The sequence below is a fragment of the Dipteris shenzhenensis genome, chromosome 31 (assembly GCF_047967505.1).
Source record: "Dipteris shenzhenensis isolate YYH24624 ecotype China chromosome 31, Dip_SZ_1.0, whole genome shotgun sequence".
Classification (NCBI taxonomy): domain Eukaryota; kingdom Viridiplantae; phylum Streptophyta; class Polypodiopsida; order Gleicheniales; family Dipteridaceae; genus Dipteris; species Dipteris shenzhenensis.
This window is the reverse complement of record NC_141626.1, coordinates 42,976,764-43,048,852: the sequence shown is the minus strand read 5'-3', so window position 1 is coordinate 43,048,852 and position 72,089 is coordinate 42,976,764. Positions and strand designations below refer to the sequence as shown.

The window sequence follows — 72,089 nt, the reverse complement described above, 5'->3', positions numbered from 1 at the left end:
TCATGCAAAGAAACTGTTTTTATTTTTGCCTCTGTTGTATGATCTTCAATCTATGGTTTCAGTCTGAAGCCATTTACTAGTTTGTGAAATGTATTACCATGGAGATCTGAGAGAAGAAATGTCTCTTGTTCATATGCCTCAATTACCCTGAATGGACTATCATATCTGAGTTTGAATTTTCCTGGCATTTTTCCCAGTTTGGTGTTGAACATCAACATTAAATCTCTGTTTTTGAAAAGCTTAAACCTTATGTTTCTATTTATCCATGCTGCTCTTCTTCTTTGAATAATGTCAACTGTGTGAGAGCTTGTCAATCTATCCTCATCCAATTGTAAAAGTTGCTCTAATCTTGCATTGATGGAGTCTTCTGGGAAAAGTTTGTTGTCAATTGCTACTCTGAGACTTCCTACAATAAATTCCATGGGTACTACTGCCTCACATCCATACACTAGCCTGAAAGGTGTCAATCCCGTGGCTACCTTGTGTGCTGTCCTTAGTGCCCAAAGTACCGAGTCTAAATGTTGATCCCAATCCTCTGGATGATCAGCAATGGTTCTTCTGTAAACCTTTTTCATTAACTTGTTTGTACTCTTAGCCAAACCATTGGCTTGTGGGTAATATGCTATAGACTTTTTGTGCAACATCATGTGCATTTTTGTTATCTTTCTGACTGTTTTGTTTATGAAATGGGTCCCTCTATCAGATACAATCTCAATTGGAACACCAAATCTGGTAACAATATTATGGTAGAGAAAAAATGTGCAACTGTTCTAGCTTTACATGTTTTGAGTGCAACAGCCTCTACCCATTTTGTGCAATAATCAGTAGCACCAAGTATATATTGATTACTTGAATATTTTGCTGGAGGCTTGATTGGTCCAATAAAGTCCAATCCCCACTTTTGAAATGGACCCAATGGAAGGATGGGTTGGTGTGGCATCTTGTCACTATCCATTGGTTTATCATCTCTTTGGCAAGGTAGGCATGATTTTACATAATTGTGGGCATCCTTTAACACTGTGGGCCACCATAATCTAGCCTGCAAGATTTTTTTGCCTGTAATATCTCTTGAAAAGTGACCTCCTGCTAACCTAATCAATGCCCCTTCTGCACAACACTCCAGCAATGATAAGAAAAGGTGTACTTTGCAACACTTACTTCTTTCTTTGATCTTGATTCATTGTTTCTCGGATTAGTCCATCAGTGAGAGGAAAAATAACATTTTGTCATACCAATTTAGCTACTCATCAATTCTTACCATGAACAAATTTGCATCAGGAAGTTCATCTGGTATACCTGTCGGAGGCTCTCCTGACTGTAGCCTGCTCAGATAATCTGCAATTGCATGCTGTTTCCCTAGTCTATGGACAATTGTGTAGTCAAACTCTTACAACAATATCATCCATCTTGCTAATCTTCCTGTTAGATGCTGTTTGTTGACCAAGTAAATTAAAGCCTGGTGCTCAACATGAAAATGTACTTTGTTAGCCAAAAGATAATGTCTAAATTTATTCAAAGCATACACCATACCAAGCGCTTCTCTTTCTGTTGTTGCATAGTTCTTTTCATGCTTTGTTAGGATTCTACTTGCATAATATATGGGTCTGAACCACTTAGGTGATTCTTGTTGCATGAGGACTGCTCCCACTACTGAATCTGATGCATCCACAAAGACTTCAAAAGGAAGAGGCCAATCAGGAGGCTATAATACAGGAGCAACCATCAGTATATTCTTTAGAATGTTGAAAGCTTGTTCTTGAGGAGTGTCCCAGATGAATGGTTTAGTATCCCTTGTGAGTTTAGTGGAGGATAACAAATATCAGCAAGGTCTCTTAGAAATCTGCAGTGCCATTTTATTTGGCCAACGAATCTCTGTAGTTGCTTGACATTTTTTGGAGGTTTAGCATTCTGGATTGCTGAGACCTTGTTAGGGTCAATCTCTATGCCTTGTTGTGGGATAATATGTCCCAGTAGAATACCTCTACTAACTGTGAAGAGAGTGCGAGAGAAGGAAGGAGTCTCACTTGCGGCTTTCTCACATACACAATGGGGGAATATACACAAAGGTGGAGGCTGAAAACAGTTTTCCTCTTCTTAGTTGTGAAAGCCAAAAGAACTCTCTTAGTATAAAAGAATAGGTGAAACCTATATGTGGGTCTCAAACCAAACTCAGCTAACTAAGGTGGCATACTAACTGAGCCACTAACTAGAGTACATAAAGATAGCTGTCATCCAGCTATTATTCATGAGCGATGTACCAACCGCATGTACAGCTTAACAAGTCGGTGACATAAATGCACAACGGTCACCTTGGCATATCACGAGTGGAGCTCGATATCTCAACACTCCCCCTTGAGCTCAATCCCAATTCCTGCACACCAAGCAGGTCTCTGAACTTGCGCAGCTTCTTTGCACCCAATGCCTTCGTGAATATGTCAGCTACCTGATCCTCTGTGCTGACATAAACTAGATCAATAAAACCTACTAGAACCTTCTCTCACACATAGTGATAATGCACCTCAATGTGCTTTGTTCTAGCATGATAGACTGGGTTATTTGCCAAGTGTATACTGCTCATGTTGTCACAATAAATGACAATTGGCCCATCTGTAGACTGATGCATATCATAAAGTAGCTTATGCAACCAAGCTACCTCACATGCAGCCACTCACATGCAGCCATTACTGTACCCCTGTACTCAGCCTCTATGCTCGACAAGGCAATTGTAGGCTGTTTCTTGCTGCTCCAAGTGACTGCAACACTCCCAAAAGAGAACACATATCCATTGGTAGATCGTTTATCAGAAACACTACCAGCCCAATTAGCATCAGTGTATCCATGCAACTGTATCTGAACCCCAGTCTCATAAAATAGTCCATACTGCAATGTGGACTTCACATACCTCAGTATGCGTCTAGCCGCATCCAAATGCGATTTCCTTGGAGCCTGCATAAACTGACTTACCAACCCAACAACATAGCTCAAATCTGGCCTGGTAATAGTCATATAAATCAAACTTCCTACTATGCGCCTGTACAGAGTGGGGTCTTGTAGAAGCTCACCTGCATCTGCGCTCAGCTTCACATTCTGCTCCAAAGGAACTGAAATAGGCTTACAGCCTGTCATCCCATATTTGGATAGCATGTCCAATCGATACTGCCTCTGCAAGAGCCATATCCCACTTGTGGATCTAATCACCTCAATGCCCAAGGAGTAACACAGCTCTCCCAAATCCTTCATCTCAAACTTCTGCTTCAATAGCATTTTCACATGAAGGATATCTTCATCACTATCACCTGTGATGATCAAATCATCAACATAAATGACAAGCAGCATAATGCCTTTCTCTGTTTTTCTCACATAAAGTGAGAAATCTGCCTCGAAAATCTAAAAGCCAATAGTGACAAGATACTGTCCTATCTTGTTAGACCATGCTCTGGGTGCTTGCTTCAAGCCATACAAGGCTTTCTTCAACCTGCAAACAAACTTAGGATGAACAGCATGAACATAACCTGGTGGCTGCTCCATATAGACCTCTTCTTGCAAATCAACATGCAAGAAAGTATTCTTTACATCCATCTGATGTAAAGAGCATCCCTTTGATGCAGCCATAGCAATGACTGCTCTTACGATTGCCATCCTTGCAACCAGACTGAATGTTTCTTCATAATCAATGCCATATGACTGTGCATACCCCTTGACAACTAATCTTGCCTTGTATCTGTTCACAGAACCATCTGCATTGTGCTTCACCTTATAAAAAATGGCATACGTTGCAAGAGAATCCAACATAACATAAAATAGAAGCTTATATAACTTTAATCATAGTAAATTACTAAAAAGCAATGACATTACTAAGAATTTAAACAATGACAATTATTAAGATAAAGAAGATTATGATATTGGGTTAAATTACTACAAAGTAATGCCAATATTGAGAATTTAAACAATGACAACTATTAAGACAAAGAAGAATATGACATTGGGTTAATGCTCACATCCTGATCAAGAGAGAAACTTGACACATATGCTTTTCTTGAAAATAAATCATTGTTGATTTCATAAATTATGGTGACTTCTATCAAGCAAAACTTGTAAGGACTCATGGGTGTTTAAAACAATGGAGGACACCTTGGAGTGCACGCTTAACACATATCATCTAACTAAAATAAAACGCTATGAACAAAAAATAGCAATGAGAGAAGAAAATAATGACTTCATAAAAGGATTAACATTACTCAAAAAATGTACTCATACATAATAGCAAATAGATTACATTAAAAATAACTATTTACATGAAGTATTACAAGACCATACATTCCCATACCTCTACCACACAACTCACAAATGAACAAACAAGAATGAGAATATCATAAGAATTATATTTCAAGAGCAAATAGACCACTTTAGTGAAACAACATGCCATAGCTCCAAATTATCACAAGATCCTTAAAAAAATAATAGATGGATTGTGAACAATCATGGAAATAAGAGAAGGCATATTAATTGCATTATGGTCCGAAAATATAAACCAATAAAATGGCCTAGTCAATGGAGCAGATGGAATTTTCATAATCATGTCTACATACAATGGTGAAGACATTGTGTCGATTGAGTTCCCACATAAAGATATAGGAATGAACATAAGATACAATAACATTAACACATTTTGTACAAACATAAATAAAACTTGGACTTCAATTGCAAAGGAAATGCAAACAGGACCTTAAAAAACAAGCATTCTTACATGTGAATTATTTCCTATGTAGCTAGCTCCTATAAGAATAATCCATAACCTATGGAAAACTAGATTTCTCACCAAAAGGTATATGTACTGTTATGGATAAAATTGTCTAAGGAAAAAGGCATTAATATGTATGTGTGTTTGTATATGTGGCAATAGTATAATAAAACATGGTGTGCATAGGGCCCAAGGTTGAGGTGGCAGGGCATGACCATGTGCCACCCTTCCATGTAAGAGGACCCATAAGGTGTGTTGTACATAATCCATGATAGTAATATTATAAAATGTAAGGTGGCATGGCTCCTCCATGTGCCACCCCTCCACCTAGGCTGCATTTAGTAAGATATGGCTCAAAGATCCGTCTTCCATCGGAGCCATAAAACTATAATAATTGATTCGCCTCAATTACTTGGCCCTGAGTACAGTTAACGAGTAACCTCCTAACTACCGGTCCCAATGGGAACGAGTATCACCAAGGATGACATTTTCTGAGTTTGCTAATGCAACATGCGGAAGAGGGGTAACAATTATGTAAAAAAATATAAAATTTTAAATGCTTGGGGGTCACTCGTCATAAATCTAACGTAGCATGTGCAAGCAAGAATGTATTGAAAATACCCCTATTCTTGAGCCCGTGCTTGCTCTATTTACCTCGCTCTCAATCACTAGAGTTTCTTGCACTGAAGCATGAGTTTCATGGAGTGCAATGAAAGCCAAGCCATTTGTGGGTACCCAATATGGAGAAGAGAGGCATATTTCTTACATGTTGTTTGAAATATTACATAGTCATAGCTATTCGGTCGAAATGGATTTGGAAATTTATTCACAACGAACGTGAGGGTAACTTTCATTGGGTTGTGATATGTGCTTAAGATTGTAGAAATTGGAAGAAGGGATATGCCAAATAAGGGTTGAATACGAGTTCAAACATTGAGGGCATCTTAAGTCCCTACATTGTTGTTTGGGCTGCCTTCGTTTTCGCTCGGATGTAATGTTTGGCTGTCAGGCTGCTGTGTAGTTGCTTGTATCGAAGATTCTTATACAGTTTGGCAAGTTTCCTTGCTTGGGGCAAAAGAAGCTCTGACCATAGAGTGGTAGAAGGGATAAAGTGTGTTCACATAAGGAGGCCTTCCGCAGTCAAAAGCTCTCTAACCGTCAAAGCCTGGTGTTTTCTTGAGGTGGTCATTAGCTGCAGCTGTGGCAGGACGCGACCATCACCCACCTTCATTCCCAACCTCAGCTACTTCCCACATCCCCCAGGGACCATAATATACACACACAGGTCAAGGCTTTTTGTGGACAGCTTATCTTAACTCTTTTGTTGTTCCTCCCGGAAGAAATCGAGCATTACACAATTAATAATCTAATTCCTGCTGCCGCTCACAGTCGCTGCTTCTGGCCTGGACCCAATTGTACAGTTGTGACATTTACATATTTTTTCCATTGATCCAAATGAGCTTCTGCATGTATCTATGTAAAAGAGAGAATTCTGGAGCTGCTGCAGGTGTCTAAATTGCAATCTCAGACGTCACCATGGGTATTGACAACCTCGGTCCCCGGAAGGAACGCCGCGGTCCAGGTGGGGTCGTGGAAAGACGGTCTTTACGCCGACCCGGTGGTTTCAGGGGTCCAGCTCGTGGAAGATCCCGGCGTACACCCAGGTAATATCCTGCATCGTATCGACTGCTGTGTGTTGTAATACTTTACCACCATCAACTTTCTGACAGCTCCTATTGCCTGCACCAATAGGAAATCTCTATCAAAGCTATGCTCTGCTCATACAGTAGAATTTGTAATCAGTTCCGTGAACTAGCCATGGGAACATGAAAAAATGTGCTTTTTGATTTCGCCAATCTGCCTCTTTTTGGTGGACATGCACTGTAAAACCAGCCTGCCAAGTTTGGTTAGCCCTCTAAAGCATCTACCAACCTGCTTGCCACGAGCTACGAGCTTGACAATTCTCTACTTTTAGCCCTAAAATGATCTGCCAACTGTCTATTACTAGCCTTTTCCTTAAATTATTAGATTATTGCTGCTATGGCGGCAACTGATCCTCAATGAAAACTGCTATTGCGGCTACTGGTCCTAAATGGAAACGTTTCTTTATTGCAGCCGTGCAATGAGTCACACTGGGCTGCTGATGGGCCCTCAACGCATTGGTGGACTAGAGATGTTAAGGGTCTTGAGGTTGCTCCAAATTTGTTAGCCCTAAGCAGTTTAGGAACTCTCTCTTTTTGTGAGCAGATTGTTTACCTTGGTTGTCATTTGATGCATTTTGAATGCTGGCCATGTGCGTCTTTACTAAGATTCAGGATGGATACCAGCAGGTTAGATCACTAAATGTTGCAAGAGTTTCAAACTATCCTATAGTTACTTAGAAGCAGTGTTTTTTTAAATCGGAGACCCCTCGTGAAAAAGGAGCACCTGAGTGGGCCATCCTACCATCCTTACCCTTGAGAAATGATAGCCTAAAATGGGCGACCATGCTCTAAATGTGGTGGAGAAAATCGGCCATTACTTCATAAAATGTTGCAACAAACATGTTAATTATCTAAATCATGTCTTGCCATTTGATTTGATATGCTACATGACCCGATTTGGATTTGTCAATGAAAAGACATAGGCTGTCAAAGTTTGGTTGTTCTTGGTGATCAACATTGATTTTTCAAAAAAATCTGAACACCATGATTGCCCAGCTTTTTGTCCCAAACCCAAACGAGCACCAAATTTTCTGAAGTTCGCCTTAAAAAAACACACTTTAGAACATGGGGTTTAAAAATGAGTTGACTTTGGAGACTCCAAGTATAAACAATCATTAACCCCCTCGATCTAGGGTTACAAACTGCACTGTGTGTTTTGCTTTTCGATGACTTGTTGGGCATGTTTCCGTTCATCTAAATGTAGATTATGAGAAATGTTATTGCTCATAGATTATTACAAACGTTATTGCGCATAGATTCTTGGTTGTTATGAGGGTCCTAAATTAGTGTAGGATTCAAATTTGCATCTTTTGGCCATTTCATAACTGCTGATACTTAGATACTCTGGCTGTTGTGGAAGGCATCATGTTCTTGAATAAAATTGTGCAAGGATTTGGTTGATTTTGTTTGTTGGTGCCTCATCTCTGTTTTTTGTGGCACTTCAACATTGTTTTTCATTTGCAAAAAGTTGAGTTACTACTTCTCTCATCAGATAGGACCAATGCCCCACCTAGTATGTTGAGGATCTTCTTTAGAGTAATGGAAGTCCAATGTTCCATGATTTCACGAAGCATGTTGAGGTGGACTGTCACTACATCCGGAAGCTGATTGAGGGCAACGTGGTGGAGCTTGTTTGCTGGTCAACAGAAAAAGAGTGTAGCTGGCCTTCTCATGAAGGCAGTTTCTTGGGAGCGGCTGTATTCTCTTCAGTGTGTGGGTAGCACAGTTACGCTGAAATGCGTTTCAGAGCCCAGCCAGGACTGAAACGCCGTTTCAGGGAAGCTTGGATCCTGAAATGCATTTCAGGATCTGAAATGTTTCAGGACCTGGAAACGGCTGGCTGAAACGTTTCAGCCAGCCTGAAACGCGTTTGAAGGCACAGAAACAGCCCGTTTCAAACAACAAAGCGTCTAGGGTCTCCAAATGCCACGAAAATCCACTGCGAGTTTGATTTTGGTCGTTTTGATTTCAATTTTGGCCTCTTGTGCAATGCTTCACTCCTTCCACTCCTTCAGCCTCATACTCTCTCCATCCTCAAGGTTTTCCAGCCCTCCTTGAGCCCCATTCACCTATCTTTCCTGCAGGTTGCTTCAGCCCTCCATCATCATCTACTCCCCTTCAGCCCTCCTTCAAAGTTCTAACTCCACTCCTTCAGCCCTCTTTCAACCCTCCTTCAGCCCCCTCTTTGAGCCCTCTCTTTCAGCCTTCTAAGTTAACTTCTAAGTTCTAATTTGTAACTTGTTCTAAGTTCTAACTTCTAAGTGACATTGTGGTAAGTATAAGTTCTAACTTTTGAGTGACATTGTGGTAAGTATTATGCACTATATTTTAAGTTACTGGTAGGCTGTAGGCTGTATCAATCTAAATGTGTGTGTTCTCATCTCAAAACCCCTTTTTCTAAAAACCCCTTCTAAAAACCCCTTGCTGACGTGGTGTTTCCCCGTTTCAGCCCTCCCAGAAATCCCGAAACGTTTCCGTTTCCGGTTTCCTTGTTTCCGTTTCCCCTAACTATGGTGGGTAGAGGCCCACAGCCAAGCACTAAGAGGAGTATTGAAATTTACTGATTAGGGCAGCGTCTGCCTGTGAGCACCACCAGGGGACATTAGGCCTGCCCAATTAGAGATTTTGTATTGTTATTATTTTTTGGACACGAGGGGGGAGAGGGATCCTTCTTCTATTTGTTTGTGATGGCTGTATGCCCGCTTTTGGAGAAGCAGATGCTGCAGGGGGCTGTTCAGGAGCAGCCCCCGTGGTCTAGAAAGACCCAAGGGGCCTCTCCCTCACCTCTCTAAAAGCAATTCTCCCCTCAATTTCAGTTCCTCTCTGCTCTACCTACATCTTACAGCTACTGGCTGTCTACTTCCTGCGTATCCTAGCCTAGTTAAGCCTCTCCTTGTGAGATACAAGGAGCTGGAGTTCTGATCCAGCAAAGGTTCGTCACCATAGCAGAAACCCGATGGTGACAATTTGCACATGGTTCACTATTTTGTCTACTGAGTAAAATCGCTGTTCAGCTTACTGTGTGAGAATGATAAAAGCCAATCACATTCGAGGATTTGTGTCTGCTGCTGCCTTAGGAATGAAGCTGTTCGATGGGAATGAAGGTGATGAGAAGGCCTATATGGTCAAGAGAAAGCTTGGCAAAGGTAAGTCCCAGGGTTGGTCAAAGGATGATGGGAGACTCTTTAGGTGGGGAAGCAAGAAGAAAAAGAAAAAGAGATGCTTTGGACATATTGCTAAGTATTTCAAGAAGAAGAGGGCTGATCAAGCGTAGAAGGAGAACCAATCAAAGACAACGGAATGTGACATGGCTCTGCCAATGTGGTAACTATAAGAACTGTTCTTGTCAACATAAGAAATTTTCTTGGTAATGACTCTTAATTCTCACTAAGATAAAGTTTGTAGACCCAGGAGTGATGTGTGCATGGTAGTCATCTAAGGGTGGTGCATATATGAGGGTGGTAGGTGTTGCTAGTCTTGGTACGTGGGGACAAGTCTCGGCAGAGATGGAGGTGCTCTGCTTACATAGTTACATAGGGACGTTGAAGATGATGGTACTTTCGGGAGGTACCTGGCTTGGTGTAATGGCAAGCAGCAGCAAGCTGAGTTTTCAGGGCTAATTTATTTATCGGAGACTTTAGTAGATTGATTTCAAGTGGCTGTCTGAACAAGATGTAACTGCATCTCCATGGTCTTGGTCACAAGGTGGCCCTTCAGCAATTTGTGGAATAGAAATGGAGGAGAGGGGAGCATTGCTCAGGTTTAGGAGGAGGCAAGGAGAGAGGGTGCAGAGATGAGATGTGGTTTGGTGTTGCATTATTGAATTTGGCAAAGTACAATCATTTGAAGGTTCTGTGCAATATTAAGGTTACACTTGTTTTAACATTAATATGGGGTGTTCTATTTTAGTTCTTAGTTCTATTTTTTGAGTTCATCTACTTTTAGGTGCTTGTTTGGTTTAGTTTAGTTTTGTTACATACATACATACACAAATTTGTTTATTATGTTTTTCCTCCCATTCCCTCATTTTATTATTTATTATCTTTTGAATTAATTAAAATATGATGATAATAATTTTTTCTTTGTGTTTGCGTTGTTGTTTCATTGTACGTTGGTTTATCTTTGTTCCCTTGTGTTAGCATTACTTTCTTCGTCTTCTTCCTTTTTGTGGGGTTAGGTTTTGTTTGAGACGCACCGAACCTTGAAATCAAGATTGAATCTATAGAGAGAAGGAGAAAATTGAAATACAATAGAAGGAGACTTTCTGTTGAATCAAAATCCTTTACAATTAATCCTAGAGTCACAATACTCCATGTATGGAGCTCGAACCGCCCGACCACCCCCGAGCTATTCTCACTCTCTCTCTCACTCGCATTAGATTTCTCACTCTCACTCACACCAAGATGTTGCAATGAATCTCACTCTCACTCAAGATGATACAATCATAGATGAAAGAAGAATCTTACTCTCACTCTTACTCTCACTCTCAATCTCGGAGCTTCTGAAATATGCTGCCTTGCTGCTTCTGCGTATTCTGAGTTTTCGACTTAATAGATCATCGAATTTGATCTCGACCATTTCTGTAAAGTTGTAGATCGCAATCTCAGCTTTAAAATTAAAAAAAGAGCTCCTCAATCCGAGTTTGGAATCAAAAGTTATGGTTGAAATAGTGGCTGCTGTTTTAACCTTTTATCCAAGACAGGCGTGACCCGCTTTTCTCCCTTTTTAGCTGGCTTTTCCACTTTATCCTGCGTTTCTTGCCCTTCACGACCAATTTGCTTCATTCCCATACCATTCTAGCAATAACTTTAGTTCTTTTTAAATCAATCACATTTTTCCAAGTTCTCCTTTAGAATCCGCAAAGCTGGACCCTCCTTTAAACCCGCAAACTCTCGATACAACTCCCATGCATATATATATATATATTGGATTTGTTAAATCGCAAATCACTTATTAGCATTTTCAAAACTCAAAATTGACATGAAAATAAATTTCACAAATAACTACTACTAATAAAACTAAAAAGAAATTTATACAAAAAATATGGAGCGTCACATAAAATCGACCCTAATCTGTGTGTGTGTGTGTCTCCCTCTCTCTTTCTCTTCACAGTTCTTATTCTTACTTTTTGGTTTGTTTGTTTCTTTTTGCTATCAAATTTTTGGTTGTTGAGTTGGGCTTTTGAAGCTTGAGTTTACCCAAGAGATTTCGGACTCTTTCAAAACCGAGATGGCAGCTTATGCGATACTAATGAGAACATAAACGTATCTTTGCTCACTAAGTTATTTTTTTTAAAATTTTTAACTTCCTATTTTTATTTGTAATTTTTAAAATAAAATTTATTGTTTTATTGTGTCTAAGAGGTTCAAGAGAGCTCTTTCCAAGGAGCTGATGGAGCATCTACATCAACGACTGGGTGTTAGCCTGCAGTGGGTCGGTGAGAAGGGGTGTTGGATTATAGTGGTCACCTTCCCACCTATGAGCCCCCATATGAGGGGGAGGAGAGAGGTTGACTTAGAGCACATGTAGAGAAGAAGGGGGATGAGTTGGGGCTGGCATGTGGTGAGCAACCTGTTGCATTGATTTTAGGGTTGCCACATAGGCCACCTTGGGCAGCATTTAGGAGCTGCATAGAATCCGCTACTGCGATTGCTGTTGCGTGTCTCTCTATCATAGGCCTAGTTGATGTTCCAGTGAGAGCTAGCCACGTCGAGGTCCAAGCATGGATCCCATACCACATGCCCTTTCTTGTAGCTGTTGCTCCCGGGCCAGCAGGTTTATGTCCAAAGGATTGTAGTATCTTGCATTATCTATTGGTGAGTCTGGAAAAGAGATACCCAATGGGTGTATTCACCCAAAGGATGTTGGTAGGGAGACAGGTAACTTAAAAATGAAATGGTAAGTGAGTCATATTTAACTTTCTGTTAAGAAAGTTATATAGTGCTGTAACTGGTTCCATTATTTCCCTAGTGCACTAATACTTCTCTTCTACCTGCAGTTATTTAGATGGATGCTAAGGGTTGTACAAATACTACCTTACAGATACTATAGACAAGCCAGATCTAAAAGAGAAAGGTGACCGAACTTTGTAGTGCTTTAATCTGTTGAACCAATTGGTTATATGCAAGGCAGCCACATCAAACCTCGCTTAAAAAAGTCTTGGAAAGCGACCTTTGTGAACAAATCATCGTATAACCCTTTATCATCACTTCTCGGCAGGTCGATACCATGGTCATACCCTGAATTTCATCCCGGGAGAGTGATTTGGACCAGCTATAGGAAATTCCTGCAAATTAGCTACTGCGCCAATTAACATATGCTAGTATGGAAGCGATGGACAAGGGAGGGGGTGGGTTTTATAATTGTTGACCTAGCCTTGTGTCTCTAGAAATTGTTCAAAAAATGCTTCCTAAAGCTGTGCTTTTGGAAAGCTCTGCTTTCCTCCAAAAGCTAAACTGCTTTTAGAAAGCATCACTTTCCTCAAAATCTACTTCTTTTTACCAAAAACATTGCTTTTCTTCCAAAAGCTGACTGCTTTTGGAAAGCACAAGTTTTAGGATGCATTTCCCTAAAAGCTGCTAAAAGATTTTGCTTTGACGCTCAGCCAGATATGGCCAAAGAGCAGGGAACAGCTGCAGTGTCAGGGGCATATTTCGTTTTGAGAAGAGGTGGATTTAGTGCAACGTTACCCTGATTGTGAGGGAATATGAGCTAGAAAGTTGAAATCAGCCAAGAATCGTAGCAAAGGCGTGCATCAGCTTGCAATCGTTAGGAAATCTCATTCAAGCCTGCCAAAACGTGGGCCACTTGTTGTAGGGATCCAGTTTCCAGTTTCTGGAATGCTATGCATAAACTGGTAAAGCTCTGGTTTTAGCTAGAAGAGTGATCGCAATCTAGGAGAGGGGTAGGAAAGGGGGAACACAGACAAATTCAATTGCGCTGTAGGAAGTCTGCAAATTGCCAATTTCTTTTGCATTCGTGGAGAACAACTTGGCCAATGATGCTTTCTACAGAAATTTCCCTTTTAGGGGTTGGCTCTGATACCAACTGACATGATCCTAGAGCTCCTGAAAATGCGGACCTGCAAAACAAACACAAAGAAACTACCACAGAAACAACCAGAATGGTGCAGGCTTGCTCACCACCCAACTGCGACATCCGAGAGTAAAGGAGATCAGAAATTGAGACGTCCCCTCCGAGCCATGAGTGAGCTGTTGGCACATCTCCCAACAACTAGTTCCCAACCAGCCTGGCGTCCCATACTACCAGGTGGTGCCCGAGGGCCTTGGAAAGTTGCTGGGTCTTGGGCTATTGACACACGTAGAAGCTATAAACCTGTAGATCCTATCCCAATTCGCACATCACGGGCGATAGTGCATAGTTGTACCACGCAGCCAACCTCTGCATGGCATGAACGTTAGATTCAACAATTTTCTCTTCCTACTTGCATACACCAAAGCCCACAGCTCCCTAGATGGTTTTACTTGCCACATGTAATCATTTTGAGGCCCTTTCTTGGCACACCATTTTACCCCTCTTGGAGTACATTAAATACACTTTCTCCTTGGCTTTTACACATATTTGGTGCACCTAAGCTCTTAGCCTTAGAACCACCCAGTCTGCATGTACTGCCCTCATCAAGGAACCTTGACATTGATTACTTTGATCACATATTTAAAGCACAATGAAATATAATATAAAAGGTGGTCCTATCTCGACTTGAGCATAACATTCCTTCTTTCCTATTCAAGTATCAGCGTCCTCGATGATAAAATTTGGGAATGCTCTCCGCATCTGGTACATGGATTCCCAAGTAGCTTCAGATAGAGGTAGATCATGCCATGCAACCAACACCGTGGTTATCTTCCAATTATGTACTTGCATTGTTCCTCGTGTCCGTACAACGCTCGTTTGGTTCTGTGCAACTGTCCGTACATCGTATGTACAATTGTTCCGTTGGCGCAGCACGAGTCCGTACATCCGTACGGTTGCTGTACTGTCAGTTCCGTACATATGCAGGGTTCTCTTGCTAGATCACTTTGCAGGATTACTTTACAAGTTTTCCTGTGCAGGTGCATTTTTGCAGACAGCCATTGTTTGGCTTAGTTTTGGGAAGCATATTTGGGGCATCTTGTTTGTTGCAAGCATTGCAGTCAGGTTGCAGAATCTGCTCTAGAAATTTGGGGCTTTTGGATTCTGCTTGCAATCTTGTAGACAAAATTTGGGGCTTTTGGTTGATTTGCCCTCTTTAAACGAGCCCTGTGATGGAGCGATGAGCAAACGACAACTAGGTAGTTGAGCGACACAATTTCCCATTTGCTTCCTTTCACCCTGATGACCAGCTCACCACCAATGAGATCACCAACGAGATCTCCTGTGGGAGAACTTAAAGGCCTAGACGTTCCTTGACTACGGGTCTTTTCTAATCCAAAGCGTTTTATTGAACTCGGCCGAAAGGAGGCCCAAGGTTTTCAACGCATTTGCATTATCAACTTTAGTGCTGCACACGCGAGGTAAAAATTCCGACCACCAAAGATCCCTTCATCAACCCGAGGCTCTATATCAGAGGTCTTGTCAATATTTCCCTGATTCGTTTTATTCACACGAGAAAAGTGCCTTCATTGTTGCTGACGCCATAGATCAAACCATCGATGCCACAGTAGCCCTCTGCCTGCAGTCATGCCATACAAAATAGTCGACGCCACCTAGGCCGATCTGCAAGACTACAAGCTGCTACCAGACCGCCACGGGCATGTGATCAACAACAAAATCCTCCTCGACAGCTCCCTTTCTCGCACAATTCTACAGCTAGAATACAATCTTGTGACACATGAAGAACCATTGAGACCTTTGTGTACATTTCTTCTTGCTAGACTACCAGTTCACACGAATTTGTTGGCAATTTGCACCCACACGATCGACCAACGCAAGCCCAACACAACTCCCTTGACCTTTTCGCTTTGATATTAAATGACACGCGTAGAAGTTGTAAACCTATAGATTCTATCCCAATTCTCACATCACGGGCGATAGTGCATAGTTGTACACCCAGCCAACCTCTACGTAGCATGAATGTTAGATTCAACAATTTTCTCTTCCTACATGCATACACTAGCCTCAATATAAAAGGCGGTCCTCCAAAGGAAAATGTCCCCTAATCCTTCCAAGGTCATGTTACCTCGACTTGAGCATAACAACTATACTAGGAAGTAAGGGCGCATCCGTGACGCGAACCAGGATCAGATTGAGAAGGAGGAACTAGGCTGGCTCCTACTTGTGCTACAACTAAACACCTAGGCTCCTTATATATGCTCATTCCAATACGACTGAAATAGCGGGAAACCCTAGTTCGAAGCATCGAAGCCCCCTAATCATCGGTGCCCTTGCAACTCAAACCGAGAATCGCTTTGAGTTGCACACATCAGATATGGTCCGGGCACATGATAGGAGGCTTTCAATACCTCTTGTGACGCTATCTCCAGAATAATCACTTCAGGCTCACCAGGCCAGACGTTGAGAGATGGCCTCATTCTCAAGTTCTATGAGGGAGTAATCCGAATTTGGAGTGTCTGGTGACTCATACTTGAGCACACACGTCACCGTTTCAGTTGGTAATGTTCCACTAGGTTGAGACACAAGATGTGCTTGTAGACGTGGATGTGATCGCCTCTTTGATTTCCTTGCCAGTGCCACAGGAGTTTGTAGAGGAGGAGGCATTGGAGGCTCTTGAAGAGGAGGTAGAGTGAGAGTGTGAGTATGACGATGAGGGAAACACAGTTAGTGAGGGGGACTTTGTGTCTTCTTCATTGTCCAATAGTCATTCTTCAAATGATAGTGGCGAGGATGATGATGATGTGGAGGAGGATGAAACCGATGATGATTAGGATCTAGTGACTAGTCCATGATGAGGATTGAGCATAATGATTCATGGCACACGCATGCATTCCTATTTGAGAGGACATAGTAGATTATATGCAATGTGCGTGATGCAATTTAAACTTTATTATTATGTCTTTAGCATTTATTGTTTTCTACTCGACAACTGACTTTGTGATTGTAATTTTTTCTATAGGATTGCTTTGCAAGTGCTTTTGAGAGAAACTAGATGTTTACTCACTTGTTCAGAAACCAGTTGAGCACACAACAATTACAGAGATTGGTGGTTTGTAGGGCAAACCTCAAGCTTTTAAAGAAGTTAAGGTGATTGGAGGAACCAATGCATGTATATCGTATGACCTAGGACCAAGTGGCAAGGTCTAATGCCTATTTCAAAATACGGTGTAAGTTGTATCAGTTACATGCATGACTAATGCTTACTTGAGTCTATTACTTGTAATGTGCAATCATGCAAGTAAAACCCAGATCGTGTCAAGCTCACCCCCTCAGAAGATGATGGTTTTGCTCTAAACTTGATTTGGAGTAGGAGGAGATATATGCCCAGCTTCATTAAGGAGCTGGAGATTGTGGATAGGCATGTGACTTGTACTCGTGCTCATATGAGCACGCCTGTCATTGTTGGTAACGTTCCACTAGGTCGAGGCATAGGATGTGACCATAGATGTGGGCGTGATTGCCTCTCTGATTTTCTTGTTCTTGCTCTAGTGCCACAGGAGTTCATGGAGGAAGAGGCATTGGAGGCTCTTGAAGAGGTGGTATAGAGTGAGAGTGTGAATTTGATGATGAGGGCAACAATCGGTTAGTGAGGGAGACTCTGGGTCTTCTTCATTCTCCGATAGTCATTCTTCAAGTGATGGTGGCGATGATGAGGATGAGGAGGAGGATGAAACTGATGATGATTAGGATCCAGTGAGCAGTCCATGATGAGGATTGAGCATCATGATTCATGGCACATGCATGCATTCCTATTTGGGAGGACATAATAGATGATATGCAATGTGCATGATGCAATTTAAGCTTTATTATTATGTCTTTAGCATTTATTGTTTTCTGTTTGGCTTGGATCTCGGTTGTTGGAGCCTAGGCTCCACTATGTAGTTTGATGATTGATCAATGTGGTTATTAACATCATGTTCATTGAATCATTGTTTTCATGTACATGTCTTGAGATCTTTTAATTCTATGTCCCCCTCCCCGTGTAAATATAAAAAACATAAAACAATCTAATGCCTCTTATGCCGCTAAAATTTAAGAGTCTGTAGAGTCTTGTACATTATGCGTCTCTTATGCCATACCTCTTACACACAACGTTGGGGAAAGTGGGGACATAGTGAAGGAGGGGGGAGAGAAGGGAGGGGCACGGGGCGGGGCAAGGGGAGGGGTGGAGTGGTAGCAAGGGTGGGGGGAGGGGGGTATGGGGGTATGGGGGAGGGCAATGGGTGTGGGCGGGCCAAGTAGGGGGAGGGCAATGTGAGGGGAGGGCGACGAGGGTGGGGGGGGTTGGAGGGGTTAGGGCGGGGGCACGGGGCACGATGAAACCCTAAACATAATTAAAAGGGATGTCAAAACATGATGGGCCTATATAAAACGTTAAAAAAAAACGCTAACTCATTATTTAATACCACATGAGTAATGCTCAATTTGAAATCTTCTACTAGAAAAATTGAATTCTTGTTGTAATACATGCACACGATATTTGGATGTGTTACATTGTGGAAACTATTGGTCTTTAGACGATGTGTTTAATCTGTGTATGTTAAATTTTTGAAGGCAAGGTAGTTGAGCCATGTAGAGTCCTAAGAAAGCTACATTTTCTGTGCAAGATATTATCTCAATTTAAGCTGGCAAAGGGTGTTGCGAAAATGTCAGTTTTTACATGCACACGAGATTTGATATGTTATATTGTGAAAACTATGGGTCTTTAGACGATGTCTTTAACCTAGTGTATGCTAGATGTTTGACTGCAAGGTAGTGAAGCCATGCAGAGTACTAAGAGAGCTGCAACTTCAATGCAACATATGAACACACTTTAAGCTCACAAAGGGCGTTGCGAAAATGTCAGGTTTTTAGGTCATGTCTGAGAAGAGGCAGTTGAATTATAGCTCACTTGGAAGGATGACCAGAAAGGTTGTCTTAAAATCAAATGCCCATTTGTATCTGGACTAACACTTGGCGAGGTAATGAAGAATTTAGATTGGGTCTGTTTACGTTGGTCGTTCCCAATGTGCGGCCTTGTTGCACCTAACGTCTGGTTAGGATGCTAGCAAAAAATGATCGTAGCTTATTTTATGAGGAGGATATCGTCACATATCAGTATCAACTAAACTGAGTGCTTGAGAGCAGGTAGCTTGCTTTATCTTGGTTCCTGAGAAAAGGTAGCAAGATCTCCATGGAACTGTCATCGGCCTCCGAAAAACTTGGAGTGTTGTGCTATATGCGTTGTTGATAGGCTATTATGCTCATTGCTGAGTCTGCCTTAATCTCCGGAGTGCCGACAGAAACTCTGTACAAAGACCTTTGTATAAATGGATGCTGAAGTATGTGTGGGTCTGTGGATTTGTATGTGTGAGAGCATATGTTTATACTATGGTCTACACTCACCGTTGGGCGCTGATGACGTCGGTGGGGATGTCATACTAGCTAGTTTCTGCTATGCGTGATGGAGTTTATGGTTTCAACCTTATGAGTGACTATCATGAGATGAAACTGCACTTGTGTTGTGCTTTTAGAGATGAGTTTAGGCATTTTCCTGGATTCATCTACATATATATAGGCTCATAAGGATGGCAAAGTTACTCTTCACAAACTTAGCACAGGATGTTCTAGCAAAAACGAACTTTAAGGCCTTGGAGCTAGCTTGGGTCTATTGAGAAATGATTGGTTTTCTGGGTTCCTTTCTCGTAGGAACACGTAAGTGTAGCAACTTGTTTTACAAACCAGAGCAACCAGAAGCAGCTTCACACAAACGACTAAATGCTCAGAGTGTATGTTTCAAAATGTAAATAACTCACATGAGCACATATGCACTTGCCCCATGCCCATGCACGCATGTGCCTGCGGGCATGTGCATGTGCCATGCATAATGGCTTGTTTTCTAGGCATTCAATATGTCCCTTCAATAAATATGGCATATTTGTTTTTGGTTATTGGTTGGCTGGTATCTCATTGAGATATTGCAATAGAGTTGGAATTTTGTTTGTATTTATATCCACATGGTGACATTAAAGTTCCAACGTTTTCAGGAATGATAGGTTCATGCTAGTTGTTCAGGTTGTTTTGGTAGCTTGTTAGACTTTCACAATATCCTTCTATCTACTCATGTAATGCCTTCTCCTCAGGCTTCCCGGTGATGTTTGCAACAATTGCCTTCGGACTGGGCACTTTGCACGAGATTGTCCAAATGCATCTGTGTGCAACAATTGCGGGCTTCCTGGGTAAGATACTAGCTACATGCTTTCGTATGCAGGATAGTTTTATTGTTTCTTTCAATATCTATTGTTCTGTGGAGCCTGTATACTTGTTTTTAAAAAGATGTGCCCATTCTTGCCTGCAGACACATTGCTGCAGTTTGTACACGCGAGTCCATCTGTTGGAATTGCAAGGAGCCTGGTCATAATGCAAGTGCTTGCCCAAATGAGGCAGTCTGTCGTTTATGCAGCAAACCTGGTCATGTTGCGAAGGATTGCACTGTAAAAGAAAGTGATACCAGGCTATGTAAAAACTGCCATAGGCCTGGCCACCTTGCAGCAGACTGTAAGAATGAGAAAGCCTGTAACAACTGCCGGAAGCCTGGGCATCTTGCTAGGGATTGTAAGAATAGTCCTGTATGTAACATCTGCAATCAAGTAGGTCACATGGCACGTGACTGTGGTCCACAGTTCTTGGCAGGCCGCCTTGCTCCCCTGCCACCCTTTATGGAACCTCCCTTCTGTAGAAACTGCAAGCAGTTTGGCCACCGTACCAGAGAATGCTTGCGTGCTTTTATCTGTGACAATTGCGGGGGTCATGGACACACGGCCTATGAATGCCCTTCTGATCCTTTGATTTTTGATGAAATGCGGTTTTCTTAAAGGGTTGCTTTTTTGAGGATGTCCACAGGGGTTTAGGATACTGCTATAAGCATTGGGCTTTTAATACCCATGCCCTAGTAAAGATTCCAGGGGATGCTTTTGTTTGTCATAGTTCCTAGTGAAGGACCCATAAGAGGGTTGATTTTTTAAAACTTCTATAGCAACGGCGGTTGTTGGTGTTTCAAATATTATTAGCATGAGAATGGGTTGGTACACTGCCAAATTCCTTAAAGAGTTCTAGGATGTTCGAATTGGCTACAAAATGCTTGCACTATTTCTGTCTTAGCCTCTGTGAGTTGAAGTAATGAATGTTTTCTCTAAATTTCTGAAGTGTTTGTATCTTGTAGTATGTTTCTGGGCATAAATATGAGCTAGATGTACTAGCAGGTTAGATACATTTGTAATTTTATAGGTATATAATATATACATGTATTTAAAAACCCTTTCATTATCTTCTTTTATGTTGTTTAGAATGGTGATAAACTGTCTGGCTTGTGGAAACAAAATATCAGAACAGCAGCCATGTTCATTGTTGATTGCCAGAAACAGAGCTATTTAAGACAGCTGGGCATTGTGTTTAAGGGCCAAAATTGTTGGACAATAGGTTGCTGTTGGACACTTCCAGTAAGCATTCTGCTTGAGGTGTATGTCATGTGGTCACACTTAAAAGATATGCAAAGGGCTTTACATAGGTGTAAAGCACCATTTGTGGTTGATTAATTGCTGGAGTTGTATATGGTATTGAAAGCTTAAGAACCTTTTTGAACCTAGTTTTCAGGCATTTTGTGATACATGATGTCATTCCAAGCATTGGCTATAATAAAGCAATGCTTAAGTAATTTATTTGTTTTCAGGTCCCCTACCCACCATCCCTCCTCTTTTGTGTAGATTTTGTCTTAATAATTATGTAGGACCAGAGTTAATTCAATCGAAATGCAATAGAAATGTGGTATGCATGCGGGTGGTTTTGAACTTGCCCAGGCAGAACATGATTTGGAATGTAAATGTATTCCTGCTTTTTTGTCCTCCTATGTTTGTTATGTTAAACTTTAATGTCTAGATTAGTGATTATGTTATCCGCAACCACGGCCATGTTGCCAAAATCTGGAAGAGTGTCTTTCTTTTTGATCCATTTTGGTTATGTAGTTGCCTATCAATGGATTACACCATTTTACGATTTCCCTGCTGATAAACTAGAATCTTGGTTAAAGGCAGCTTCTCTGACTTATTGCTTTTGTCATGCATGGACTTTCACTTAACTCTTAGATACTATTCGATCTATCATGAAAGTATGACAAGTATCAATCCTCACCTTCTGATCTATCATGAAAGCATGAAAAGTATCAATCCTCACCTTCTGATTTCTCTTTTATCTCCAAGCAAAGTGTCTAAATTGGAAGCATTTTCTTACTCGTAGCCCTCTATTAGCTTGACTTTGGTTCTATGCTAGAGCCCATGTGACTCCCTTATCTTGGTCGAATCTCCACCTTCTTACTGAAACCAAGTCTATGCTTAAGCATAACATTAACTAGATCTGGGCAAGTAGCTATAATGGAAGAGCGTTTTGAATTCAGCACATAGCACTTTGTGTTGAACACATAACCACATGTTTGTGTGGGGGGAGAGTTGGCACGCTTTCTCTCAAAAAATTACAAGGCCAAGGAACGTGCTGCCCTTACTTGGAAACGTAGCATTTTGCATTTGGCACATAGCACTTGTTGCAATTAAAAGAAAGTGAGCTTGAAATTGGATATTGAAAATGAGAGCACATGTTATTGTATTCGATAATCTAATAGCACTTCAAATTCAGCACAGCATTTTGGATTCAACACATAGCACTTTAGGTCCAGCACATAAGCATGTGTTTGTGTTGGGGTAGAGAGCTCGCACACAAAACAAACATTATAAGACCAAGGAATGTGCCCTTCCTTGGGAACATAATACAACTTTTGGTATATTGCATTCAACAAATAGCACTTTGCATATTTGTCCACAATTGAGGCAGCACCTTTCGATGTTTAGGGGTACTAGATTTGACCACACAACTAGGAAAGCCTAGAGGCTTGGGAGCAATGTGGATCCATGTGGCTCCATTGTCCAAGATCTGCTTGATACACAAGTTATCTTCAACAATCTATTGTTAGTTCCCAATGTCAAGATTGCTCATCTTTTATCTTGTTCCCTTTTTCCCAAGCTACTCTTGATCTTTGATGTTGAGCGCTTCTCTCAGCTAGCCGTCGCCTCTCATAGCTAGCGCTCTCTCTAGCCAACCATTGCTACTCTAGCTGCCTGTCCACCTCCTCTCAACCCGAGCCATCTCTCCAATCAACTCCAACTTCTATTGAGCTTGTCCTTGCTCCAGTTGCCTAGCTAGTCGTAGCTTGCTTCAATCGCCTCTAGGTCACATTTTTTCATTCGGCTTTAGCTGCTTTTAAGTCACAGCTCCAATATGTTTAACAATAGGAACATTTTGCAACAGGTTCTCTAGATAGAAGGTTATACCAACAGCTTCAATCAGCCCCAACGACTTTTCTAGCTCGGGTTTGCTAGCTTGCTTCACAAGCATTAGCAGCAATAGCCCCTCTTACCTCTTGAGTTGGGTTGAATCCCTAGCCCAACTCAGAGGTCAATCTCAACTAGGGGGTAATCTAGAAATGGCCAAAATGGAGCTCTCTCATCTATCTCCTCCCCTGTAATTTCCACTCCAGCCAGTAAGATGAAGTCTTTTGCTACCTCAAGAAAGCCCTAATACTCAACCGTTGCCGCATTATCGACTCACTCCCTACAGAAAGTATTATCTAAGACAGAGGACCATATTAGACCCACACGAGCATATCTATTCCTTGTGGGAAGAAATTAGAGAGCTCAAGCCTTCAGCTTGCAATCCTTGGGAGAAAATGCAAGATATGGAGAGTAGTGGAAAGCAAGATATTATTGCAGAGGTCATACATTAATGTAATGCATCTCCACCGGCACCGAGACTTGTCTCTACTGTTATTAATGGTCACCAATCAAGTGAGCTCACTCAAGCAAGAAGTGGTTGCTGATGCTAGCAACAGTCAATAGAGCGGACCTTTATGTGGAAGGAAAAGAGCAAGAAACTAGAGCACACAACATGATGATCTTATGCATTGGGGGACTGAAAGTTGGCTGCCTTCATGATGATGAGGAGAAAGGAATAGATGACATAATCATATGCCATAAGAAGGAAGTACCACAAGTTGAATGGGATGAAAATGATATATGGCACACAAGCGTAGGTCTACTTTAGCTTATGTGGTAGTAAGAGTTAAGATTCTCAGACAAACACAAGCTGAAGGTACAAAGATTTGGATATCTAAGGAGCTCACTTCGATCCAGCTCAAACAACGAAACAATGAAGTCAATAAGGTAAAGGAAGCATGCAAGGGCAGTTTATCAAGACGGGCAAGCAATGATTAGGGACTTCAAATCCAAACCCAAAGACTCTCAATCTTAAAGTGATGTTATAAAGGCCACCCTCATGATAGTATTAGAATGTAGCTATGCCCTATAATGATTTGGGAGGAGTTGAGCCTTGTGCACTTGCACAATTCTTTAGTTATCCAGAAGTAGTAAGTCACTTTTTGGTGTTTGTATTTTGTCACATAGACTTGTGAGGTATCCTGTAGACGTTAATAGATCTTTCTTTCTTTATTCTAGCCCTTTCTTGTTGCCAACTTCTGTTTCCATGTCACTTAGATGGGAGAGAGATTTTGGCTGTAAGAAAGCATGAGATAGAATCCTTATTCTCTTGGTTTGCATAAAGAGACAAAAGATTATACGTCAATATGTCGATGCTATCAATCGGAAAATTCTATGTTAAAATCAGCTGTGCCATTAGATGAGAGCGCATATTTTATCCCACAATGTTGCTTGCCTCACTAGGAAGATGTATTAGAAACTACTAGATTACCTAATAAATTTGTAGCAATGACTCTATGATGAATAACCCGTAACCCCACTTACTCATTCAAAGTAAGAACCTAGAGAACTTATATCAAAGTAAGAACCTAGAGCACTTATATGTACGTCGTTGATTGCCTTCAAGACTTACTTCAAAGTAAGGACCTAGAGAACTTATATGTATGTGGTTGATTGCCTTCAAGACTTATTTTTCATCACCATAAGTCACTATCCAAATCACATGATCGATCCAAAGTCAAATAGAAGCAGTATAACAACAAAATTGACATCACAGCTATTGGTACTCTTTGTTTCTACCAAATAATAGGAACACTTAATACCAAGTTGACGATGATCTAAGCCTTCTAAAGCTGCTAAGTCCATATTTGTGGGCACTATTCAACGGTCTAGGGGCAACAATAGGAGTGGAGATAAGAGGTTGGCGAGATGGAGATGTTCAAGGAGGGCGTGCAAGAGCTAGAGCACTGAAGTGGGATCCGGTTGGATGGGGCAGCGGTTGGATGGGGCAGGAGTAGGAGTGAGAGTTGGAGATGGAGACAGAGATAGAGACAGAGAAGGATATGGGTTTTGCAAAGGGCTGAAAGGTGAAGGAACGGGAGTTCGATTGTTGAAAGGTAAAGGAGCAGGGGAAGCAAAGGGGAAGACACTTGGAGATGGGGAATCCTGTACTGACCTTTAGTGTGGTTTAGTATGCCTGTAAGGATGCATTAAGATTTTTCGCCTAGTGAGATCTCTATTAAGGCATTACCTATGTGCGGGGTTATCACGGAGTTAGCGTGGATTCCTAGAGGCACAAGTACCCGCAACCGTAGGTAGATGGCGACTCCAGCCACATGTTGTACATTCATGCATCTCTTGGGATTCTATTCTATGCTATCTATTCACACATTCAAGTATTCATAGAGATGTGTCTCTTTTGCATTTTGAGTATCTTATTTTGCGTCATGTATGTGTTTGATGTATCTCGTAGTGCCATCCACTTAGGGCGTTCACATGACCATAATTTTACCATTTTTGCATATGCGGGGTGGGTGCATATCCCCATGCAGAATTGGTTGTGCCCGCATTGTCAAGTAGGGTGACATTAGTTTGACCACCGCGACCTGTAGTTTCTCCAGTCAAAATGCAAGCAAGTATTTTTTGCAAGCGACAACAGATCCGCAAGGTGCAAATGGAGCTATTCTTTATCAAGACAAACCCGTGAGATGCTCAGTTTGGTTACTTGCACCTCCAGATGCCCTAGTTTCGATAATGAGGCTTCCTCGACGGCCTAGGCGATCTATTTTCCTTGCCAGAGATCCTCTGGAGCAGGGAAAGGTTCAACAGAACCCAGAAAACAAAGCCAGAGGTGCTCTGGAGCATGGTGATGCCTAGGAGGAGCCGGACCACCTTGTAGGAAGAGGCGAGGTTACTTCGCCAAGCACAAGGCAACTATCGTGTTCGAAGGCTACTTTATGTCCTATTTTGGGTGGCTGAAGAATGTTGAATGCACCATCCTCACCAACTGTGAGATAAGCGAGGCCAATGGTGCGAGGTCCGTTCACAACTTTGCAACCTCTAATAGCAAAGGGCGGACTAGTCTTGGTTGTTTAGGTCATTCTAGTCATTGCAGCTGCCATGGTAGCTGCGAATGTCAAGTACACCAAATTTTTGGGGAAAGCCAAAGGCACATGTCTGACAGTTCGACATACCGGGTGTTGTGGATGCGGCAAGAAGGAAGAGGTGTTTGAGTCAACTCCAGAGGGTTGGTGGAATACCCTACAGATCACTTCACAACCTACAATGCTATCAGGGTCGCGAGGCATTTTTGCAAAGAGAAGACGATTTCACAAACTTTGGAGGGATTGTAGATCTTGGAGCAGGGCGGTCAGGATGTCAAAGATTATGCGGCTCAGCTCTGCCAACTTCCGCAGCATGTTCTCCACACCCAGCAGCCTGTAGTGGAAGTGCTCAATGAGTACTTTATTGTCGAACTGGCCAAGGATGTGTGGACGGTCGTGGCGACCGCTCATGAACAAAATCACAATGCCTGTGAATGATGTGATCATGCAAGCAATACGTTTGGGAGAGGCACTTCAAGGTTGAATAACCAAGCATCACAAGGCATCCAAAGGGAAACACAAATCCAAAAGGAAATCATCGAGGAAAAAGCACAGAGCCAGTGACAACAACGAGTTCGACGATGAGAGCTCGAATGAGAGTTCCTCAGAAGAAAGCTGTGAGGAGTTGAAAGCCGAAGAGGAGAAGACACCCAAGAAGAACTCTAAAGGAGGAAAAGGGAGCTCCGCGGCATCCAAAGGACACTCACCAAGTAGAGGAAGAATGGAACTCTGGTGCGTTTACTGCTAGAATCTTGGCCATTTAGCTATCGAACGTACTTAAATAAGAAGTGGTGTGCCATATGCATGACCAATACGCACACTATAGCCCAATGACACTACAATGGATGAGGTATGAGATTGCAAGGATAGATGCTATAAACAATACCCGCATCTATTTCCTATGCATAGCAATCTAGAATGGAGAGTCCCAGGACCAACCTTCTTCTAGAGGTGGCAGTAGCATAGCGGAGGAGGCCACAGACGAGGAGGTGGTGGTCATGGTGGAAATCAACCAAAGAATTGAATTTTCTACCTAGGAGAGGGTCATTGGCAGAACAAATGCCCAGAGGCCAAAGAGTGGGACCGACAGGGAATGGAGCGGGTAGAAGATGGCCAGGAAGATTCCAAGCATGTCGATGGTTCAGATCATGCATGATGATCTAGAAGACACACTTGAAGTCAACATCATGACCCAATCTGGCAAAATGGTGTGAGTCTCATCCGCGAAGATGACAACACTACATTCATGGCCAGTGCAAGATGCGGTGCGATAGCAAGTGGTGGACTAGGTCAAGGAGGTGAATCCAGCATAAGAGGTGTCAATCCACAAACTAGTGGTGGCAAAGAAAATCCACAAAGTACAGTTTATAAAAGTGCCGTATTCTGAGGTAGCACAAGGGTTGCTATACAGTTGGGGATGGATCCTAGCCTCCGAAGGTCATTCCAAAACCAACACCAATCTGCGTGTCGAAGGTGAAAGAGAAGCCGGCTATGGTAGCTGCACATTCTGATGAATCCGAAGTTGAACACCTCCTAGACACCCCAATCTAGATCTCTCTTGGGTGATTTGAAATTGGTAATGCAATTTTACAAACAACTCATCCAATCCTTGATGGGTGAAGCTGCCGTGCTACGTTTTAAAAGCTGCATCAATTTCAAACGGAGTTGGAGTCAGTGTGCTGACGAAATTTGCAGATGTATCTGCATAGGATTATTGTGACATATGGGGCCTTGACCCCAAGTTCTACCAGCACCGAGTCAACCTAAAGAAGGATGCCACAGTAACCAAAATGCAAAGCATGTGGCAAAGCAAGTTAAGGCAAAGTTGGAGTGCCTTTTTCAAGTGGGATTCATAGCACCAATTGAGAATCTAGAGTGGATTTCTCCAATTGTGATTATTCTCAAGAAGAATAAGAAATTATAGATTTGTGTGGATTATTGGAAGCTAAATGCTGCAGCTGTGCCAGACCCCTTTCCCCTTCCCTACATGGATTTGATGTTGGATGAGGTGGTGGGACATGAGTTCTATGCTTTCTTGGATGGGTATAGTGGTTACAATCAAATCCGGATGGCCCTGAAAGATCAGCCCAAGACAGCATTCATCACTACATGGGGTGTCTATGTAGGTAGTGTGATGTGGTTCAGGTTATGGAATGCCCCATCCACATTTCAGAGAGCCATGCAAGAGATATTTGGACCCTACTTGATGGAGTTTATGCATATCTTCCTGAATGATCTCAGTGTGTTTAGTGCACGATCAAGTCACTTGGAACACCTACAACTATATTTCAAATGCTGTGGGAAGTGTCCTTTAGCCTGAACCCCATGAAGTGTGCATACATGGTCGACAGTGACCACTTGCTTGGTCATGTCATCAGCATGGAAGGCATTGTGGTTGACCTTGACAAAGTGGTGGTAATCATGCATGCACCTATACCATCAAAATCGAAGGAGTGTTTGTGGTTTTTGCGGCCGATCCGATGGCACGGTAGACACTTGCAGTTCCTCGCTCACATGGCCATTGCGTTAAATACCCTAGCGCATGTAGAGAGCCAAAAGCCTTCTTTTGGTTCAAACAATGTGATAAGGTCTGCCAACTTAAGGTTCAATTGTCCCGAGCACCAGTCCTCATACCTCTAGATTGGGACAAAATGTTCCATGTTTTTGTGGATGCATTCGATTGTGCAATGGGCAATGTGTTGATGCAATAGGATATGGCAGGTTAGTACTAGACCATTTATTATGCTAGTCGCAGACTCTCCATAGTGGCGAGGAACTATTGAGTGACATAATAGGAAGGTTTGGCGATGATCTTTTCAGTGAAAAAATCAAAGCATTATTCCTTGGGTTGTTGAGATATCGAGCTTCACTCATGATATGCCAAGGTGGCCATTGTGCATTTATGTCACCGACTTGTTAGCTGCAAATGCGGTTGGTACACCGCCCATGAATAATAGCTGAATGACAGCTATCTTTATGTACTCTAGTTACTGGCTTAGTTAGTATGCCACCTAGGTTAGCTGAGTTTAGTTTGAGACCCACATATAGGGTTCACCTATTCCTTTTGTACTTAAAGAGAGTTCTTTTGGCTTACACAACTAAGAAGAGGAAAATTGTTTTCAGCCTCCACCTTTGTGTGTATTCCCTTATTGTGTATGTGAGAAGGCTGCAAGTGAGACTCCTTACTTCTCTTTCACTCTCTTTACATGGTATGAGAGCTCAGTTCGTGGTAAGGAGCTCAAGAAAGCAAACTAAGTTCACAGTGTCTTGGTAAGAGGATCACTGTTGCTATCCTTTTTCGAGTTTGGGAGCAAATCTCTGCAGGTAGCATAGTCGAAAAGTGCAAGAGTGCACTGTCTCAGATTGGGATGCCCTTCGCGGTGTGGTGAGAGGGCAGTATATGCTGCAGGCAAGGGCAAAGCCTTAGGTGACATTATTTTTTTGATTTGAGGCCATTTTAGGGTCTGTTTTGGTGGCGGAAGTTTTCCGCAAGCACTGAGGAAAGTGCCCTGTTTTTGCTATGCGACCACTGTTGCGCAGGTCGATGAAAAGTTACCACACAAATTACATCGTATGCCTATGCGCAGAGATATTAGGAGCGACAGAATTTGCCCTTGTGAGGCAGAACTTGTGTTTTTTGCAGTGACATAATATTTTTCAGTGTTATGTAATGGCGTCTAATGCTCTTTCACAAATTGTCACTGAAAATCTTGACAAGAACAACTTCCAAGCATGGAAGTTTAGAATGACGAATTTCCTTAAGGGAAAAGGCTATTGGGAGTTCATTACTAGAGCTGAACAAGAACCAGTTACTCCTAATGTTCCCAATCAACAGGAGTTGCAGGCATTTAAAGGCTGGCATGAGAGAGCCAGAAAAGTTATGTACTGGCTGTCTATTAGTATTTCAGATTCTATGATTGTGCATATTCAGGATGCAAGCACACCGAAGGAGGTGTGGGATACTTTGACAAAAATGTATAGCACAAATACGCAAGCTAGGAAAATGTAGCTCAAGCAAGAGTTGCATAATGTGCAGAGAGAAAATATGAGCATCAATGACTACCACATGAAAGTGAAGAAGATTGCAGATGCACTTGCTTCCATTGGGTCACCAGTGGAAGATGATGATTTAGTTTTTGTGACCTTGAAAAGGATTATGCACGATTCCGGACATCCATTGCTGTCCGTGAAAAATTTCCTGATTTTGAGGAGTTGATTGCTCTTCTAATTTTTGAAGAGCAGAGAAATGGTGGTGCATCTTCTTTAGGAGGAACTTCAAAAGAAACTGTCGGACGTGGTAACCTTAGAGGCAGGGGCAGCCAAAGAGGTCGTGGTGGATGCGAGAGAGGCCAAAACAACAATGTTGAATGCTACTACTGTGGTAAAATGGGTCATATGGTTAAAGACTACTATAAAAAGCAGAATGACATCATGACTGGAAAATTGCAGCAAGGCAATTATGCAAGCTCTAGTAGACAGGGTGATGATAGAAATGAGCATTTGTTTATGGTGCAACACATGACCAATTCTATGACAAGTACAGAAGAAAGCAATGATGTGTGGTATGTTGACTCAGGTGCGTCAAACCACATGATAGGTCATGCAAAATGGATGTAGGATGCAATGAAAATGGAAAGACCAGGATTTGTGGAGACTGGTGATGATACTGCACATCCTATTGTGCAGATTGGAAAAATTCCTTTGTCTATGCAGGATGGGAAAAAGAAATACCTTTTTGATGTATTTCATGTCTCGAATATCACCAAGAACGTGGTTTCTGTTGGTCAAATGGTTGAGCAGGGCTTCTAAGTCAGATTTAATCCTCATGGATGCTTTGTTGAGGATATGAAAAATAAAGTTCGCTTGATAGCAAAAGGGAAGAAGACGGGCATGATGTTTACGTTGGATGCGGGCATGCCTAAATTGAGTGCAGCAATGTTTGCACATGGGATCGGTATAGTTGCAGATATTGATATGTGGCATAAATGCATTGGTCATGTTAATGGAAAAAGAAAAATGGGAGAAAGCCATGGATGAAGAAATGGATAACTTGGAAGCAAATGCTACATGGGAATCGGTGCCTTTGCCTAAAGACAAGAATGCAATTGGCTGCAAGTGGGTTTATAAGGTGAAGCACAATGTAGATGGTTCGGTAAACAGATACAAGGCAAGATTATTTGTCAAGGGGTATGCATAGACATATGGCATTGATTATGAAGAAACTTTCAATCCGGTTGCAAGGATGGCAACCGTAAGAGCAGTCATTGCTATGGCTGCATCAAAGGGATGGTCTTTATATCAAATGGATGTAAAGAATGCCTTCTTGCATGGTGATTTGCAAGAAAAGGTCTATATGGAGCAGCCACCAGGTTATGTTCATGCTGTTCATCTTGAGTTTGTTTGCAGGTTGAAGAAAGCCTTGTATGGCTTGAAGCAAGCACCCAAAGCATGGTTTGACAAGATAGGACAGTATCTTGTCACTATTGGCTTTCAGATTTCCAAGGCAAATTTCTCACTTTATGTGAGAAAAAGAGAGAAAGGCATTATGCTACTTGTCATTTATGTTGATGATTTGATCATCACAGGTGATAGTGATGAAGATATCCTTCATGTGAAAATACTATTAAAGCAGAAGTTTGAGATGAAGGATTTGGGAGAGCGGCGTTACTTCTTGGGCATTGAGGTGATTAGATCCACAAGTGGGATATGGCTCTTGCAAAGGCAGTATGGATTGGACATGTCCAAATATGGGATGACAGGCTGTAAGCCTATTTCAGTTCCTTTGGAGCAGAATGTGAAGTTGAGTGCAGATGCAGATGAGCTTTTGAAAGACCCTATTATGTACAGATGCATAGTAGGAAGTTTGATTTATATGACTATTACCAGGCCAGATTTGAGCTATGACGTTCGGTTGGTAAGTCAGTTTATGCAGGCTCCAAGGAAATCGCATTTGGATGTGGCTAGACGCATATTGAGGTATGTAAAGTCCACATTGTAGTATGGACTATTTTATGAGATTGGGGTTTAGATACAGTTGCATGGTACACTGATGCTGAGCTGGTAGTATTTCTGATAGATGATCTACTAGTGGATATACATGTGTTCTCTTTTGGGAGTGCTGCAGTCACTTGGAGTAGAAGAAACAACCTACAGTTGCCTTGTCGAGCAGAGAGGCTGAGTACAGGGGTGTAGCAATGGCTGCATGTGAGGTAGCTTGGTTGCGTAACCTACTTTATGATATGCATCAGTCTACAGATGGGCCAGTTGTTATTTATTGTGACAACATGATTAGTATACACTTGGCAAATAACCCAGTCTATCATGCTAGAACAAAGCACATTGAGGTGCATTATCACTATGTGTGGGAGAAGGTTCTAGTAGGTTTTATTGATCTAGTTTTTGTTAGCAGAGAGGATCAGGTAGCTGACATATTCACGAAGGCATTGGGCACAGAGAAGCTACGCAAGTTCAGAGACCTACTTGGTGTGTAGGAATTGGGATTGAGCTCGAGCTCCACTCATGATATGCCAGGGTGACCGTTGTGCATTTATGTAACCGACTTGTTAGCTGTAGATGCGGTTAGTACACCGCCCATGAATAATAGGTATATGACAGCTATCTTTATGTACTCTAGTTAATGGCTCAGTTAGTATGCCACCTAGGTTAGCTGAGTTTGGTTTGAGAGACCCACATATAGGGTTCACCTATTCCTTTTGTACTTAGAGAGAGTTCTTTTGGCTTACACAACTAAGAAGAGGAAAACTATTTTCAGCCTCCACCTTTGTGTGTATTCCCCCATTGTGTATGTGAGAAAGCTGCAAGTGAGACTCCTTATTTCTCTCCCACTCTCTTTACATGGGTTGCCATTTTGTGTTACATGTGGACCATCCACACTCTGTATCTAGTCAAATAGTAGAATCTTACTGGCGGTGCCGACTGGCATGCTGAATGCTACTTCTTCAGGAATTTGACTTTGAAGTGGTACATAGGCCTGGATTGCAGCATGTGGTTGGAGACTACTTGCCTACGTGAGAGTGCATTCGGTGTATCCCGTAGCGCCTTCCACTTAGGGAATTACAATCTCTTGGGCTCCACTATTTTGGTGAGGAGAATGCATAGTACCTTTTTGGTGGACTCGGCTTGTCCATTGCCTTCGAGACAATAGGGTATGCTCTTTCTGTGGATAACCATAAAGCAAAAAAAGGATTCTTGGATTACCTCATTGACAAAATGTGTGCCTCTATCTGACAAAATTTCAGTGCGGCATCCAAATCCTTTAATCACATTTTCATATAAGAACTTTGCTTTGCTTCTGGGATGTGCTTTGCTTTAACTTCAGCCCACTTTGTGTAGTTCATGGCCACAGAGATGTAACCTGCTTGTGTTCTGTTTGTGGTTGGACATATAGGTCCCACAAAATGAATCCCCCATTTTTCAAATGGTTTTTGAGGAATAGCTATTGTGAGGGAGTTGAAATCCTTGTGCTAGGATTCAATTGTTCTGTGGCATACATTGGCATTGTTTTACACAGCCATAAGCATCTTCCCAAAGGATTGGCCACTAATATCCTACTAGGAGGATTTTTCTTGCTGTCGCTTCCCCTACAAAGTGTCCTTCTTGTATGCCTTCATGAACTTCTCTTATGATTAGCATGATTTCATGCTGCATAACACATCTTCTAAGAATTTGATCATTTCCCATCTTGTATGGTTGACTTGCAACAATTGGTTGATAGGGTGTGGCTTTGAGAATTAACTTCCTTGCCTCCATTGGTCTCATTTTAGGGGGTGGCCTTCTTGTCATTAAATACCCAATGATATCTGCATACCATTTAGGAACAACATCAATTTGAAACAAATCAGCATTTGGCATGTTATCTTCTATTCCTTTTGGCTCTTCTCTTGTTATCACTTGTGACGTATGATCTGCAATGTAGTGCTGAGCTCCTTTCCTTACCACTATCTTGAAGTTGAATTCTTAGAGTAGTAGAAGCCATCTTGTGATTTGACCGCTAGTGTACATGGTTGATTCACAAGATACAACATGGCTTGATGATTTGTGTAAAATACAAAGTGAATGGCCAATTAATGATGTCAAAATTTCTTCACATTGTAGACCATTGCTAGGGCTTCTCTTTTAGTGGTAGTGTAATTGACCTCCATGTCATTCAACTACCTACTTTTGCAAAGTAGATTGGGTGGTCTTTGTTGTACTTGCTAGGTTGACATAACATGCTCCCTACTACATTTTTGGAACCACTGTATGTACATGAAATTCAATCTCCCAATTCGAAGCCATCGATATGGGAGCTATGATCAATCTCCACTTGAGGGTTTCAAATGCTTATTCACATTATTTTTTCCAGATGAAATTCACCAGTAGCTTATAATGGGGTCTTGCAATCATGGCATACCTAAGCATGACCTTCTATAGTATTTGGCATGGACCATGAATACTTGGACACCCTTAGCATTTTGTGTGTGGGGAGAAGCTCCATGATGATCTTGATTTTTCCATGTTGGTAGCAATCCCGTATTGGGAGACTCTGTTCCAAGAATACTCCATGTGTGACCAAGAATTGACATATGGGAGGGTTCAAGGAGTTCCCATAGTCCCTATATTTCTTCAATACATCTTTAAGGCATTTCAAGTGATCCTTTTTACTGAAGTGTATGCACAAGTCATCGAGGAAGACTTGGAGGAATTTGTTGAGAAATTCCTGAAAGGTAGTATACATAACCCTTCTAAAAGTGGATGGGGCATTGCACAAGCCAAATGGCATGACTCTATATGAAAAAAATTTCCATTCTATGGCAAAGGTTGTCTTTGCCTGATCTTGAGGCATTGCTTGTACTTGGTTGTACCCATTGAACCCATCCAAAAAGATGTATACTTTTGACCTTGCTAACCATTCACAATTGTCTCTGTCAATGGTATGGGGTAGTGATCTATGATTGTTGTTGCTACATTAACGTTCTTGAGATTCACACAGGAATGCAAGACTAAGTATTGTAAGACCTACAACAAATTTGGCCACGATGAGTCAGATTGTTGGTTTAATGGTAAAAATTGCCAAATGTCAGCGAACCAAGTGGCAACTGATAACCAGCCATTGAGTGGAAACTCCATGAGGCAGAATAGCACATTGTCTCATGGAGATATGTGTGATTGCTTATGCAAGGTTTGTAGGGCGTGATTGTCCAATCTTGGCAAAACACTTGGAGTTCCTTAAGAATAACATGGAAACGAAAAAGGTAGATTTAGAATGCTGAGTAGTTATAGCCGAGTTGCCAGATATGGTTGATGCTCAAGTAATCACTCGGTCAGAAGGACCCGTGACAACCTTTGGAGACACTAATGCTTCAACTAAAGACATCAATTGGAAGGCACAAAAGGAATTGGCAGCTAAAATTACAAGGCAATTAAAGGGAAAAACTCTAGCAGTAGAAATCCTTAGTAGACTCAATATTTTGTCACCGAGAGAGGGGAATCCTCAAAATTTGGGTCCAAAGAAGAAAAATCAAACACTTCACAAGAAACTAGCGCAGAGCTAGCCCGAGCATGGGAAACATTCAAGAATATGCAAGCTAGTTTAACCTTTGCCAAGTTAATGCAAAGAGCTCCATACGGTTGTGACTTCTTTGCTCAACAGCTCAAGGAGTCATCCGAGCAACCAAAGGAAGTGCAATCCTTAGCACTATGCTTGTGATTGATACTCTGGTAGCTGATGAGGAGGTTCTGGTAATTACTATCAAGATTAAGAAGCAAACTATACCGGGTGTAATAGTAGACAAAGGATCTAGAGGCCGAAGTTTAAATCATATAATCCTAGACATAAAATTGATCGATTTTTGTCTGGGCTTATATGATTTCTATAGTGTGGAGTACAGCAAGTTGAATGCCTAGATAGTTCTTGATCCATTTCCTATACCCTTTACTGATAGAATTTTGGATCAAGTTGTAGGACATGACATATACTCATTTATGGATGGTTATAGTGGATATAACCACATTACAATGGCTCCAAAAGATCAATCAAAGACTATCTTTATTATAGAATGGTATGCCTATGTAACCAAAATAATGCCTTTTAGATTGAGAGATTCCCCATCAAATTTTCAGAAGTTTATGGTTGAAACTTTTGAGTTACCTCACCGAGTTCATTGCCATTTATGTGCTATTTACTTAGATGATTTTTGTATGTATTCCTCATATACCGATCATCTTGGATGCATGGAGAAGGTTTTTTTGAGATGCAAACAAGTGGGTATCTCTTTGAATCTAGCTAAGAGTGTGCTCTATGTCCAAGTTGGTATACTACTCGATCATGTATTTCCAAGGATGGTATCAGAACCAAGCTAGGAAAAATTAAAGCCATACAACAGATGCCTGAGCCTTAGAACTTAATTTAGTTACATTCTTTTGTGGGGTTTATCAGTTTCTTTTCAATATTCATCAAAGACTTTGTGAGAACTACAACACCTTTGTATGAATTGACAAACAAAGATGCTAAGCTCGAATGGAATGCCAAGTTGATTGAAGTCTTCAATGATTTGGAAAACCAAGCAACGGCTACTCCAATTCTCACTGGAACATTATCTTCTATGTACATGTGGATGCTTTTGGTTATGATTTAGGCATTATTCTAGCTCAATGGTCGGCTAGACTATCTAACATATTATGCTATCCGGTTGCTAACACCTACCAGGTCACATTATAGTACTACTGAGCGAGAAGCTTTGGGAATGGTATTTAGTGTGCAAAAACTAAGGCACTATTTACTTTATAACCACTTTGTGTCCTCTGTGGATCATCAAATGCTTTATCTTATCAATAAAACTATCATTCAAGGATGGCTTATTTGTTGGATGCTTCTTCTGCAAGAGTTCAACTTTAAAAAATTTCACATACCAGGCAAGATCCATGTGGGTGCTGATTATTTACAAAGGTTACCAGCACCTGAGGAATACAAGGAGTTGATATGGAATTACCAGATGCTGGATTGTTTGCAATTGATTATTGTGAGACTGAATATGCCGAGTTGGTGGATTAGTTATCTAAATCACATTAATTGAAACCATGCCTAAATGCAGGCAACCACTTTAAAGGCTTGGAAATACACTTTGATTAGAAGACAACTATATTGTTAATGTGCAGATGGAGTTCTACGACGTTGGGTTTTACCACATTAGCAAGCTATTGTGTTACAAGAGGCTCACTCGAGTCCATTAGGAGGACATGTACAAGGGGACTTGACTGCCAAAAAAGTGTTACAAGAAGTTCTATGGTGGGAAACTTTATTTAAAGATTCTCAGACCAAGTGTATGCAATGTAATGTTTCACAATATGCATTGGGAGACTATTGGCTAATCAGTTTATGCCTTTGCAACCTACAAGGTCATGGGAAGCTTTTCAGCACTGGGGTTTGGATTTTGTTGGTCCTTTTAAACCAACCAGGTTTACTCAGAATAAATATATTATCATTGCCATTGATTATGCTATTAAGTGGGTAGAAGCTAAGGCACTCTGACACAACTCAATTCGAAGTACTACTAAGTTCATGTTTAAAAATATTATATGCAAGTATGGATGTCCTATGCAGCTTTTTAGTGATCAAGGGACATATTTCTCAATGATGTCATGTAGTTACTCAAAACCAAATTAAAACTCATGCATACAGTCTCAACTACTTACTATGCTCGTGCTAATGGTGAAGCCGAGTCAACTAATAAGATATTAAAACTCATCCTCACTAAGACAGTGCAGTCTGCTAAAGGTGAATGGGATACAAAGCTACACTTTGCTTTAGGAGCTTATCGCACTGCTTACAATGTAACTACCAGTCTTACACCCTTTGTACAGCCTTCAAGTTATAAGTAGATGTTCCCTTAGAATTTATTGTTTCGAGTATTTAGATTGCTGCCAAGCATCACTTAGGTGAGACTAAGGTAATCAAGGGATGATTGATCGGCTAGGGCACCTGGATGAGTTATGTCTTTGAGCTTTCTAGTCACAAATGGTAATATAGTGCAAAAGGAAGGCCTAACACGATCTACATATTGTGCCTAAGAAGGATATGCTTGTGTTACTCTACACTACTAAGTTGGGGCCTATCAAAATCACTTTTAAGTTGGGTTGGAATGGTAGCTAGTGGAAGTTTTTAACAATGGGACAGTTCAACTCATAGATTTAGAAGGTAGTGTGTTCTTTGAGTTGTACAATGGAAGAAAAGTAAAGCCATACCAAGCAGTGAGTTCTTCAGACAAACAAAACTCAGAAACAAATAACTTGGTTAGCAATGCCTTGGTAAATTTCTCAAAAGACAATATGCCACCTAACTATTTGATCATGGTGGTGCAAATGCATTGTGATTTGCCACATGGCAAGATTAATGTTGAAGGATTATTAATGCAAAACCATCATGCTAAAGCCAAGGAGGCTCATGCAAACACCATTGATTTGATAGGAGCCATAGTTACAGAATTGGATCGACTACATTTGGTCAAGAACTCTATCATTCAATCTCATTTATAGATTTAGCATACCCTATCATTGTCATCATCATCTTGAACAACTCTCTATGTGCGTTCACTTGCCACAGCATTCAAGCTTCCATCATCCTTTCTGAGCCCTCTATCTCTCTTGCAACACTAAATTACTATCATCACCCACCTTTTTGCTAGCTATCTTCTTGCTCTACTACCATCTGCATTATCCTTGTCATCATGGAGGGAGTAGAGTGCCCACCCTGATACAAGCAGAAATAGAGCTCTCATGTGTTGCCCCTGCATCTGATCAAAGACTTCTCTAGCAATGTCATTACAGGCATCCTAGAAGCCAACCGTCTTCTAAAGTTTGTGTAGCTGTCATGAAAGGAGGTATATGATGAGGAGCTAATGGAGGAGATCCTAGATTCCTACAATGAAAACGACCACAAACTTATCATTGAAAAAATGCATGTTAGGATCACCTTAGATTTGTTGAAATAGGCTTTCTAGTTGAAGCATTGCTCCACTCCTGCGAAGTTGGTAGATGCCAAGCAGTGTGATGCTTACTTTGAAGCTACTCATCTTCACAGGGGTGGTACCTAATCGATAAGGCCACCGATGAGAGTTTGAAGACCACCTGCAAATTTCTGTCTTTGAAAAAGCATTTGAGAACTACTTGCAAGGAGAGTGAACAAGGGCCAAACCAACTACAAACTCAGCCCACATATTTGTATGTTGCACCATTCATTGGTAAGAGGACAGGTGCCTTGGCTAGGTACACTGCCTCTCTCAATCAAAATTGGGCCACATTAGGAGCATAATAGGATGCCCAGGGACCCACCAACTAGGAGGTGTTGAGATATCGAGCTCCACTCGTGATATGCCAGGGTGACCGTTGTGCATTTATGTCACCTACTTGTTAGCTGCAGATGCGGTTGGTACACCACCCATGAATGGATGATAGCTATCCTTATGTACTCTAGTTCGTGGCTCAGTTAGTATGCCTCCTTAGTTAGCTGAGTTTGGTTTGAGACCCACATATAGGGTTCTTCTATTTCTTTATACTAGAGTTCTTTTGGCTTTCACAACTAAGAAGAGGAAAACTGTTTTCAGCCTCCATCTTTGTGTGTATTCCACCATTGTGTATGTGAGAAAGCCATAAGTGAGACTCCTTCCTTCTCTCCCACTATCTTCACATGGTATCAGAGCCTGGTTCGTGGTAAGGAGCTCAAGAAAGCAAACCAAATTCATGGTGTCCTAGTAAGAGGACCAGTGTTGCTTTCCTTTTTCGAGTTTGGGAGCAAATCTCTTCAGGTAGCACAGCCGGAAAGTGCAAGAGTGCATTGTCCCAGATTGAGATGCCCTTCACGGTGTGGCAAAAGGGCATTTTGGCGCCCATTTTGGAGGCAAAGTTCTCTGCAAGCACTAAGAAAAAGGCCCTGTTTTTGCTGTGCGACCACTAGTTTGCAGGTCAATGAAAATTTGTCGTAGAAATTGCATCGTATGCTTGTGCACAGAGTTATTGGGAGTTACAGAATCATCCTTATTACCTGTTCATGCAAAATCATCACTAGGAAGTGACTATGTGGTCAAATATCACTTTCGTCAGTTTTGCAGATTTACCATTGTGAGGCCGAAGCTGTGTTTTTTACAGTGACAGAATATTTTGCAGTGTTCTGTAATGGCATTTGATTCTCTTTCATAGATTGTCACTGAAAAGCTTGACAAGAACAACTTCCAAGCATGGAAGTTTAGAATGACGAATTTCCTTATGGGAAAAGGCTATTGGGAGTTCATTACAGGAAATGAAGAAGAACTAGTTCTTCCTAATGTTCCCAATCAACAAGAAATGCAGGCATGTAAAGGATGGCATGAGAGAGCCAAAAAAGTTATGTACTGGTTGTCTATCAGTATTTCAGACTCTATGATTGTGCATATTCAGGATGCAAGTACACCAAAGGAGGCATGGGATACTTTGGCAAAAATGTACAGCACAAATACGCAAGCTAGGAAAATGCAGCTTAAGCAAGAGTTGCACAATGTGTAGAGAGAAAATATGAGCATCAATGACTACCACATGAAGGTGAAGAAAATTGCAGATGCACTTGCTTTCATTGGGTCGCCAGTGGAAGATGATGATTTAGTTTCTGTGACCTTAAATGGTCTAGGAAAGGATTATGCATAGTTCCGAACATCCATTGCCATCCGTGAAAAATTTCCTGATTTTGAGGAGTTGTTTGCTAATTTCTGAAGAGTAGAGAAATTGTGGTGCATCTTCTTCAAGAGGAACTTCAAAAGAGACTGTCTTCTACTCAAATGCTAGAGGAGGTAGAGGCAGAGGTAGAGCAGGCCAATCTGGAGGCCATGGTAGAAATCAGAATATGCAGCAAACTCAAGAAAACCAGTCCTATGGAGGAGGACGTGGTAACTCTAGAGGCAAGGGGAGCCAAAGAGGTCGTGGCGGATGGCAAAGAGGCCAAAATGTAAACAGCAATGTTGAATGCTACTACTGTGGTTAAATGGGTCATATGGCTAAAGACTGCTATAAAAAGCAGAATGACATCATGAATGGAAAATTGCAGCAAGGAAATTCTGCATCTTCTAGTAGACAAGGTGATGAAAAAAATGAGCATCTATTTATGGTGCAACACATGACCAATTCTGTGACAAGTGCAGAAGAAAGCAATGATGTGTGGTATGTTGACTCAGGTGCGTCAAACCACATGATAGGTCATGCAAAATGGATGCATGATGCAAGGAAAATGGAAAGACCAAGATTTGTGGAGATTGGTGATGATACTGCACATGCTATTGTGCAGATTGGTAAAATTCCTTTGTCTATGCAGGATGGGAAAAAGAAATACTTGTCTAATGTATTTCATGTCCCGAATATCACCAAAAACCTGGTTTCTGTTGGTCAAATGGTTGAGCAGGGCTTGCAGGTTAGATTTAATCCTCATGGATGCTTTGTTGAGGATATGAAAAATAACAGTCGCTTGAGAGCAAAAGGAAAAAAGAAGGGCAGGATGTTTACATTGGATGTGGATATGCCTGAATTGAGTGCAACAATGTTTGCACATGGGATCGGTGTAGTTGTAGATATTGATATCTGGCATAAACGCATTGGTCATGTTAATGTACAATGACTTAAATCAATGCAGGCCCAAAATATTATTGCAAGATTGCCTAAATTCAAGGTTGCAGAAATGCATAAGGTATGTGAAGCCTGTCAATTTGGAAAACAGGCAAGGAAACCATTTCCTAGACATGTTCAAGAGAGTAAGAAGCCATTGGAATTAATCCACTCTGACGTGTGGGCTACTAAAGCTGCATCTATTGGAGGCTGTCATTATTTTGTCACTTTTATTGATGACTACAGTAGAAAAGTTTGGGTGTATTTTATGAAAAAGAAAATTGAAGTGTTTGGGCATTTCAAAGCTTTTAAAGCTATGGTTGAAAAAGAAATAGGCCCACAAATAAAATGCCTAAGGTCAGATGGAGGGGGAGAGTACCACTCAAATGAGTTTGCAAGGTCCCTACAGGAGCATGGCATAAAGCAACAATATTCATGCAGTCATACCCCACAGCAAAATGGACATTTTGACTTGCAGAAAGGAAAAACAGGCATATTGGAGAGGTATCTCGGGCCATGCTAAATGAAAAAGACCTACCAGATTATTATTGGGCTGAAGCAGTTGCTACAGTAGTTTACATAATGAACAGGACTCCCGCTGCAGCAATACATGGCATGATGCCAGAGGAGATGTATAATGGTAGGAAACCAGATATTTCTCATTTGAAAATTTTTGGTTGCATTGCCTATGTTCATGTGCCAGATGAGTTGAGGTCCAAGTGGGATCCAAAAGCTCAGAAGTGCATCTTTATTGGTTATTCTCTGTAGCAGAAAGGGTATAGATGCTATAACCCTTATACTCATAAGTTTATAGTGAGTAGAGATGTGGTCTTTGATGAGATGACCAGTTGGTATAAACTAGTAAATGTGATTGATGATGTAGATGCACAAAATGGTAATGTTGCACAGAATTCACAACAGCAATCACAAAATATTAGTGGACCTGCAATGTCCTCTAGCAGTGGTTCACATACTTCACCATGGACAGGCAGATTGAGATCAAGAGAATCTCCTCAAAGCAATGTATATAGTGGTATGCAGGTATCACGAAAAGGAAAAGAGAAGGTAGATCAGCCCATGTTTGATGTGAATGCAGGTCACTCTTATGTGGATGGTGAATCCAGTGGCTCATAACATAGCATTGATGATGAGTTGGGTATTTCTTCTATTGTTGCACCTAGAGTAAGGAAGACCAGGGATGTTTTGAGAGCACCTGAAAGTGAGCCTATTTTGCACAGGTCTACCAGAGCTAGGTATCTTGTGGATAGGCTGAAATATGATGGATTTATAGCCATTCACTATGCCTATATGGTCAAAGTGATACAAGAACCAGAACCCACTTCCTTGGAGTAAGCCATGGGAAAAGAAAAATCGGAGAAAGCCATGGATGAAGAAATGGATGCCTTGGAAGGAAATTCTACATGGGAATTGGTGCCTTTGCCTAAAGACAAGAATGCAATTGGCGGTAAGTGGGTTTATAAGGTGAAGCACAATGCAGATGGTTCTATGAACAGATACAAGGTAAGATTAGTTGTCAAGGGGTATGCACAGTCATATGGCATTGATTATGAAGAAACATTCAGTCCAGTTGCAAGGATGGCAACCGTAAGAGCAGTCATTGCTATGGTTGCATCAAAGGGATGGTCTTTACATCAGATGGATGTAAAGAATGTCTTCTTGCATGGTGATTTGCAAGAAGAGGTCTTTACGGAGCAGCCACCAGGTTATGTTCATGCTGTTCATCCTGAGTTTGGTTGAAGAAAGCCTTGTATGGCTTGAAGCAAGCACCTAGAGCATGGTCTAACAAGATAGGATAGTATCTTGTCAGTATTGGCTTTTAGATTTCCAAGGCAAATTTCTCACTTTATGTGAGAAAAACAGAGAAAGGTATTATGTTGCTTGTCATTTATGTTGATGATTTGATCATCACAGGTGATAATGATGAAGATATCCTTCATGTGAAAATGCTATTGAAGCAAAAGTTTGAGATGAAGGATTTGGGAGAGCTGCGTTATTTCTTGGGCATTGACCAGTGATTAGATCACCAAGTGGGATACGGCTCTTGCAGAGGTAGTATGGATTGGACATGCTGTCCAAATATGGGATGGCAGGGTATAAGCCTATTTCAGTTCCTTTGGAGTAGAATGTGAAGCTGAGCGCAGATGCAGGTGAGCTTTTGGAAGACCCTACTATGTACAGACGCATAGCAGGAAGTTTGATTTATATGACTATTACCAGGCCAGATTTGAGCTATGCTATTGGATTGGTAAGTCAGTTTATGCAGGCTCCAAGGAAACTGCATTTGGATGCAGCTAGACACATACTCAGGTATGTGAAGTCCACATTGTAGTATGGACTATTTTATGAGACTGGGGTTTAGATACAATTGCATGGATCTCGCATGGATACACTGATGCTAATTGGGCTGGTAGTATTTCTGATAGACGATCTACTAGTGGATATGTGTTCTCTTTTGGGAGTGCTGCAGCAAGAAATAGCCTACAGTTGCCCTGTCGAGCACAGAGGCTGAGTACAAGGGTGCAGCAATGGCTGCATGTGAGGTAGCTTGGTTGCATAAGCTACTTTATGATATGCATCAGTCTACAGATGGGCCAGTTGTCATTTATTGTGATAACATGAGCATCATACACTTGGCAAATAACCAAGTCTATCATGCTAGAACAAAGCACATTGAGGTGCATTATCACTATGTGCAGGAGAATAGCTGAGGTTTGGGCAGAGAAACCTCATGACTCACGATTCATGAGAGACGAGCTCATGAGAAGAATCCGTGGTTGGGAGGATTATCATAAAAAAAAAGGCCTCTCTATGTTTAAGGTGATGCAACATTGGTATCAGAGCCTAAAAATCAATGATGTGATGAATGGAAGTTCCAAGCTTGAGTGCTGCTTGAAATCACCAGCATAGTAATCAATTGTGCCGACTACCGGGAGTTAGAATGCCTTACCTTCAATGAGTCAATGACTCCAAAGTCTATGTTTGATGATTTGTGGGGCTTGGGCTACTACAAATTGAGGATGGCGATTGGCAGCAAGACTTTAATATGAGACTGAGCATGTGGGAGCCGTGCGTGCATTATCTATAGTGCAGAATTGTAGAGTCGTGCGGCACAATAGGTTTTAGATCTGCTGTAGAATGGTGCAGCCTACTAGGCTACTACTGCTCAGATACTCAGAGTCAGAGTTCAGAGGTAATAAAAAGGGATAGCTTTGGGACTCATGTAATACAGAGTAGGCCAGTCTTAAGGAATGGTGGAAGGTTGCACACCAATTTGTCCTTCAAGCTTTTGCGAAAGTACACCCCAGCGCTTTCTTCAAAGCTACTCCAAATTCCTCGTTGGGCTATTGCCCAGAGCAGTGAGAGGACTTTTGTGAAATAGTGCGCAGTTTACCTTGGGTTCTAGGATCTTCAAGGGCAACTTCTTGGAAGAAGAATTGGGCGAATCGACGCCTTCATCCATTTGTCAAGCTGCAGGCTACAACGACAAGCAAAGTTCAAAGCTTTGTAAAAGCTACATCATCTAAGGTTTCCAAGACCTTAGGAAAAGCCAACTCATCAATATCTTTTCTACCCCTCTTCTTCCTAAGGTTCTAAGACTCTTTTTACCCCCTTGTTCAATCTTCCTAACCTCGCCATTCTCAAAGAAGAAGATTGTAGATTGGTTTGAAGAGTTTGAGATTTCAAAGCAAGGAGTTTGAGATAGAAGAAAGTGCAAAAGCAGAATCAAAAGTGAAGATAGCTTGCGAAGTAAAGGACACATCAATTTTGAAGATGAATCCAAGGCCTCGAACAAATACCAGGGAAATGGGCATCGCATTTTTCTCTCTGACATAAAGTGCTTTGCTTTATAATTTTTGAAATATACACGTCTTTAAAATGACAACTTTAGAAAGGGATGATATGATTAGGGAGGCCGAGGAAAGGACTAGAAAAGGAAAAATGATAGTTGGAGAGGAAACACATGAGGAGGTACAAATTGAAACTCAAGAGGATAACATGGAAATGGAGGACATAGATTACGGTGATGATGGAATTCTGTATATGGAATTCACTAAACTTGAGACTCAAACACAAAATATAGAAACACAGCTAAGAGTTATCAGTGATACATTGAAAACCCTAGCTGAAGCCATAACTAAGATAGCCGATTCTCAATCGGTATCTATTATAGAAAAATCACTGATTTCTCCTAATCAAGTTGAGAGGTCCACCTCTTGACTTAGAGAAACCTCTAATATCCTTAAGGACTTGAAACCACCAATTTTCAATGGGGAAGAAAAAGAGCGTAATAAAGATGTGATTAATACATTCTTGCAAAAATGGCAAGACTTCCATTGACTCAGGAATACTCCTCCTGAAAATCAAGTTGTGGAAGCAAGTATTTCCCTTGGAAATAAAGCCTATAAATGGTGGATGAGCCTCAGGGAAAGTGATGGAATTCCTAGGTATTGGATGGAGTTTTAACAAGCCTTCCTAAAAGAATTTTTATCGAAAAATGAATTAGAAAGAGCATGGGAGGCTTGGGATAATTGCATAATGGGTAAAAACACTCTAGTCTAGTACATAGCGAACTATAGGGAGGCAATCCTTAAGATGAAGGGAATTGATGAGTTCCAAAAAATAAGGGGCTTTGTGAGAGGTCTCAAAGACACTTATAAGGTTGAGGTGAAAAGAAATTCTCCTAAAACCTTTGAGCAAGCCATTAAGTATGCCCAACTATACGATGATACAATGGGGAAATTCAAAGTTGGAGCTTCAAAAGAAACAGGTTTTGTTCCAAAGTTCAACAAATTTCCCAATTTGAAAAGGAAGGGGCACTTTAAGAAGGAGATTCCTCAAGCACCACCTAAGAAACCTCAAACACAAAATTATCCTCTCTTGAAGAAAGAGGCTTATGAAAAGGCCAGGTAAGAAAATCATTGCTTCAAATGTTTGGGAAAATACAATGCTGCTTGGAACTGCCCTAAAAATAACCAAGCGGGAGCTAAAGCCCCAAATAGACCTCCTAAAAAACAAGTACATGTGGTGCAAGTGTTGCTGCTTAATGGTACTGAAAAGTACACTAAGGTAGAGGTCTATCATGAGGATAGCACCCACATTCGGCAAAGTGGCAGCCCATCTTTGGTCCTCATGATTTAATGAGGACGCATGGAAAAATGAAGGGGCAAAGAGTAAGAGTGACGATCGATGATAGTGTAACACATAATTTCTTGAACTACTCATTCTTTAAGAAATTAAAATTTTCTGAGAGTTCGAGTGCCCATAAATATGCAGTCTCTTTGGCAAAGGGAAGTGATAAATTTTGGTACACTATGATACATGGTGTGAAGGTGGATATTCAAGGTTATCTTAGGATGCCTTGGATTTCTAAATCATGCATCTCGACTATACAGATGTAGTGCTTGGTGGAGAATGGCTGTATAGTCTTGGGCATAGCTTACAACGGAGTTATCTTAATAACTCCATTAGGTTTAAAAAAGATGGTGGAGTCTTCCAGATTCAAGGAGAACATGATATGCCTAACTCTCCTCTTATTTGTTCGATGGAATTGGAATGACTACTACACCAAGAAGAATGCAAGGTATATCTTTTTGAACTTACTTTTATTGGTGATTTTATGTCTTCAGCATTGGAAAGAAGTAATGTTGTTTTTGATAATGTTAAAAAGTATAAATCTTCTTTCAATGATTTAATTTTTGAATTTAAAGAAGTTTTTTCGTCTGATTTACTTGATGGTTTACCTCCTGAGAGAGAAATATATCATAAAATAGATTTAATTCCTAGATCTACCCTTGTTTGTAAACCCCCATATAGCCTTAGTCAAATGGAGGAACATGAGGTCGAAAGACAGTTAATAGAATATCTTAGGAAGAGCCAAATCTAACCAAGTAGCTCACCTTGGTCCCTACACCAGTTTTATTGGTAAAGAAAAAGGATGGTACTATGTGTTTATACATAGATTACCAAGCACTAAATAAAATCACCATAAAAAATAAGTGTCCTATGCCTCGCATTGATGAGCTCTTTGATCAATTGCAAGGGGAAAAATACTTTAGTAAAATTGATTTAAGATCAGGATGTCACCAAGTACAAATTAGGGAAGAAGATGTCCCTAAGACATCATTTCGTACTAGGTATGGGCATTATCAATTTAAAGTAATGCCATTTGGATTAACAAATGCTCCAGCAACTTTCATGACACTTATGAATAGTGTCTTAAGGCCATATCTAGGGAAATTTGCTGTAGTATTTTTAGATGATATCCTTATTTATAGTAAAACTAGGAAAAAGCATTTGGAACATTTGCGAAAAGTATTCCAGTTGCTTGGAGAAAGTTCACTCTTTGCTAAAGAAACCAAATGTGAATTCTTTGCAAAAGAAGTGAAATACTTGGGGCATATAATATCCCAAGAAGGGGTTTGTATGGACCCTGACAAAGTAAGGGCCATGTTGGAATGGCCACATCCTACAAATCTAGAAGAATTACAGATATTCTTAGGTTTGTCAAGATTCTATAGGAGATTCATCCAGGATTATGCTAGGATTGCTATTCTGATGATGGACCAGCTTAAGGGGAAGGGAAGCACCTTCATATGGGATGAACCTCAAAAGAGAAGTTTTGAAAAATTAATAGTAGCTATAGCAATAGCTCCTGTCTTAAAAGTAGTGGATCCCAATGAACCATTCGTGTGATTGAGACAGATGCCAATGATTTTGCTGTTGGGGTAGTACTGTTACAAAAAGGTCGACTAGTGGATTTTGAAAGCAAAAAGCTAGATCGTGCCCAACAAAATTACTCGAAATATGAGAAGGTACTATATGCTAGAGTCTATGCTTTTAAAAAGTGGAGGCACTACTTATATGGTTCAAAATTTGAGATCATCTTTGATCAGGAGAGCATTAAGTGGATTTGTAATTAGCCAGAGCTTAGAAGTAGAAAAGCTAAATGGGATGAGTTAATGCAAGAGTTTGATACACAATTGACGTATAGGAAAGGGAAGTTCAATGTGGTAGCAGAGCAACAACCCTCCTCAACCTCAACAATACCAAGTGGCACCCATGCCAGTGTACAGGCAACTGGCACTTGCATAAGTGCCCCCAGCTCTGAGGCTAAATCCTGTTCCCGTTCGGACACAAGTCCCACAACTACTTAGGAATCCGAATCCACAAACATATCCAAGAGCACCAAATCTAGCTCCTCAGGCAGTTCCAATACATCAATTACAAGCTGAGGAAGTAGACTCGCCATTTGAGTATGAAATAGAGTACCCAGTGCACTATGTAGAAGGTGCAGAGGGTCTAATACCAGTTTATGCAAATCAAGTACGTCCCAACACATATCGAGCACCAATCCAGTGCTACGGTTGTGGAGAAAATCACCGGATCGCAGAGTACCCTCATCATGGTAGCCCTGCTACTTTCCAACCACTCTGCAGAGATTGTGGCATAGGACATGCATGTATGGATTGTCCCATGAAAAATAAGGTCCCACAGCAAACAGAGGTTAATCATGACGTCCTAATCGGCATCATTGGGGTGGACCATCAAAGTATGGGGCCAGCAAGCATAATATCACAACCTGTCAATGTAATTGCATGCCAGCAAAAAGAGGCCGCCAAGGACCCTAACATTCCAATCCAACCTAGACAACTTCTTAAAGAGAAAGCACAAGTGCCTCCACCTCTGCTAAGCAATGAGCAGCCGAGCTCATCCACATCAACTTTCGAGCCTTAAAAAAAAGAAGCTTCATACCCAAATGCAGAAGTGGAGAAGGCTCATTTTCAGGCACTTCAACAATGGGCACAAAAGAAATGAGCTCAATTTTAGGCTGAGAAACAAGCTCAAGACCCAATCCATGACTTGGCCCTGCAAAGTATTGATACTATACTCAAGCCTCTTTCCAACAACAGACTCCACAACATAGTGTACCACCATGTCAACTTGAAGGAGCCACACTCTCTAGCATCCTGAGTTGCCTTGTGTCAATTCCCATCAAAATCCTCCTATGGAATTGTCCCAATCTCTGGGAGAGTTTCAAAGGATGGATTGTTACAATTCCCCCTCCACCTATGAACGACATCAAAGATATCCTTGAGTGGATGGGTGAGAGAGATGACATACGCAACATTATTGTGCCTTTGATCCACAAGGCATATAATGAAGTCCAAGCCATCATGGATGGTGGAGTAGGTGTAAATGTCCTATTAAAGGAGCTCTGTGATGAATGGGGTCTCCCACCAATGCAAAAGTCTAATTTTAACATATGCCTTGCCGATGATTCATAGGCTAAACCCTTGGGAATAGTGAATGGCGTGTCCACAAAGATCGCAGGAGTTTGCTTTTCCCTTCAATTCATAATCTTGGATCTCACCAAAAAATCCTATCGAATCTTATTGGGACGTCCTTGGTTACGGGAAGCATCAATCCTCCATGATTGGGGAACTAATAGACTGACAATCCAGAATCACGACACCATAGTCAGGGTAAATGTGGGAACACGAGCTATAAAACCAATTGTGCCTAGTGCATTGGATGACACATCTTCAACGACAAACTCAAGCAAATCAGCTCCCTTGTAACAGCATGCCATAGTGGGCGATTCACAAAGCAATGTCAATAACTAGATACAAACATTGGCAACCATCGACAACTGCCATTCATTAGACCCCATCTTCTCACAGATAGATGCTAAGGTGCTACAGGTAGATCCTCCACTCACACATGAAGAAGTAATCGATCTAGAGATACCATTCTTTATGGCTGATCTTGAGTGGGATAATGAACCTAAAGAAGGTACCCATACCAATGATGACTCAGATTTTCCTTGAGACCTTGAAAGAGAGGTTGAGAATGCTAAAATTGAAGATCAGATCTTTGATAATGACTTAGTCATTTTGCATGCCCTAATGGCAGTCGAGCTTCCAAAAATTGAGCCTCCAAAGTTGAATAATAGCAGAAGATCCCATAAGAAAGTTGAAGGAGGAAATCGCAAAAAAGCCAAGGCTGATGAACACTTCAATGATTTCGAATGAGTCCAAACAATAATAAGGAATGGTGGACAAATCTAGCATTGTATCCTTCATCATGATAGCTTTGCAAAACCTCAACATTGGAACTATGTCATGGAGGCCCATGACAAGGAGTATCTTTATCATTTAAACAATTTGGACAATCGCAAAATTCCTAAAGAATGCCTTTACTTTAACATGAACCATGGCATTAGAAAAGCATAGATGCTCAAAAGGAATCATTGATGTCACAATTCACATCCCTTCCTTTGGGGAGCATTTTTAAAATGTATAGAAACTTTGAGAGTGCATGTGCGCATGTGCATTCACGCACATGTTTTGATAGACTATTATACTAGGTAACTTGAGTGCCCTTCACATGATGTAGCCGTGTATTGATATATATACTATGAGGTGAGGAGGAAGAGGAGTAATAGGAGGACTAAGCAACTGAGCCACTATTTGCATCGAAAGGCCTTAGAAAAGCAAGGATCACAACCTGTAACTTTCTTTATTTGGAAGTGTGAGTAGGGTAGGAGGAAAGCTTCCACCACATACACTATCCCACAAGCTTTTCATCCATGTTGGTCATATTGGACATGTAAACTTTGATTATTATGAACAAGTTTTGCAAAATTTAGTATGAATGTGTTGGCTAGGTACATGCATATTGATGATTATAAAAGACACAACGTGCTTTTTGCATGTCACATAGAAAATGAATTATTAATAGCCTTTCATAAAACTCTTGGAAATATAATAAATTCCATAATTCTATATGATATATCATTTTACAAAGAGCATGAGAAATACATTTCTATGGAATGCCATGTAAATGAGCCATAATGTGTTCCACGCCTTTCTAAAAACAATGAACATGAATGAGGTGAGGTTTACATATTATATTATACATGTAGTATATGTACGCTTGTGTCTTACTATGATCAACTTTTTGGGATTCCAAGCTAAGGACGTATAATCTAGTGATAAACTCGTGATTTTGTAGAGATAGAAGTGGCAACCAACTTTGGCCTATAAATTTCTCATACGCATGTGCAGGCCAGAACGTGAAGTTGTTTTTACCATGAATTTTATAGCTGAAAAGTATTGCATTTATTATTTTTCACACTCTTTTGTTCCTAAGAATCTACTTTGCCTTGTGTGAAGTGATTGCTCGACTATGACTACAATGCTTATATAGGCAACAAGTACAAAGGGGTTAGGTAAACATATTATATTGATGTTGAATGTACTCCATAAAGGTTTTTAAAAGGGGAAGAGAGAGAGAGAGAGAGAGAGAGAGAGAGAGAGAGAGAGAGAGAGAGTTCATTGTGAGTGATGAAGTGGTGAATCTTTGATGGAATAATCTAGCATCCCATGAAACATATGGACCTCTCAACAAGTTTTCTACACATGACCACTCCACTAATAAAGTTAAGCAATTTTACCAACCTAAGTAAATTGTGTTTACCAATTGTACAACTTTCCTATATATTGAAGAATAATATTGCATCTCATTGATATTGTTGATTCTAAGAGGTTTTTCCACCATCCTTGACTTTTCACCTTGTGGGATGGCTTTAGGTCTTCCTAAGCTCTAAACAAATTCAAACAAGCTTGATTTTTCTCATTTGCAATTGTGATGGGTATATGACATCGTTGCAAGATAATCTTGAGATCAAGAATTGTGCAATGCACATAAGGACCTTGATTTGATAAGGCCCCCCCCCCCTCCCCACACAAACACACATGGGTAAGTAATACAATGATGCAAAAAGAGAGAGAGAGAGAGAGAGAGAGAGAGAGAGAGAGAGAGAAGTAATACAATGAAGTCATTTAGAGGAGCTAATGCCATGCCATTGAGAATTGAGAATTCACTTGAGGTGAGACCAAGCATATGGTCGGTGAACTCTCACAATGCTATGATGTTGGAGGAAGCGTGAGGAAGAAAGCATTAATAAAAAATGCTAAGGAGGAATGGGTGTCTTTTCTTATTTGAAGCGTATAAGGGAAACGAGGGACACGTTGGAAAAAAGGAAGGAGAAGAGTTCAAGGAACGGGGTTAGGTAGAGGGGAACTCAAGGTGGGTCAAAAGAATGAGAAGGCAGAAAAGCTATATATATGAAAGCAAGATGGATGGACTCTTCACGAAAAAGAAAAACACACACACATTCTGTGGGTGTGTCTGTTTTCTTCTCTTTGTTTGTCTGTCTGCTACATTGTTCTCCTTGTTTTCACAGCTATGGATGCCTTGCTCCTCTCCCATAGCTTCTGTAGCACCTCCCCCTCCTTGCCTCCCTCCTCTCATCCTCTCTTCCAGTCCTCTTCCCCCCCTCCCCCTCGCCTCCGCCCCTCATTAGCCCGCTCCCTCCTCAGTAGTAGCCCCCCCACCTTCCACGAACAGCAGCCACCTCCTTCCCCTACCCACCTTCCCTCCGACTGGCACGTCTCCAGTTGGAAGTCCAAACGAGCCCTCCAGCTCCCCTCTTACCCCAACCAGGCCGAGTTGGACAACGTCCTCCATAGCTTGGAGCAGTTCCCCCCGCTAGTCTTCGCTGGAGAGGCTAGAACCTTGGAAGAACGGCTTGGGGAAGCCGCCCTCGGTCGTGCCTTCCTCCTGCAAGGAGGTGATTGCGCGGAGAGCTTCAAGGAGTTCAATGCCACCAACATCCGAGACACATTCCGGGTGCTACTTCAGATGGGCGTGGTCCTGATGTTTGGCGGGCAAATGCCTGTGGTCAAGGTGAAATTTCTGTCGAAGACGGAAGGATTGATACTGGGGGTTCACATCGTTTGAGAGAGAATGCAATTGCTTTCCTTAATGGCTCGTTTGATTTTATACAGGTGGGGCGCATGGCTGGTCAATTTGCGAAGCCCAGGTCCGAAGACTATGAGGTGAAGGATGGAGTGAAGTTGCCTAGCTACCGAGGAGACAACATCAACGGAGATGTCTTCAATGAGAAATCACGAATTCCGGATCCTAACAGAATGATCAGGGCTTACAGCCAAGCCGCGGCCACTCTCAATTTGCTTAGATCATTCGCGACAGGAGGCTATGCAGCGATGCAGAGGGTCACACAATGGAATCTCGATTTCACCTCAGATAAACAAGGCTGCAGGTGATGCTCTTGAAGAATGGAACGGAGCTCGCAATTTAATCTTGCGAGTGTTTGTTTACATGTCTTATCGCTAGGTTCTTGTGTGTGTAAATGGATCGCTCTTTCTTGATGCATGTAAAAAAAATCAGTTTGGTCACTGTAGATAGTAAGATTCTCTTAAAGCATATGCTTCCTGCGGTTCTCTGATTGCTTCCTTTGTTGATACCGGAAATGCTGATTTCCGGACGGACTTTGGGGATGCGCTTGATCGTCCGGTCCATATCGTTAGACTGAAGGAAATTCCTCTCTGCAGGTACCGCGAGCTCGCTAACAGAGTAGACGAGGCTCTCGGATTCATGTCAGCTGCAGGTTTGACTGTCGATCATCCGATCATGACGTCCACAGAGTTCTGGACTTCGCACGAGTGCCTGCTCCTGCCATATGAGCAGTCATTGACACGCCTGGACTCGACAACGGGGCTCTGGTACGACTGCTCGGCGCATATGCTGTGGGTGGGGGAGCGCACTCGGCAGCTGGACGGTAGCCATATAGAATTCCTGAGGGGGCTGGCGAATCCTCTGGGTGTGAAGGTGAGCTTCAGCCTTCGAATTCTGCTACCACGTTCTTTTCTGGAGCTAATTAGGCGAACAAATTTGAAAGGTTGCCCATTCATGCATCCGGCTGTGTTGTAACAGGTTAGCGATAAGATGGATCCCGCTGAGCTCGTCAAAGTGTGCGAGATCTTGAACCCCGAAAACAAGCCGGGGCGGCTCACTGTGATAGTGCGAATGGGAGCCGAGAAACTGAGGCTGAAGCTGCCCCATTTGATTCGAGCTGTGCGTCAAGCGGGTGTGATTGTCACGTGGGTGAGCGATCCCATGCACGGCAATACAATCAAGGTGCCATCGGGCCTCAAGACCAGACCATTCGACGCGATATTGGTGAGAGCTCGTGAACTTCTATGGGATATCTCTCTCTTGATCCAGCTTGCAGACGATCCTAACAGTCTCTTTGTTGTGTTGTATATCTCTGTCACGCAGGACGAGGTGAAGGCATTCTTCGATGTGCATGAGCAAGAAGGCAGCCATGCTGGCGGGGTGCACTTGGAGATGACAGGCAGAAACGTGACGGAATGCATCGGTGGAACGAGGACGGTGACTGTGGATGATTTGAACGATCGCTACCATACGCACTGCGACCCAAGGCTGAATGCGTCGCAGTCATTGGAGCTTGCATTCATAATTGCAGAGAGGCTGCGGAAGAACAGAGTGGACATTCAGGAACTTGGGCATCTGCAACATCAGCTCACTCGAAATTATTGAATTGAGCTCAGGGAGGCGATGGGTAGTAAGTCCGTCGCATCATTGCTGGTGTACAGTCTTGAAACTGGGTGTGGCTGAATTTGCGTATGCGCGAAATATGATTTGGAGATAATCACTCGCAACTATCGGGTGGGGTACCTGCTACGATAATCAAGCTCTGGTTTGCTGCTGCTCATGCTCTATTTTTCACTAAGCAACAGGAAATCACTCTTGGGAGATCATAGTGGGTTTCTGCTTCGATTCTTGGGAGATCAAGAAAAACGTTTGGCCAGTATATATGCTCGTGTCGATTGCAGAAGATACCGGTTGCAAGGCGCTGCAGCACTCCGAATAATACTGTTTGGAGCCGGCACACTATCAAGTCTTGGTTCGCTTTTAACTGTGCGAAGTGTTGAAGTAGTTAGTAGATTGCCAACTTCGTGTGGAGACAAATAATCAGTTCATAAGATAAGATGAATGTTTCGTTCTAAACCACTGCCTAGATTGCGGGTGGAATGTACACACCCATTTCTTCTCAAAAAATGATGAAGCTACGTCTATTTGTACTGTGCAAAAAGCGACCCAACCTATTTTCTAATTGCAATCAAGAAACTTAAATAAGTTGTGGGATTTTCAATTCAAAGTTGAGCGAAACGAACCTGTCTTTGTTTCTGTAAAGAGCTTGATAATTCGGTCCAAGTTCACGGCTCCCTTGGAACGACCAGACCGAGAGAATCGCATTTTTGCAAGATCAAGTTGCTGCATTCTACGCCAATTTTTTCCAAGTCCACTTGAACCATGAAGCCACGTGATTAAATAACAATGCAATTTTTCAAAGTCTCATCAATACTTTCCGTTGTTGGCACGAGTATCAATAGCTTTTATTTTGGAGGCTTATTGGGGATCCGATGGCATGCTTTTACTTTGCAAAATTGCAAGGCTCATGGTCCCCTCAGCTCTTGACAAAGTCTCAAAAAGTAAAGATGACATAGAAAATGTATTGTTAATGTTATAGGGTGTGCCCCTTGAAATGCTATATAATAGATTATATATGTATATTTGTATACTAGCAAATCATTTGTGCCACTCGCCCATATGGCACTAACACTCTAGTCTTCTATATTTACAGTGTACATAGAGCTCCCTCCATACTCACTTGTTGCATGATCATGGACTTTCAACAAATCCAATTTATCATAGTCTATATAAAGCTCCCTCCATACTCATTGCATGATCATTGTCTTTCAATAACCCCAATTTGTCGAAGTTTGCATGTACAATGTAACATAGAGATCTCTCCATACTCACTTGTTGCACTGTCGTCGTGAGGTCATTGCCTTTCAATAAATCCAATTTGTTAAAGTCTACCTGTACCATTGTGTACATACAGCTCTCTCCATACTCACTTGTTGCACGGTCATCGCCTTTCAATAAATCCAATTGTCGAAGTCTACATATACAGTGTACATAGATCATTAGGAAAGAAGGGAACTCATTTTGAGGCCCTCTAACAAATTCACTATTTATCTATTTTTGTTGCACTCAAAATATGGAAAATGCCATAAAATATGGATACTTATTGCAAAAATGCCAGTCTAGTACTTAGGCTTCACATTAAATGCATATATAAGATCCTTGCTTTTTTGTGCAAAATTTGATAATTCTGACATTGCCAACGCGTCCGGAGCAGGCCCAAACCCCCAAATCGACCCTAGAGATTGAAGACTGACGCTCGAAGGCCCAAAAAAGGGTGAAAATGTCCGGAATCGGGGATATGCTCTAAAATGTGATCCCCCATTCCAGGCATTTTTTCCCTTTTTTGAGCCTTCGTTAAAGCATTACAAGTGCTATGTTGCATGTGAAGCATGCATCCTGAAGACTATAGGATATAGCAATTTATTCAAAAACATTAAAATTTTGTTCTATACATACATGCAACCAAGCAATCATTCAAAAGTACACTACGTGAGCTTCTGCTCAAGGACACACCTAAATGAGAACATTAGGCATGGGTTAACGGGCCTCCAATGTTGTGCTAAAGTGATGCATACCCATTTGAGGGCCCGCTCTATAACTTTTTTTTGATTTGTTGAAAACCAAAATGTATTGTAAATTTGAAATCCAAACTAGTTGGACTACTACATGGTGATCTTAAAACATTGATAGTTGTTGATATTGGTATCTAGATTTACCCTAAAATGAAAGAAGTTGAAAAAGTGCAATTTGTGCATGTGCAAAGATCTTTTAATAAATCCAACACTAATTATAATTTTGAATTGTTTCTTTTTCCTTGCACTTGCTTGCTAGATGGCACATAAGCATGCCAAAGCTCATTGCATTTCATAATACACAGCATCAGACCCACTAGTGTGCCCTTTGGCCTATTTGTGTTTTGAAGCATTTTAGGCCACATTGCACTTGTATGGGATATCCATTTCTGTTGACGTATATCATCGGAGGGGGGAAAACTAGTGGCTGAAATTTTGCTATTCCCACGAATTTTGAATTTTCACACCTGCCGCCTATCAAATCTTGGAAGATTAAGTACCTACAACCTGCCCCCGCCTTGCAAACGCCATGCAACACCTCGACGTAACCTTGCGCAGACTTTGGTTTGCCATTGTCTTCTTTTGGGTAGGTAATCTTCTATTCTTTTCTTGCCTCACCAGCTAGGTTCTCTGGTTCTACTCTGTGATCGTGGCCATGGTGTCAATGACAACATGCAACTGGCCATGGCTTGCAAGAGAATTAGATAGAGGCTACGAGACAAGAAAGCTAAAAAGCCTAGTCAAGGCACAAGGAACAGAGTGTGGGTCAAGGAAAGCATTGGCATGGTATCCAAATGGCAATGAAAGATACTTTTACAACATGTGCAAAGGGAGAAACAACAAGAAGAAAGAAGACTCCTTGCAGAGCAGTAGCAATAACAAGAAGCGGTTGCAGATGCATGCATGATTCGATCATTACCATTGGAGTGAAGCATTGGAGTGAAGAGCAAGAGCTATGGTGATGATTGGTGGGAGCATTCCAGGCAGCAAAATCAGGCCATTCAGGTGATTACCAATCTTGAGTCTTCAACAAGATTTAGCTTGCACCCTAAAGTTCATGGAGTAACAACCCTACCAACCCCTCGGGAGATGCATGCCCAAGAGGCGATGCTCTCTAACCTAAGAAATGGCCTATAGAAAGTGAAAGGGGTGCATAGCTTAGATCAACTAGCTGCAAAGAGGGCGACATTAGCTATGTTGGTGTCCCCTGAATCAAACGAGAAATGGTTTGGGCATAGTTGGGTGCACAGTGTTGAAGATGTTGTCAATCAGAAGGACCAACATGGCTCCAGTGGTTGAACATAGAGCATAAGCAATGCACGATCATCCCAATTCAAAAAGTATGTGGGCTTCAACAGAATGCAAGAAAAGGAGAGACAGCCTAAGTGTGAAAGTCATTGCTACAGTGACGATGTTTTGGCATGAAAATACGAGAGTTTCTCCAAATAGGAAGAAGATCTATAAGAAGTGGATGGGATGCAAGGTGTTTGAGGAGCACATCATAAAAATGCTAGATACAACGTAGGTCAATGGTGCCTAAACCAGCCCGGTGGTTGTTTGTGATTGAGCTTTGGGATAGTTTGCTTCTTTTATTTCTTAAACCAGGCTTGGACTAGATGTGATTATCTTAAACCATCCTGATGGTTGGAACATCATGCAACTCTAGGCTGATTTAGCTTAATCGCCAGTTATGTGATTGTCATGTACCAACGTGGTTGAACATACATAAGTTGTTGTGCAGCTCGGTGGCATGGTTGAGCAAAAATTAAGAGAAATATATTTCGCAATATATTGTTATTTTACTAAACCAGCCTAGTGGTTGGAACATCATGCAACCGTGGCTACTTTAGCTCATTCACTAGTTATGTGATTGTTCTGAACCAGCGTGGTTGAATAGAAATTCGTTATTGACCAGCCCGGTGGTTAAAATTATTGTGTTTCTTAGTACTTAAATTCGTTAAATTTAATTTCTTGCTATTCGGGTCATATACCACTATTTCTAGACTAGGATGGCTTGTACTTAATGTGATTGTCCAGTAAACCAGTCCAGTGCCAGTTCACGATAAACAACAAGTAGTTACTGACATAAATTGTGAAATTCAAAAATGAAAGGAAATATATTGTTATTTTCTAATTGTGAAATTCATAAATGAAGCAATATACTTGTTATTGCCTAATATGTGAAGTTGAGACCGTCAGGCTAAACTAGCCTGATGGTTGAAATTGTGACAGTGTCCTAAACCATCTCGGTGGGGTTGAAATTATGATTATCCTAAATGTGTCCTAAACCAGCCCGATGGTTGACTGTCCTAAACATGTCCTAAACCAGCCCAGTGGTTGACTATCCTAAACCAACCCAGTGGTTGACTGTCCTAAAGTAGCCCGATGGTTGACTGTCCTAAACGTGTCCTAAACTAGCCCGGTGATTAAAATTGTGACTGTCCTAAACCAACACGGTGGTTGAAAATTATTTTGCTTCCTTATATACTTTAATTAGATTGTGTTTTGTCTTCTTTTAGTAGTAGCAAAAAGGGGGCTCACTATTCTGTTCCTACATGTTGGGTCAGCTGACAAAGTTGTATCTCAAGTTTATGGATCAGAATCCGGACATTTCAATTGGGCAAAGGAGATTTGAGCATTGTAAGCCCTAGTACATCAGGAAACTCAAAGACAGGAATGTTTATTATTGCAAAACACACATAGACTTTGACTTGGCCTGGCAAGCTATGCATGACTTAAGATCTAGTCATGTTAGAGCGTTGCTCCATGGGGATCGATGCCCATGCCTCCTCGATGAATGCGCAGTCTGCAGGCCACCTGGATCCTCATTGTGTGTTGCAATGGAGGGGAGGTTTGGTAGCCTAAGGTCTCTCTGAGAGCCAATGGTTTGTCCAAAGGGAGATTGTGAGTGGCACCGGATTGAATGCATTCGTGGAACATGCAAGCATTGCAGTTTGAAGCTGAAGAAGAAGACATTCAATGTCTGTCCAAATGAAATGAGGGAAGACAACCAGTTGCTCTAAAATGGAGGAGATTTGAAAATGTCAATGTTGAAGGATCCGATAAAAAGAGATGGCTACTCTCATATAAGAGCACTTAGCGTGACACTATTGTCTCTCTCATAGATTTTGCTAAAATTTTTTAATTTCAAGAACAAGATGAGATACAAAGTGCTCATTGGTACAACAAGCAGATAATAATTATTGTGCATATAACGTATAATCATTTGCTTGATTCTTCCACACCTGATGCTAATCTGCTTGCTAACTCATTGGAGTTTAGGTCAGTGCAATGCACATACCATTTCTACATTTCAGATGATAGGGAACATGACACCTTATTTATGCAGCATGCTTTTCTATTGCATGGGGAATGGCTGAAAAAGAAAAATCCCCATGCAGAAAATATAAAACAACATTGGGTGTGGTCAGATGGTGCTGCCTCTCAATTTAAATCAGCCCATGGGTTCTATTTCATTCAAGGTTCAAATCCTTGACTAGTCTAGACATGATGTGGAATTTCTTTGGGTCTAGCCATGGCAAGGCTAAACATGATGGATGCGGTGCTGTTATTAAGCAAGCTCTATTTAAACACCAATTAGCATGCCCTCAAGAAAAACTCAATGATGCCCATGATGCTGTAACATGGCTTACAACCAACCTCTCCACAGGCGTGCATTCAACATAAAATAAACAAAGCTAGTGTAGTATGCAGAGTGTTCCATGAAGTGAAAGTGGATGAAGTGCAAAGGAGAAGCCGGTTCTCGATTGCGAGAAAATTAAAGGAGAGTTGGTGGTCTGCACAGCATATGGGGCTTTTTAAACAACCAACTGATTAAAATAAGAAAACTTTCTTGTTTCTGTAGTGCATGCATCATAGGGGACGTGAGAACATTGCAACTCTGAAGACATGGGAGCGAGTTCAAGTTTTCCCTCTACGTTTAGATGGAGTGACAAACAATGGAGAGACAAACGACTCACCACAGTTTGGGGAGAGTTTCGATGACCTCACTGACTCTGTCTGGAAAAGGGGGATAACTTTGCATTTGTTGCAGCATCTAGGGAGAACGAGGAAGATGACCCATACTTTCTGTTGCAATGCACAAAACCTAAGCACAAGGTTAAGGAAACATTCAAGGATAATTGTGGAACAACCTATGAGAAGTGGGATGTAGTAGTCGGAGCTTTTTAGTACAAAAAAAAATCCAAGAGAGGCTGCAATTATGAACTGCTACATAAGAGTACACAAACATTTGTGTACTCTCATCTAGTAAGAGCTATTAAGTTCCAGATGTAGCTTGTCCCACAACAAAAGAAGGGCAAGAGTGTATTCAAATTGGATTTAGACACGCATGAGCACATCTTGGGGTGTCTTGGAGCGGTAGACGAGGACGATTGAGATAGTACTAAGAAAATTTAGTCTCATTGCAAGGAAACAATATTCCACTTGTCCTAGAAAATGGAAAATGTATTTGAGACTATGCTTCTTTTTAGTGTATCCCAAACAACAACTGTGTTGGTCTTGTTTTTGTAAATCCCAAACAGTAATTCCCATGCTTGTTTTTAGTATATCCCAACAACAACCACACTGGTTTCCCATAACAAATCCACACATCCACAAATCCATTCATCTTGTAATAATAGAAGCAAACCACTGCACTGGTGGCTATTAATATCCTAGTGCAACCAACCACCACACTGGCAATCACCTATCTTGTACTAATACTGTGCTATCCCTACACTACTGCTGTGCTATCCTAAAATTTGTTGCACATGGCTATACTAAAACAATCCCCTTTAGAGTGGTCATCATTAACCGCCATCAGATTTCATCACATGCTTGTTTTTAGTATATCCCAACAACCACTGTGCTGGTTTCACATAACGAATCCACACATCCACAAATCCATTCCTCTTGTAATAATAGAAGCAAACCATCGTGCTAGTGGATGTTAATATCATAGTGCAACCAACCACCATGCTAGCAATCACTTATCCTGCACTACTACCATGCTATCCCTACACTGCTGCTGTGCTACCCTAAAATTTGTTGCACACTGCTATACTAAAACAGTCCCCTTTAGACTCGTTATCGTTAACTACCATCAGATTTCATCCCATGCTTGTTTTTAGTATCTCCCAACAACCACTGCGCTAGTTGTCTTGAGATCAGGAAGAGTCCTACAAGATCACCTTGAGCCTAAAGAAAGTGCCTCAAATACCATCTTGTCAACCTCCATACCTAGCTTGGCATCCTTAGGGTCAGTAAGCTCAAAAGTCAGTTCTCACTCATTGCAAGATCCACCACCAATTGAATTATCTAGCTCGGAGGAGTCCATGAGTCAAGATAGAGACATGGGTGAACCCTCCAATGTTAGAGCCTCAGTAGCTCTGAACTCCATCCCCCCACTGATCTCCACTCTCCTACCCCTTCTACAATAGTAACTACATTAAGGGAAACCTTTTCTAATAACATGGGAAGGTTTGGATTGATAGACCCAGTAGAGTGGCTAAACCAATTTGTTGGATAGATTAGGGCAATGTCAGAGGCTCAAATGCTAGCCCAACCACCGATGTCAGAAGCAATACTCAAGAAATCAAATCCCACAATACCTAATTGCAATCAACCCCTGTCATACCAATTCTTTGATGATATACACTCCTATGAGAATGGAGTTGGACCCACATTCTCACAAGGGTCCCAAAATCTAGGGCAAAGGAGGCAGAGGAGTAACCTTGAAGGTCCACAATTAAGACCCTCCACCTTAGAAGCCCCTATGATACCTCCTTGGCGACAAAACATGGGAGATATTCCCTACCCAACAAGTTCTCCATATAGGCCTATGCCTGTAGGGAACATACCACTCCCTAGAGGACCTCTAGTCCAACCGTGAGGCACAACCTGACCCAAGTCACAATGCCAATGCCTAGTGGGCCTAGATCCTCCCATCCCAACCTCGTGCCATCAAATCCATGGAACCCTTCATTAGGACCACCAATGTATGGGACATTGCCCACCATTCCACAACCTCCTCATGCACTGCAAATGGTCCTTACAGATGAAGCCATGAGAATCCTAGTACAAGCACTAGGAAGGGGGGCCGCCGCTCCATCACCAATGTTTCCATGAAGGGATACTAACCCCTCAAGGAGCAAGCCTATCACAATTGCCAAGCTAATCACCAAGTTTGTAGGAGAAGGAGACCCCGTCTCCCATGTTGAGAGGTTTGAACAAATCTGTGACACCTTTGGTGATATTGGAGATCTAAATAAGTCAATTCTTTTAGCTTGAGTCTTGATGGCAAGGCTAGAGAATGGTTTAAAGCCTTAAGCCCTGAGGAGAAAATAAATTGGGACACATTGCATAGATCTTTCATTGTGGGGTTTGCCCCCAGTGGTCCCAAGTGGAGCTTAACTAGCTTTATGAGGTGAAGCAGAAGGACATGAGTCCTTAAGAGACTACATCACCAAGATTAACATCTAAACTCGTGATGTGAACCCCACGAGAGAATGAGTGATGTGCAGCTTCTGCCACGCTTTCTCATAGGGCTACGAGATGCTAAGCTACATGATCATTTGTTTGCTATGAATCCCACATCGATTGAGCTATGCAACAAGATGGAGATATGCCTAGGGGATAACATGAGGGAGACACACCAAAAGGATAGATCCTTAGCTTCCTTGGATATGTCCCAAATAGCACAGGCTTCAAGCTCAGAAGCAACTAGGGATGCAAGCATGATGCCCAAAGTGCTCAACATGGAAGAGTTGGCCACAGACCTATTAAACAAGTTGAGCCAACAATGGAATATAAAAGCACCAAAAGATGCTCCTAGCAACCCCCATCTCTTTCCATAAAGAGATAACATATGGTGTCAAAAATCATCCCACTTAGGAAGACCTTGTCTTGGAGCCAGGCCAACACTCTACTATGCCCACTGTGTTAGTTGGGGAAATCATGACACATCCCAATGTCATTATCCTAGGGTGATTCCTCAACCCACGTATCAACAAAGGCTGCATCTACCATCGCCTGCACCACGCAAACCATCTAATCAGGCATATAAATTGGCAATACAAGGAGCCACATCAACCAATCAAGGGCAATTTAAGGCTCAAAATTTTCCATTACCCTCGCCAGTACTGGGACCTAAACCACCACCTCCACGAATGACTCCCCTGAATCAAGTATTGGTAGACGAGCAATTGTTGTCTCTTTCCCATGGCTTCCATAGGAAGAGTAGGGTATTCTAAGTATGCAGGGTTCCGAGGCTTTTTGTCACCTCCTGCAGATATATCGGGGTTTTCGTTTGTAGTATATGTGTAGCTTAGGACCTCGAGTCGTATTTCGGTGAGAGACGTAGGCTTAAGTGTGGTAAGTAAATATAGTGCATGAATGTGTGAAAGGAACATGCATCATCATGGTTGAGGTAATGAAGGCTTTCGACTTCATTGGGGGTTGAAGGGTTTAGGAGGAGTTTAAGATTTAGAGAGAGGTTCTAGACTTTAAAAGAGGTTCAAGAGTTTAGAAGAGGTTTAAGGGTTAGAACAAGGATCCAAGGTTTAGGGTAGAGTACATGGTGGAGAACTCGTCTCCCTCATAGATCATGGAGGTTAAGGGTTGAGGAACTAAGGGTTTAGGGGGAGCATAGGAGTGGGAGAGGAAGAAGGTGTAAGAGCATGGGGGAAAGAAGAGAGAGGAGAGAGAAGGAGGGAGGAGGAGAAGGAGGAGGGAGGAGGAGAAGGGAGAAGGAGGGAGGAGGAGTAGGAGAAGGGAGGAGGAAGAGGGAGGAGGAGAGGGAGAGGATGGGTTGCAAGGTTGGAGGAGAGGGGAGGAAGAGTTGCAAGGTTAGGACATGCTTTTGGACATGGAGTGCAAGGAAGCATGGATACTTGTGACAATTGCTTGGAATACCAAAGTAGAACTCAACACAATGCCCCCAAGAGTGTGGGCTTCATTCCATTATGGGGTATTTATACAAGTTGGAGAGCTTCTCTCTTTGCATGTGGGAATTGTAAGACATTCTCTCTCTACATGTAGAACTTGCATATAGAACTCGCATGCAGGAGTTGCATGTTGAGTTGCATGTAGAACTCACATGTAGAACATGCATGTAGGAATATCATGTAGAACATGCATATAGGAATCACATGTAGGAGTTGCATGTAGAACTCACATGTAGGAATCGCAAGTAGAACTTGCATGTTGGAGTTACAAGTAGGAAAATCTAATTCATCATTGGTATGGGTACCTACTTCAGGTTCAATATCCCACTCGAGGTCAGGCAATAAAGAATGGCACCTCTAGATAGATTGGTTCTTCATGTGTGAGTGGAGGATCTACTTGTAGCACCTTAGCATCTATCTATGAGAAGATGGGGTCCAATGAATGGCTGTATTGCTTTTGCACCATATGATTTGTGGTATGTAGTCAAGAAGCTTATCTCCTCTTGAGGAGGGGTAAATAGCTATGAATTTCAGAGGGGATCTCATTGCTAAGGTTGCAGACTCCGCCATCAAATCTTCTTGGGAAGAGGTTGGCATTTCTTGCTATCTTGCATACATGTTGGATGCGATTTCACCTATATCATTGAGCTTGTATATCCATTTGTATGCAAGTCTGATATTTGTGCATTTAGGAGATAGCTGTGGTGTTTGGCGAGGGTCTTGTTCGTGAGGCTGTAGACTCTTTTGCCAATTCATCTTGAGTTTTGGCATAGCTTCTTATCCTGCTTGTGAATTCATTGCATGCTTTATGAGTATGGAATGAAAGTGTGTGATACTATTATTGATGCAATCTATTATTTGCCTATGAAAAATCGTGTGAGTGCATGTGATCTGTCGATTAGGTAGGGACTAACTATATGCTTATTTGTGGGATTCCATAGGGAAACTAAGACTCAATCATCCCTAAGTGGAAATTGACTAGGTCTTCCTAAATGTGCGTGTAACAATCTAGTGCAAAAACGTGCATATGCTAGTGAGTGCAAAAACGTGCATATGCTAGTGAGTGCATGCGTAATAGTCCAGTGCTAACTATTGAAGACTTGGGGTTCCCAAAACCTCATTGTTGTCAGAAATGGCTTGCATGTTGATCTTGTATCGTTTCAATCGGCTCCTATTTATGGTTGTGTTGAACTGGACTCCATCCAATGTTTTTAGAAGCACAGCTTGAACTTTAGATTCTTTTAGTGGTGTTGGCATTGCTATGGGGACACTACCACTTGTGTAATTCTTGAAGTACCCCGGCACTTCTTGAAGATTAGCCTCTGATGGTGTTGAACTAGCTTGACATGTGCTATGGGTACGGGGTGGCATAGTATTAATAACCAATTTGTTTGGCTCTTGGGGACCTTTTTTTGTTTTGTTTGTTTGCTTGTTTTTTTTCTTTGAATTCTCTTGATCGATCTTCATACGCACATGTGGCTTATACTTCCGAAACTTCTTATGTTGGGAACTGTGGGGTAACTTTTCTGCTGGTAAGGTGTTCCCAAGTAAGAGTTCATTTGCTATGCATACTCCTTCCAGTCCCTCAGGGGACCATTCAAGAGGCAGTAATTCTAATTTTGAGGGAAATGGCTTTGCAAGATACAATTCGACGATCCTTGTTTAGACTCATTCGAATTCATTGACATGTTCATTAGCCTTGGCTTTTCTGCAATTTCCTCCAGCTTTCTTGCGGGATCTTCTGCTGTTATTCAACTTTGAAGGTTCAATTTTTGGAAGCTCGACTACCATTAGGGCATGCAGAATGGCTGTGTCATTGTCATAAACTTGATCTTCAATTTTAGCATTCACAACCTTAGTTTCAAGGTCAAAAGGAAAATCTGATTCATCATTGGTATGGGTACCTTCTTTAGGTTCATTATCCCACTCGAGGTCAGCCATAAAGAATGACACCTCTAGATTGATTGGTTCTTCATGTGTGAGTTGAGGATTTACCTGTATCACCTTAGCATCTATCTGTGAGAAGATGGGGTCTAATGAATGATAGTTGTCGATGGTTGCCAATGTTTGTATCCAGTTGTTGACATTCTTTGTGAATTGGTCGTTGTGGCATGTTGTTGCAAGGGAACTAATTTGCTTGAGATCATCATTGAAGATGCATAGGCACAATTGGTTTTATAGCTCCTGTCCCCACATTCACCCTGGCTACGATGTGCAATTTTGGATTGTCAGTCTATCAGCTCCCCAGTCATGGAGGTCTGATGCTTCCTGTAGCCAAGGACGTCCCAGTAAGATTTGATAGGATTTCTTGGGGAGATCCAAGATTGTGAACTGAAGGGAAAAGTGGACTCTTGCGACTTTTGTTGACATGCCATTCACTATTCCCAAGGGTTTATCCCGTGCATCATCGGCAAGGCATATGTTGAAATTAGCCTTCTACATTGGTGGGAGACCCCATTCATCATAGAGCTCCTTTGATAAGACATTTACACCTACTCCACATCCACTAGGGCTTGGACTTCATTATATGCCTTGTGGACCAAAGGCACAATGATGTTGCGTATGTCATCTCTCTCACCCATCTGCACATGGATATCTTCAATGTTGTCCATAGATGGTGGCGGATTTGTAAGTTCAATCTAGCCTTTGAAACACTCCAAGAGATTGGGACAATTCCATAGGAGGATTTCAGTGGGAATTGACATAGGGAAACTCAGGATGTTAGAGAGTGCGGCTCCTTCAAGTTGACATGGCAGCACATTATGTTGTGGAGTTTGTTGTTGGAATAGAGTCTCGAGTATAATATAAAGATTTTGTGGGGCCAAGTGTGAAGATAGTGGGAGAGAAGGAAGGAGTCTCACTTGCAGCTTTCTCACATACACAATGGGGGAATACACACAAAGGTGGAGGCTGAAAACAGTTTTCCTCTTCTTAGTTGTGAAAGCCAAAAGAACTCTTGTACAAAGAAATAGAAGAACCCTATATGTGGGTCTCAAACCAAACTCAGCTAACTAAGGTGGCATACTAATTGAGCCACGAACTAGAGTACATAAGGATAGTTGTCATCTAGCTGTCATTCGTGGGCGATGTACCGACTGCATCTGTAGCTAACAACTCAGTGACATAAATGCACAACAGTCACCCTGGCATATCATGAGTGGAGCTCGATATCTCAGCACTCCCCCTCAAGCTCAATCCCAATTCCTGCACACCAAGCAGGTCTTTGAACTTGCGCAACTTCTCTATGACCAATGCCTTCATGAATATGTCAGCTACCTGATCCTCTATGCTGACATAAACTAGATCAATAAGACCTACTAAAACCTTCTCCCACACATAGTGATAATGTATCTCAATGTGCTTTGTTCTAGCATGATAGACTGGGTTATTTGCCAAGTGTATACTGCTCATGTTGTCACAATAAATGACAACTAGCCCATCTGTAGACTGATGCATATCATAGAGTAGCTTATGCAACCAAGATACCTCACATGCAGCCATTGCTGCACCCCTGTACTCGGCCTTTGTGCTCGACAAGGGAACTGTAGGCTGTTTCTTGCTGCTCCAAGTGACTACAGCACTCTCAAAAGAGAACACTTATCCACTGGTAGATCGTTTATCAGAAATACTACCAGCCCAATCAGCATCAGTGTATCCATGCAACTGTATCTGAATCCCAGCTTTATAAAATAGTCCATATTGCAATGTGGACTTCACATACCTGAGTATGCGTCTAGCCGCATCCAAATGCAGTTTCCTTGGAGCCTGCATAAACTGACTTACCAATCCAACAACATAGCTCAAATCTGGCCTGGAAATAGTCATATAAATCAAATTTCCTACTATGCGTTTGTACATAGTAGGGTCTTCCAGAAGCTCACCTACATCTGCGCTTAGCTTCACATTTTGCTCCAAAGGAACTAAAATAGGCTTACAGCCTATCATCCCATATTTGGACAGCATGTCCAATCCATACTGCCTCTGCAAGATCCGTATCCCACTTGGTGATCTAATCACCTCAATGCCCAAGAAATAACGCAGCTCTACCAAATCCTTCATCTCAAACTTTTGCTTCAATAGCATTTTCACATGAAGGATATCTTCATCACTATCACCTGTGATGATCAAATCATCAACATAAATGACAAGCAGCATAATACCTTTCTCTGTTTTTCTCACATAAAGTAAGAAATCTGCCTTGGAAATCTAAAAGCCAATAGTGACAAGATACTGTCCTATCTTGTTAGACCATGCTCTAGGTGCTTGCTTCAAGCCATACAATGCTTTCTTCAACCTGCAAACAAACTCAGGATGAACATCGAACATAACCTCGTGGCTGCTCCATAAAGACCTCTTCTTGCAAATCACCATGCAAGAAGGCATTCTTTACATCCATTTGATATAAAGACCGTCCCTTTGATGCAGCCATAGCAATGACTGCTCTTACAGTTGCCATCCTTGCAACCGGACTGAATGTTTCTTCATAATCAATACCATATGTATGTGCATATCCCTTGACAACTAATCTTGCCTTGTATCTGTTCACAGAACCATCTACATTGTACTTCACCTTATAAACCCACTTACATTCAATTGCATTCTTGTCTTTAGGCAAAAGCACCAATTCCCATGTAGCATTTGCTTCCAAGGCATCCATTTCTTCATCCATGGCTTTCTCCCATTTTTCTTTTCCCATGGCTTGCTCAAAAGAAGTGGGTTCTGGTTCCTGTATCACTTTGACCATATAGGCATAGTGAGTGGCTGTAAATCCATCATATTTCAGCCTATCCATAGGATATCTAGCTCTGGTAGACCTGTGCAAAATAGGCTCACTTCCAGGTGCTCTCAAAACATCCCTAGTCTTCCTTACTCCAAGTGTAACAACAGAAGAAAGACCCAACTCATCATCAATGCTCTGTTTTGAGCCACTGGATTCACCATCCATATAAGAATGACCTACATTCACATCAAACATGGGCTGATCTACCTTCTCTTTTCCTTTTTGTGATACCTGCGTACCACTATCTACATTGCTCTGAGGAGATTCTCCTAATCTCAATCTGCCTGTCCATGGTGAAGTATGTGAACCATTGCTAGAGGACACTACAGGTCCACTAATATTTTGTGATTGCTACTGTGAATTCTCTGTAGCATTACCATTTTGTGCATATATATCATCAATCACATTTACTGGTTTATACCATCTGCTCATCTCATAAAAAACATCTCTGCTCACTGTAAACTTAGGAGTAGAAGGGTTATAGCATCTATACCCTTTCTGCTACAGAGAGTAACCAATAAAGATGCACTTCTCAGCTTTTGGATCCAACTTGTACCTCATCTCATCTGGCACATGAACATAGGCAATGCAACCAAAAATTTTCAAATGAGAAATATCTGGTTTTCTACCAGTATACGTCTCCTCTGGCGTCATGCCATGTATTGCTGTAGTGGGAGTCCTGTTCATTATGTAAACTGCTGTAGCAATTGCTTCAGCCCAATAATAATCTGGTAGGACTTTTTCATTTAGCATGGCCTGAGATACCTCTCCAATATGCCTGTTTTTCCTTTCTGCAAGTCCATTTTGCTATGGGGTATGACTGCATGAATATTGCTGCTTTATGCCATGCTCCTGCAGGAACCTTGCAATTTCATTTGAGAGGTACTCTTCCCCTCCATCTGACCTTAGGCATTTTATTTGTAGGCCTTTTTCTTTTTCAACCATAGCTTTAAAAGCTTTGAAGTGCCCAAACACTTCACTTTTCTTTTTCATAAAATACACCCAAACTTTTCTGTTGTAGTCATCAATAAAAGTGACAAAATAATGACAGCCTCCAATAGATGCAGCTTTAGTAGTCCACACATCAGAGTGGATTAATTCCAATGGCTTCTTACTCCCTTGAACATGCCTAGGAAATGGTTTCCTTGCCTATTTTCAAAATCGACAGGCTTCACATACCTTATGCATTTCTACAACCTTGAATTCAGGCAATCCTGCAATAATATTTTGGGCCTGCATTGATTTAAGTCGTTGTACATTAACACGACCAATGCATTTATGCCAGATATCAATATCTGCAACTACACCGGTCCCATGTGCAAACATTGCTGCACTCAATTTAGGCATGTCCGCATCCAACGTAAACATCTTGCCCTTCTTCTTTCCTTTTGCTATCAAGCGACCGTTAGTTTTCATATCCTCAACAAAGTATCCATGACGATTAAATCTGACCTGCAAGCCTTGCTCAACCATTTGACCAATAGAAACTAGGTTCTTGGTGATGTTCGGGACATGAAATACATCAGACAGGTATTTCTTTTTTCCATCCTAAATAGACAAATGAATTTTACCCCAATCTTCACAATAGGATGTGCAATATCATCACCATTCTCCACAAATCCTGGTCTATCCATTTTCCTTATATCGTGCATCCATTCTGCATGACCTATCATGTGGTTTGATACACTTGCGTCAACATACCACACATCATTTCTTTCTTCTGCACTTGTCACAGAATTGGTCATGTGTTGCACCATAAATAGATGCTCATTTCTGTCATCACCCTGTCTACTAGAAGATGCATAATTGCCTTGCTGCAATTTTCCATTCATAATGTCATTCTGCTTTTTGTAGCAGTCTTTAGCCATATGACCCATTTTACCACAGTAGTAGCATTCAACATTGCTGTTTGCATTTTGGCCCCTCTGCCATCCACCACGACCTCTTTGGCTCCCCTTGCCTCTAGAGTTACCACGTCCTTCTCCAAAGGACTGGTTTTCTTGAGTTTGTTGCATATTTTGATTTCTACCATGGCCTCCAGATCAGCTTCCTCTACCTCTTCCAGCATTTGAGTAGAAGACAGTTTCTTTTAAAGTTCCTCTGAAGAAGATGCGCCACCATTTCTTTGCTCTTCAGAAATTAGAAGAGCAAACAACTCCTCAAAATCAGGAAATTTTCACGGACAGCAATGGATGTCCGGAACTGTGCATAATCCTTTCCTAGACCATTCAAGGTCACAGAAACTAGATCATCATCTTCCACTGGCGACGCAATGGAAGCAAGTGCATCTGCAATTTTATTCACCTTCA

General features: G+C 41.6%; 2 protein-coding genes across 3 annotated transcripts; both read left to right on the top strand.

Moving 5' to 3' along the window:
* The first annotated feature begins 5,653 nt into the window (after positions 1–5,653).
* Positions 5,654–20,614, top strand: LOC147881487 (uncharacterized). 2 transcript variants are annotated; one of them, XM_087369748.1, is made up of 4 exons: positions 5,654–6,026; positions 6,249–6,405; positions 19,680–19,775; positions 19,895–20,614. In XM_087369748.1, exons 2-4 carry the CDS (start codon positions 6,278–6,280, stop codon positions 20,409–20,411), a joined length of 741 nt encoding a protein of 246 aa, XP_087225874.1. In that variant the 5' UTR covers positions 5,654–6,026; positions 6,249–6,277; the 3' UTR covers positions 20,412–20,614. The 2 variants fall into 2 exon arrangements, with proteins under 2 accessions (XP_087225874.1, XP_087225875.1); XM_087369749.1 differs by lacking the exons at positions 5,654–6,026; positions 6,249–6,405 and adding an exon at positions 9,676–9,768.
* Positions 20,615–52,771: 32,157 nt separating this feature from the next.
* On the top strand, positions 52,772–55,582 carry LOC147881486 (phospho-2-dehydro-3-deoxyheptonate aldolase 2, chloroplastic-like). Its single transcript, XM_087402232.1, has 5 exons — positions 52,772–53,350; positions 53,452–53,726; positions 54,019–54,295; positions 54,401–54,646; positions 54,746–55,582. Exons 1-5 carry the CDS (start codon positions 52,850–52,852, stop codon positions 55,025–55,027), a joined length of 1,581 nt encoding a protein of 526 aa, XP_087258358.1. The 5' UTR covers positions 52,772–52,849; the 3' UTR covers positions 55,028–55,582.
* The last annotated feature ends 16,507 nt before the right edge of the window (positions 55,583–72,089 follow it).

Excerpts from the sequence above, each read along its gene's own strand:
- LOC147881487 (XM_087369748.1), top strand. The coding sequence starts at position 6,278 with ATGGGTATTGACAACCTCGGTCCCCGGAAGGAACGCCGCGGTCCAGGT. Across the intron at positions 6,406-19,679 it reads AGATCCCGGCGTACACCCAG|GCTTCCCGGTGATGTTTGCA; the intron begins GTAATATCCTGC and ends CCTTCTCCTCAG. Across the intron at positions 19,776-19,894 it reads AACAATTGCGGGCTTCCTGG|ACACATTGCTGCAGTTTGTA; the intron begins GTAAGATACTAG and ends TCTTGCCTGCAG.
- LOC147881486 (XM_087402232.1), top strand. The coding sequence starts at position 52,850 with ATGGATGCCTTGCTCCTCTCCCATAGCTTCTGTAGCACCTCCCCCTCC. Across the intron at positions 53,351-53,451 it reads GGCAAATGCCTGTGGTCAAG|GTGGGGCGCATGGCTGGTCA; the intron begins GTGAAATTTCTG and ends GATTTTATACAG. Across the intron at positions 54,296-54,400 it reads CGAATCCTCTGGGTGTGAAG|GTTAGCGATAAGATGGATCC; the intron begins GTGAGCTTCAGC and ends GTGTTGTAACAG.